Genomic DNA, 60,948 nt, shown 5'->3' on the forward strand with positions numbered 1-60,948 from the left:
AGAGCTCTCATTTGCACCTCTGTGGGAGCTTTTGCTGAATGGAGGTATCCTTATCTTCAAAGCCATTGTAGGAGCAGATTATTCTTGTGTTGTGAAAAGAGCAAAAATAGAGGAAGGAGCGACATTATTCAGTCCCACATGCAACCCCAGATAAGACAAACAACAGCATGTATAATGAAAGCAACTTGAAAAGCAGACTAGAAGCATCCAGAGAGAGAAGGATGCAGTGAATCAAGTCTGAAAACCTCAAATTAGGTCAGTAGAACTGTATTCTAACAGCGAAGCCTAGGTAGCTTTGTTTCCTACTGGCCATTTTCTATCAAGATGAGTGGAAGGCCTAGCAGCTCAGCAGCTTGCCTGGTCAGCCCACTTCTACCAGGCACCCTGCTTGGGAGTGAACATCCAGGAAGCATTGGTCACAGGTCACAGACCCATTTTCTTATTTCTTTGAGCAGCTCTAGAGACTCAGTTGCTTCTTGGTTGAATTGCTTCAGCCCAGAGCTCCTGCACTCAGCCTCTTTCGCTTTGCATGTTAGCCAGCTTCCTTTCAGCGCAGTATTTCTTGAGCACGTGATGCAGAATTAATGCATTTGCAGGGCAGTGAAGGGAACTGAAGTGTCCTTGTGAAACTGCAAGTGAGCAGCAGCAGTTCATTTGAGTTCAAAACAGTTATAGAGATCTTTATCAGCTGAGTGCCTTGTAAAACATCAAACACCCAGTGAACGTCGTATTACCTACCTCATCTCTGCAGTGAATTGTGTGATGAGAAGGAGAGAGAACAGCTGCGTGACATAAGTTTATTCACTTCCCACAAAACAAACCAGATCCAGCCTCTTCTGCCCTGACAATTTGCTGAAATAAGAACATTCCACCTGTGAAGTGTAAACCCAACCAACGAGCACCAAACATCCATTAGGCATGGGTCATTGACTAGTGTGTAGGTGGAAAAACCTTTCTTGTACTAAAATCACAAGCTATGTAGTGCAGGTGGGAGTCAGAACTAGCTACTAATTAATGATTTATGTATAAGAAAACCAGTTCAGCCCAAATTACCTTACATTAATGGTACTTATTAAGGAGACTAACTTATTCTGCAGAGCTAAGCCAAATTCTGCTCATAGGCTCATGCTCACTGCACAAATCCCTGTCTACACTGATCCAGGCTGATCCTGACAAGAACGCTTACAATGATGCTCTGTGATCTCTATTAAACCAAGAAATGATCAAAACAAACCATAATTCAATTATATTTTTGTTATCAATATATATTTTTATTTATTAAACAACAACAACAAAAAAGCTTTAAGATAGTCCTTGCTGGCATATTCAATATAAGTTGTTCACAAGTCATAAAACAAGAGTTGAAAACTCATTTTCTACTGCAAATAAAAAAATGGCTGGAGGTTAAAGTGGCAGGATGAGGGTCATAGAAACTGTTCATTTTAAATTACAATATTTCTCTTTTGAAAATAATTATGACTGCAAAATATAACATGCTTATTAATTTGGACAACCTGCAAGTAGGGATTAGGGAAATGAGTGTTAAAGCAGAAGCAGAAATTCTGTGGAGCATTTGTCAAGCTGAGCAGTGAATCTTTCTCTCTGCACATGTACTGTTTGCAGGAGAAACTGGTGGCATAAGGTGGTGCTGTATGTGCTATACCTTAAATTATACTTACAGGCTTGCAGCGCCCAGTGCATCTCACATGCACTGGGTGACAGGTTGGCCAGGCAGCATGGCTTTTTTGAAAACCGATGCTCCATTTAAACAAATGAAAGCTACCTTCCTTTTTTTTATTTAAAAAAAAAAAAAAAATAAATAATGACATGACTGTGAACAGTTTTCTGTCTTTCAAAGGTCTGAAAAAAGTTAAAATGCTTCAAATACAGCAGGAGAGAGAAGACTTGTCTCAGAAACCCTGCAAACTGAGACCATTCCTTAGTACTTCTACATGATCTTGCTTTATACTTTCCTTGTCTCTGATCATGCCTGCCTCTTCTGTAGTCCATATGTCAGCCAGCCATACGTTTGTACACTGGTAAGGCTTATCTTTGCTTAATCATGCTGGTAGGAGACAAGGATGCTGGATTTCTAGGAGTTAATTCTTCCTTTTCCAGACTTCATGTAGAATGTCTTAATTCCAGAGCTGTTTATAGGCTACTTGGATGCTTATCTATCTAAAGACATAATCTCCTTTTTGGTATTTTGGGTTTCTGATTCATTATTTTTGTCCACAGCAATGATATCATAACCAAAGCACTGAAGGTTAACTAAAGACAAAGGTTTTTCCTTTTTTTTTTTTTGGTTGACTTTCTGGTTCAGTTGCCATTTTATCCCTCACTAATTCTCGTTTTTTTAATCTATGGGAATGACTGCTGTCACTTACACTGTTGTAACTCACACTGAATGGCAGAGGGTTACGCTAGAGCTCGCTGCAGGGAGTATGCATGTGGTTGGCCACAGCTTGGGAATGTCACTTAAAATTTTCTGTATACATATAAACACAATGAGAATTTTTATACGCGTTATCAGGTAAATCTCCATTTGGCATCATTAAGAAGTGAATGAAGATATCTCTCCTCCAGCTAAGGACTGATCTCTACCAGTTTTTCGCCTTATTTACTGACGTGGGGTGCTGACTAGGGCTGGCAGCTCTTTCCGCTTGCTGTAGGAGTCCCAGGATCTCTGTAGAGCAGCTCCTTTAGGAAGCAGCTGGTTTTTCTGTCCCCCCTCCACTACCTGGATGACATCAGATGCCAAAGTCCAAAGGAATCTTTTAAAATGATTAACTAGATGCAGGTTTGGTGATACTGATTTGAATAACAAATCTGTGTAATCTTGGCATGACTTCTACCTCTTTGTTTGTATTTCAGATAATCTACAGAATGAGTTTATTGGGTGAAATTTCTTAAGAACAATGATTTATTATGCATACTAGAGAACTCTGCGGCTGGACTTTTGAATTGTGTTTGTATTACGCAGAGGCAGACAGGAAAAACTCCCACCACCATATGTTTTGAGGATTTTGTCAAAACTAACCTTTGTAGCTATGATTTCACTTGTTGAATACAGAACATTTGCAGCAAGTTGTGGATGAACAGTCTCCAGACTGAGGTTTCTGTCCTGAAAAACACATGTGCACGCACCATGAACAGAGACTTGAGGAAGTCAACGTAATCCCGTACAAACTACAGAGATAACTCAAGGAACAATTTCTATGAATGAGGTGTGAGTCATGACTCTGCAAAGACTTGCACATGGATTGATAGTTTAGAAATGTGTAGAGTCAAGGGTCTGGGTTGGCCTTTGAAGACTAGAGGTGAGGAATCATTCATGGAAACACATCAGTGTGGGGTCTGAAATACCAGAGAGAATCTTCAAGTGCCAAAGGTTGTCTCAGAAAATCTTGAAGTACCCAAAGATAGTTCCCACAGAGAAAGAGAGAGTGCAGTCATACTACTATTTATTTACTAGAAACAATCTTTCAACTCTACTGTCAAAGTAATACATATCTGTTTACATTTATACCACTGACACTGAGATTCAAGACTTAAAACTGGGCTAGATCCAGACCTGATGTGAGGTGCTTAGCAATCACTGACTTCAGCACAGTCGTGACCACATTGCGCTCTCTCTGGGCCAATTACTCCTTGGAAACAGGGAAAACCCCACCCGGAGTGTGAACATCCTAGGGATGTATTGCATAAATATGGCCTTATCAGGCTTCTTAGAGAGCTGTGTGACTGTCAAGACAGCATGATGCAGACCCAATTTCAGGAGAAAAGTGATTCATCAAGACCTAAGAGAGCAGCTGGTTCCTTCAGAGTGGGAGGGGTGCGCTGTTTATTTTTAAAACCTCTTTGTGAAACCAGGCTCTGGCAGCAGGCTGGGCAATCCTTTCAACCATCAGGCCAAGTGCTTTGCTGTAAGGGTGCCTGGTGGCACTGCAGAGAGAGGGGTACAGGAGTAGCAGGAGGGCCACCATAGTGCCTGCGTTTCCAGCAAAACACTTGAAGAACTTTTTGTGGGCGTGGAGGAACCTTGCAGTGAAATAAAGGGTTTGCCTTGGCTATGAGAAAAGCAAGAGAGGTCAGTCAGAGACTAAGAGAGACGAGGAACCTACAAATGGTCTCCAAGAAGCAAAGTGAAAAATGTTAGGTAGTGCTAGAGCAGAGGTGGGGTGCACTCAGCATGTGCTTGCAGTGCATGACCATAATGAGATCACTTGTCCAGGACAAACTCGAAAGGGAGAATGAGTAATACTGGGACCCTGTAGGGAGTTGAAGGAGATTGAATATTTGGGGAGTTTTTGGTTGCTGAAGTGTTTTCTAAAGATCCCTTTATTATCCAGCTACATTCCTCAGTTCTTACATCAAGGTTACTGCATCGTTACTCATTTAGCAGTGTAAAAGTGTGTCTGCCTGGTACCCAAACGCTCCCTCATGTGACTTCACCAATATTCCTTGAGTACACAGGGATCAGTTTGGCCAGTGGGAATCACTACAGGGATCTCAGAAGCTTGAACTAATAAAATCTGCAATAGGTGAGATGGCCACCCCCTACGTGCACAAACATCAGATGCACCCTGCACTGAAACAGGTGAGGAAAAAAACTGCAGGGTCAGAGACAGCCCCGCACAAGTACTTTGGATCATTACACTCCCTACTGTACTGCCTCTTCAGCACAGGTTGCCTTTCTGGGCAGGCTTTCTGCAGAAGGTCTAATGACAACCATCAGCTTCAATTTTCATGCATGGCACCTGCTTTTGGGTTGAACTAGTCATAATTGGTTCAAAGACCTAAAACAACAGAATGTGATCAGTTTAAATCACTTATAAATGCTCATGTCAGATGAAAACACAATTTTCTTGTGTCATGTCACCTTAAAACTCTTTAACTTCCAAACGCAGACCAAATTATCACTGGTTTTGGCTTACATCAATTCTTCGTGTATACAGAAACATCCACAGTGCTTTACACGCACACAGGGCAGAGCCTCAGTATGCTTTTTATCCTTCCATTGAAAAGCAGCAGTCATGCAAATTAACACCAGCTGAGGGTTTTTCCATCCAGATTTATTTCAACAATGGTACCTTTCAGGCTTAAATAACATTAGGGCATACTTTTATTTCTTTTTTTTATTTTCGAAACAACTTTGTACTATGGAATTTTCATGAGGTTGTAATACAGCTACATGCTACAGAAAAGATTCAGCAGCAAATTTTGTGAATAAGCCAGATTGGAAAACTCGAATGACCACAGACTGTATTGATCCTATTGCTCTGCCTGTTCTAGGTAGAGAGAAATGAATTAATAAGTTGTGCTGATGCAAATACCACATTTCTGAGCCAATGAAAGCTGACTCTTGTAAAGGTTGGGCCAACAGAAGGCAGGCTCCCCAGCTGAGAAAGAGAGAGCCCTACAGGAATGGCAACAAATGCTACCTCGGTGACAGTGGGTGACCAGGCACTCCAGGAAGCTTAGCTATTCATACCAAAATTATTGCTATCAGAGACGCACAAGTTGAAAAGTAATTCTGTGGGATCCAGCAAACTCTTAAAATAATAAACTCTGAAATAATATTCTGTTGTCTGTGTTAAAAAATAGCCAGTCCTCTAGAAATATTTCAAAGACAAATATGCTAGGTAGGACCCATCCAACTCTACAGCACCGGATCATTTGTCTCTTGCCATTCTTTTCCCCCTGGCACTTAGCCCAAATAGCATGAATCACTTGGCTCCTTTCTTGGAATATGTTCTCCCTCCCAGTCGCTGTGATCTGTATCAAGGATTTCTGTAATTTCTGCTCTTATTTACTTTTATTACAATTATTGCATTGGCAATAGGTGCTGTACAAACACGTACCGAGAGGCAATCCCTTTGCTGAGGGCCTGTGTTTACACAGATATGATGGCCAAGAGGCAGGCGAGGAAGAAAGCTGTCCCTCCCCAGCTCCGCCATGGCCTCATCACACTGCGCTGCACGTACCCATGCCCAGGTCAGTGCCCTTATCTGGTGTTGGCCAGAACATTGTCTGTGAACTGTATGGTAACAAGCCTCATGTTAGAAAATCCTGTAATGGGAACACCCAGATAAAATCCCAGACCTGAAGCTGGGATTCTATCTATTTGTAGGGTGGCCCAGCCTCCAAGGAGAACAAGTATGCATACAGCAGTTGCAAGCTTGCATTTTTAACTTTAATCCCATAAAAACCTTACATGTATATTCATTTCTTTCATTTTTTTTTCTTTTTATTATTTTTATTTTTTATTTTTATTTGGTGAGAATTGCTGTAATATATGAGCCTGTGATGGTCTATTGAAAACAGACCCTTGAATAGGAAATGGAGAGTTTAGATGTTATAAACTGCTAGTAATTTATTATTCTGAGATTGGCATATATTTTGGCGAAGTTAAAGTTGGCTGGAGTGATAGTGAGTGATGAAAGATGTTATGGCGGTTGAGAAGTGGCTGAATTCCTTTGTTTCCAGACTTTTCACTTTTCCTTTTAAAGCGCAGAATATTTATATAGAAAGTGTAATATTGTTTTATGAGTATTTGCTGGACCTTGCTAAAACCAGGCATTCATGCTTTACTCTTTTAACAAAGTGTTTTGTTATAGAATTCCTCTGTGTTGTTTTTTTAATGTTTCTAAATTAGGGTTAAACCAGGTTGGTATGTGGGGGCCATGGGAGAACAGCCCAGAAGTGAGGAACTGTCTGATATCTAAGGGAGTGCACTTCGTCTCCAGGAGGCAATGTGATGGCAGGAGAAAAGACTCCTCCACTGGGCACAAAGAAGTGATAACACAGGGACACAAATCAGGAGAAAAAAGGCTTTTAAGCACTGGTAAAACCCTCAGCACATTGAGAGTTTAATGCCCCTAGCTTAAGATCCTGCCTGCCCCACGGCTGCTTTCTGGGCCACCAGAGCCCGCTTGTTTCCCATGTCTCCATTCCTTCACATGGGACCCACACATGGCTTTAGCCCGTGGTTATAAAATAACATTCCTCCTTCTTGGGCATCTCTATTTTCCCCTCCAAGAGGGTGGCATACGATGAGCCTGGACGCACTCAAGAAGCACCTTCCTGTTTCTGATGTTCCTCTGCACGTTTCCTCTACATTTATTTCCTCCAGGTTGGCTTCTCACAAAACTCCTTGGCTTCCTGCTCCTTGCTTGGCCCACTGAAGTCAGTCTCAACCTATTCTGTTTTTATAATAAAGGACAGCCTGTGTACAGAGCTCTGAGCCACCGGACCCCAGGATGTTGCATCATCAAGGCGGAAACTTTATTAAGGAATGGAAGCTGCTAAAGCACACTCAATTTAGCATTTTGTTGCTGTGGGCCATTGCATCAGGCTTCTTTCGAGCTAAGTACTGGTAAAAAGAGCAGTCACTTCTACTGGAGTGGAAGTAGTGGAGAGGAAAAACAACCCTAGGCTAACTTTTAAGCTTATTGGGAACAAGAGAGTCATTTTTCTGATCGTGCCATGCAGCCTGTGTTGTGATAACTTTCTGACTGTGTAGACTCCCATTTAATACTCCCACTTTAATGAAGACCTCACATAATGCTTCTACTCTGCTCCAGCCTATTCTCATTATAATTTACATAACTCCCTTTCCCAAGTAGCATTAAGAACTTTCAGTCCTCAAAAAGGCCAAGCAAAGGTTATGTTTCTTGTCCTAGCAATGCTGGAGAGCAAATAAACCAGTAAGGAAGAAGTAGGGGAAAAAAGCAAAAGCAGTTGCTTCAGAGAAATTTAATAACAAAGTATAGGAACCCTTGTTCTTACAAAATAAAACACTGACCTGCCAATGGCTTCAACAAGGTGAGGATTATACTTCCAAACTATACAATTATTTTTAGTTTTATTTTCAAACTCCTAAATATATATATATATATAAAAATATATATATAAATATATATATATTTAGCTTAGCACTGTGAGGCCTCAGCTGGAATACTTTTCACAGTTTTGGGCACTGCGCTTTGAGAAAGATGTGAACCAACTGGAGAGAATCCAGATGAGAGCAACAAGAATGATCAAAGGTCCAGAAAATGTGATGTATGAGGAAAGACCAAAAGAATTGGGTTTGTTTAGACTAGAGAGGAACAGTCTGAGGGGAGACATGACAACAGTCTTCAGACATGTTAAAGACTGTTGCATGGGGAAGATAAACTGTTCTCTGTTTCTACTGGAAGTAGGCTGAAAAGAATAGATTTAAATTACGACAGGGGAGATTCAGATTAGACTTTAGGAAAAACTTTCTATTGGTTACAGCAATTATACCTGAGAAGACATTACCTATGGAAAACTGTGGGATCCCATCACTCGAGGCCTGGGTACTGGTATAGCTGGGTCTGCTTTGTGGCAGAGGCATGTATGATACAACCATTCCTAGTCTTTTCCAGCTTGTTTCCCCCAATGTTAGGAATGTAGGAGAAAGACTGTGAACAGAATGTTTTTTTTTTTCTCTGAAGGAATTTGGACGCATCTCAGCCACGGGGTCTTTGAACAGGAGGTCAGCTGCAGCCTTAACTACAAAGGTAGTACTGTTACCTTATAACCATCACAAACTGTTTGCAATTATTCCACTGAAAACCAGGTGAAAGTTCTAATTCTCATCTGCTCTGAAGCCCCTGGACACTATTCTGGCAGTGGAGGTCTGTGCCAAAGAATCTGGCTGTAACTAAGCATAACACCCTAAACATTGTAAAACATGCCATCCAGTGATAGATTTCTATGAACTCTGTTATATAGACAGATTTAATACAGAAAGGAACCCAAAGATGTGACACTTTGTTAGAAAGTAGAAGATTACATAGTACAACATGTATTTTGGATTGAATTTACAATGAATTTTAAGTATAAAATAGAATCAAAGAAAAACAGGTGAAAGTAAGACAAATGCAGGGTGAATTAAGACAAAGTGCCTGACGGATAATTTCAAAGATAACTGGAAATGTAAATTAGCACTTCTGAGATCCTTTGTTTCAACAGGTGACTTTTTGGGGGGTTGGGGAGAAGGTTCTACTTGTTCGTTTGCTTTCCATTTATAATGAAAAAAAAAAAAAGAAAAACAGGCGAGATTGCAAAAGCCAGCTTTTTCCTCAGTTTCTTTGGTGCTTTTTGCTAAGCTGCCTTGGAGCTACAAAGGTTCACAGTCTTTGAAACGTAGACTCATACCCTAGAAGTGATTACAATGGAAAAATGAGTCCTTAAAATACATGACCACATAGAGAATCGTATGGGATCTGCTGCCGATACACCTCCAGAGGACTGCATCCTGGTAGGGGCTGTGCATGAAGAGGCCTCTCTCCTCAGACAGGCATAGGTCACTGGGTCTGTGGAAATACTGACTTGGTTTTGAGCTGCTATACGTACTGGCTTCTGAGGAGAGAGTTCTGCAGAGGAGGAGCCGTGTCTTTTGTTTTAATGTTTACAGGGCACCAACTCAAGGGTTAGAATGAGTACTGTGATACGTATATCCTCAGCCGGATGACAGAGCTTCCCCTGAAGTTGATGACGGTGTTAACAGTGATCATTTCCAAGTCCAACTGAATAGTACGGGGCCCTTTCACGGGACGGGTCATCACCAGGGTAGCACTGATCGGTCCCGTTTGCTGTACACAAAACAAGAGGAAGCAGGTGAGATTTCCAGAAACGGTTCATGAAAGCTATCATGTCAGGTGAGACCACGTTATGTCCACAGTCCTCGAGCAGCCAAAATAACACTATTTTCTGTTGCATTGTTAGAAGCTACTGCAATTCACAGGAGAGAGAGCTTCAATTCAGTGTTTGGCTCCATCTCAGTGTTTTGTATGAACTATCACCTTCTACAGTTTTAAAAGCCTTTGGGAGCCCTGCACATAAAAGAAGCTATTGTGCATAGAAATTTGCTATTGTCTAAGTGGGAAAAGATGAAAACATGGATTTGGAGTATGTACAAATAATGTCAATTTTTTTTTGGTCAGTTATTATTTAATTTGATGCAAAAGCTATTATTACTTTGAAGCAGCAAACCCCAAGAAGGGGTTATGTTACCAGAGCTTTGAGAACAGATGTTTCGCTATGAGTGGAATCAGGGTTGGTTGTACAACTGCGTGTTAACGTTGCAAAACCTCACCCTCTGAAGAGAGCTTTAAATATGTGAAGGCACATCAGAAAATCTGTCTTTTAGTAAGTGGAAGCAGAGCTTTGAAATATCTGGCCAGAACAGTGGATTATGAAAATTTAAAAATTAGAGTTTTGGAGGTTAAAACCAAATGTAATTTGGTTTCCAACAGAAGCTTATGTACATAAAGTGGGACCTGTTTTACCATGAAAAGAAGCATTTATGTTGTATTTGATAATAGAAGCCCAAGAAAATGGTGAGGAGGAGCTGGCCGGGCTGTCCAGGGCCAGGCTGTGGCCCTGGTACTGCAGCCCACCCAGCAGCAGCCCGGGGGGCCCTGTGCTTCTCTGCCTGCTCCTGCTGTTCTCAAAACAAGGAATAAGCACCACCTGCTGGCTACAAACCTGACACATGAACGTGTTGCCAGTGAAGGAAAAGGACGGCTTGTGCAAGCAAAGTAGTCTAGGTGACAAATGAATGGGGATGTGATAAATAAATACAAGCAAAATAGCTGACTTGAGCGGTGAAGCTCATCAATGGAGCCTTAGCAAGTGCCAGGTCAGCCCTGAATAGGGGAAGTCAGTGGGATCAGTAATTACTTTGTAACAGGAAAGAACTTGTGAGATGTGCATGATCATTCCTAGACCACTTGTCATTTTGGGAATTTTGAAACCTTTTTTATTTCTTTTTAACATTGAGAATTTTACACTGAAGCTCGCATGAGGAACATGTTTTGAGATCTATTGAAATCTGTCATGCAACCATTTTCTGTCAATCATGGGAGCCATCAGTAGCCACCAAACATCACTTAAGGGGAATATCAAAGCCAGACCAGCACAATGACCTGCATGTCTGCATGTAAAAATGTCTCATATTGAAGGTTTGAATGGTATTTAGTAAAAGAAAGAAGAGTTCTGCTGTCAGAAAGAAATTCCGCTAACACGAAGATACTCCGGGTTTTCTCCCAGCCAGCGCCAGACTTACCCGCATGTAGAATTCCCTGCCCTCATTCCCTGATTTGATTTGGAAGATGTAGTAGGCTCCAGGGTAGCGAGTTGTTGCTTGCATCTGAAAGATGTCAGAAGGCACTGACCGCCCAGACACAATATCCATGACTCTGTACAAGATGGTGAATGGCTGATCTCGGCAGCCAGGATTTTCAGCTGGACACATACAGCGGCTAAAAGAGAGATAGGATTGTCATCAGTGGTTACAAATTCCTGTTTTACTTGATTTTTTACATGCTGATACAGCTGCAAAGAACAATCAATCAATCAATCAATAAATCAAGTTGCCAACCAGCTAAAAGAATCAATGAAAATGTAATGAATTTGCTTATTTTTATTTTTATTTTTCTCTGTGCTACTTCAGTCTGCTTATATCCCTGACTTCTTTTCTTGTCTTCCAGGCTTTGCCAAAATATCTTGGCATCCTATGTCTTCTTAGATACTTGAAAATCAGTGCTGTCTTTAAGGCAGCTCTGCAGGTGTAGAATACCCTATACATGTTTGTTCTGATAGTAATTTAAACTGAACTCCCCCCTTCCACCCACCCTGGGGTTCTTGAAGCTAAGATGTCTGCTGTATATTGTTAGCCTGCAATGCATTTCTTGTCCAGCTTTCCTTTGCACCCCCAGGAACATTTGGCATCCATGGAACTGTGTGGCTCCACGGCCTCTGGCAAGCAGTGCAGAAACATCTCTCTGCCTCTCCTTGCACAGCCTCTTGCTGACTTTGATGCCTGCAGCTCTTGGGAGCAGACCGTCAATCCCTGCTCATGCTCCATGTGCAACTCAGGCTTTTGTATTTGACCCTGTTCATGGCTGAAGTGTCCTAAACTTAGTTGCTTCTCACAAGGAATCTGTTCCATGCTTTTGACCGTCTTTGTGGCTCTTTATGAACCTTTGTCTGGTTACATTACATTGCTCTTGAAAGGAGGGGATGGAACTGTGCGATCCTGAAGATATGGGTACACAATGGCACGTGTTCTAAGGATATTCCATACCTCAATTTCAGATTGCTTTTTCTCTGGTGAGTCTGACAGATTATGCAACTACCTGTAACAGTCCTCAAACCTTGCTTTGGAGGGACTATAATCAGATAAGTGCTCTTTATTTACCTTGTGAAGTTGGCATTGTATTTTAACTTTACATTCATCTACACTGAATTTCATCTGCCATTTTTGTTGCAGTCATTGAGGCTTCTTCTGCAATTCTCTTCTTATCTTTCAACCTCTTATCCGTCTGTGCCAGGGGCTGCTCACTTACTTATGACTGCTCAATTTCCATAGAAGCCTAAAGTAGGGTTATTTTCAGAAGCCTTTGGAAACCCAAGCAGACTATCAGTCCATGCCCCTTAGCCATAAGCTGCTGAATTCTTCAGAGAACTCCAATAAAGTTCTGAGGCAGGATGTCCCTTTATAAAATCCATGTTGGGGAATTTACTGGATGGAAAATAGCTGCTTTTTTTTTTCCTCTATTTTTTTCTATAACCTCCACTACCAACACCAACTTCAGACAATTCCTCTGGCAAATCCTCCATACAAAAGTTCCTGGCATTACAAACACCCAATCCTTTCCACAGAGAACACAGATGCAAAGAATTTGCTTGTCTTTTATACTGACCACTTCTAGACATATGCCACAAATTAAATGCAGTCACATCTAGATATGTGCCAAAGCCACCAAATACAAAGCTCAGAGATCAAGAGTTTTGGTGAAAGCTGATTTGTAAGTACTCCGCAGTTGGGCTCTGAGGAATTTAGATACGTAGACTTTAAACATTTCAGCTTCTAATTTAAGATTCTGCCACCTCTGAAGATAGGTAGAGCCAGAATGGCAGAAAAGAACTTGTCCATTCCTCAGCTGTCCTAGTTCAGAAAGCAATGTAAAGGCATGAATGCATTGTCATGGGAAGCCGTGGATTCTTCACCTCTTGCTTATCTATAAAATACATTAGGCTACCAAGTAATCCCAAGTAATTGAGTTTAGTGCAAACACTATGGATGAAATTCTATGGCCTGCAATACTTAGAGATCTAGCTGGAGCTGAAACATTTTGAGGCCCAGGCAGGTACATACAAAAATGTGAAAGAATCAGGCAACTTTTAGAAATGTGCTGCCTCCCCCCGATTTGTTTGCCCAAATAGTTCCATATTTAAACAGGAACAGTGCTAATAGCCCCATTCAGATATACCCAATTTCCAGACAATACAAATCAGTTTGTGGACTTTTCAGCACATTTAGCCTTTAAGCAGCAGGAAACTACTTGGACCCTGCGATAACTAGCATCTAATGTTTTTAAAGTACTTCCTGAACATGAGCTAGTTAATATTTACAGGAAATACTCATATTAACAAATGGGCTGCTTTTGAGCATATATGAAGTCAATTAGTAATGTAAGTAAATGTCTCATTACGTTACAAACCTTGCTGTTTTTTTCTACTCACTGATAAGTGTTTTTCCAGTCTAACTTCCCACACATCTGAGTATCATATCATATCCCACCTGGTGACCTGGTAAGGAATTGCAATTTATTATTTGTATAAAGCTTACTAATGGTAAATGCAGCAACAGCAGGTATCTATAGCTCTTTAGGTACACTTAATGGTTGTGTTGCAAAAATATAGCTTATTTGGTTCACTAGATATGCTTCACACAGACAAAATTTGCTTCTATGGCTGTGGGTATGTTACTCACTTCTCGTTAATCTGGATATAAGGATCCTCGCATCTTACTGGGTCTAAACATTTATATTCTCCTGGGATATTGAAACACGTTTGCTGTGGAGTGCAGGTGAAGTTTCTAGTTTCACATTCATTGATATCTAAAACACAAAAAAAAAAACAAGAGAAAGACAAGCAGGGATGTATATGCAAGGCACAGCTCTTCTACCGCTATGTCCATCATAAGGAATTGCCCCAAAATTTGCAATGCTCTTGCACCATGAGAAGTGGCTTTTTGATAACCGGCCCCTCTTTTAAGACCAGTTTTTACTCCATTCATTTCTCGTTACTGGAGTGATTCCGTATGCTAAGTGCTGCAAAAATAAAAAAGAAATTGGCTGCTCAAGCTTTCTGACCTTACAGAATGTGAAAACCAAAGAGAGACGTGCAGCAGAGAGGAAGGCATCTGAGGGCTTTACTGTGTAGCTGTTTCTTAGGCAGTAAAGCCTTCCTTACACCAATTGACCTCAGTGGGACTGCTCGTGTGATGATGTTCTCACCAGAATCACATAATTGGCCCCTATGAGTATGTCACTTATGCAATGCCAAGACCAAGCATCTCAGTCCTTGAAAACCTCTTTCCAGACTCAGGACTTACTTGCTAGTCCCTCTGGGTGCTGGAATGTTCTTACCTTGGCAGCTTCTGCTATCATCAAGCAGGTTATAGCCCGAAGGACAGATACAGTAGTAAGAACCAGGCCCATTCACACATTCGTGCTGGCAGAGGAACTCTGAGAAGCTGCATTCGTCCATGTCTGCAACGGTAAAATACAGTTTAGAGTTTTTGGCTTCACAGTCAAAAGAGCAGTCCCACAAGCAGGGGCCATCCAGACTATGTGCCTATCACCCCAGCTGGAGTTTGGCACCTTCCAACTCCTCAGTGCTCTGAGGCAGCCTGGCAAAATACTGTTAAACAGGTTCTTGGCTAAACTTTTTTTTTTTTTTTTTCTTTCCCTAGGGAAACCAAGGCTGCTGCTCAACACAATGCATGGCTCTTATATATTTATTTTTCTTTTTGAATACCTGTCACCAGTTGGCTGTGTTTTCGGTTCTGTTTTACGTCAGAGATAGCGGTACTCCAATAACAAATCTGCAACTGTAATTTGTAAGTAGAGACTTGGTGGTGCTTTTCTTTACCTTTTTTTTTTTTTTTTTTTTCCTTTTTTTTTTCTTCTTCTTTTTCTGGAGAGCAAACTTCCCTTTCCCAGGGCCACATGGGTCCCAGCAGAAATCCTGCAGCCAGCCCTGGCTGTTTCATGCTTCTTAGCCTCTAGCCAGTTACTTGCAAGGCGTTCCAAGCAAGACTTCAGAGCTCATCCCTGCTTGAGTCAGACCGACTAGAAGGCCCAGAGTTCTCCCAGATACCCAGGAAGCTAAACAGGCTGTCCAACCTCTGATTAAAAGCAGAAAATGATCTCTTTTCCCCTTTTCTCATGAATTGATCAGTCATCATATTCTGCAGAACTGTGCTCAAGTAGAAAGATGAACTTCTGAGCTGCACATGGAGGCATGGCTGACCGAGGAGAAAACACATGCAAAGGCGCTAGACTGAGGGAGGCTGCTGTTAATCATTTCCTTATTTCTCTGTTCAGGGGAAGAAAGAAACAAAAGCCATAGTCCCAGCCAGGAACTCCCAAGTTCATATTCCCAGCTCTGACATGTTGACTCTCCCAGGCAAATCACTTTTACTCCTCAGACTGAATTTCCCTTTCTTTAAATTGGGCTTAGGCCATCTATACACTTCTGTTGTTTTGTACAGATGCACTTGAGAAAGTATTTGAAGTCCAAATGTGCTTAAGTGGCTTTATGTCTGCAACCACATAATCAAAAGAGAGATTAAGGGAACTTCACAGCTACACAGTCCTGTTAGTGTGTGGCTTGCTCCAGAGAGTTCACTGAGAAAAGCACTCCATAAGGGCACTGGGATATCGCCCACCCCCTCTAGGTCTTGCAGCCCAGCCCTCCAGCACCATCAGATTCATGTAACCTGTGAGCAGCTGCTGTCAAGTGCTGAAGGTACATAAAGCCCCAAGGGCCCCACATTGCTGCTGCTGAACCACATAGGGCAGACACAGCCAAACCTTTCTGCAGTGCTTCTGTCTACTGCATCTGCAGGGGCCATTCCCTTTGCAAGCCTCAGTCATGTCCAGTGATTGCTTGTGAAATGCAAGAATCTCATTCAGAGGAATTTCACCCACTTCCAACAAGTGTTTGCTTGTGCAGAAGGGTCAAGAGATGTTTTTCTGCCCTAAATCTGAGTGGTGGAAAATCCCTTTTGGAGGCTTAACTCTCAGCCACAAATGAGGTTTAAGCATAACCTCTCTTGGCACCTTTTTATACTGGCAATGTTTGTGTGGTATTGCACTCAACTTAGTTGATTCAGGCCCTCAGCTAGCTCAGGAGCATGTAAAAAGGCAGAGAAGTCTAATTTAGAAGCAGAAATTCTACTGGAAAGCAGAAATCTTAAGTTAGGTGTTGCAGCTCTATATGTTAAGACCCTTTAGAGATTTAGGTCTTTGTACTCTCCCTCATAATAAGGAGATTTGCATGAGAGAACAACTTCAGATACACTAATCTATATACAGACTGCATATCACATGTCTTCTCTTTCAGAAACAGCATGTTACATCTGTTTACTGTAAATTAAAAAACAAGTATTTTCCAGGGTGTTTTTCCTTCCAAGAAATATTGGCTAGATTCTCTAATTTTATCAGGCTGTGGGAACATTAAGCACAGAAATAAGTTTTGCCTTCAATTAAAATAAAGCAATAAAATAAAAACAAAAACAAGAGAGGGAGAAGTAGAGTGACATAAGCACAATTTCATCTGCTGTGAACTGAACATATCAGCTCTGCTAAGAAACCACATATTACTTCTGAAGTGCAGCCAGAACCATCTGAAGGAAAAGAGGGAATGTTTCAGGCAGAAGGGTGCAGTTGTAAGAGCAAGAGGAATACATGCCTTCTACTGGCAAACGGAAAAGTGCTTTTTGCATGACTATTTCTTTAATCACAGAAGAATGTTCTAGGACTGTCCCTAGTTTACTTGCTTTAATAAGGCTCCCATTTATCACTAGAAAGCATTTTGTATGTTTTGCTGTTATCTTAAAGCTTTTTAATATTTAGCTTTTTTCTTTAAAACTATTTGCAGCCATCCTCCATTGTGCTTTTCTGGGCATTTGCTGTGTAGTTTAACTGGAAGAATCAGATTAGCGGCTATCCTGCTGCTAACCATAGACCAAAGCAGAAGACTTGTAAAAAAGCATGTACAAAACAATACTTCAGGAAAGGAAAGCCAAATAGAATTAAAGAAACAAGACCCAACAAATAACTGAAGACAGTTACCGCTGCAGTTAACTCCATCAGCTTCCAGTTCATAGCCAGGTTCACAACGGCAGAGAAAAGAGCCATAGGTATTGACGCAGGACTGAGTGCAAGGGTTTTCGCCTGTGCATTCGTTCACATCTGTGGGAAACCAATGCTCATTGCGTCAGTGACTTCTCCCCAAACTCTATTTTCAATTCATTACTGTAAAGCATTTGAAAGAGATTATCTGTACAGTAAAAATGGTTTGTTCTGAAAAACATAACCAAGTCAGAAATGTTTTTTTGGATTCAAGATGATGTTTGGAAATAGCATGTTGGAAACACAACATGCATGGAAGTGAAGGTTTGGGGAATACCTTAATTCAAAAAAATAACGTGGAAGATGGGGTGAAAATTTGATTACAAAGACTTCTCTCTTTATCCTGTAATTTTAAAATTGTTGAACTGATTATACAGTTGAACTGATTATACAGATTATAACAGACCTGAGGAAAAATGCAGCAGGATACACCTGAGGAATTAAATACAATGAGGATTGGTCCTTATGGAAATCTAGGGCAATGACAAAGCCTTTTTTTTTTTTATTTTTTTTTTTATTTTTTTTTTTTTTTTTTTTTTCCTTTTAGGATATTAGCAGCTTCTGGAGAGTCCTCACATCATTAGCACAGACCATTTCCTGGAGAATGTGGGAAGATGCTCTGCATTGCTGCTTAGCTAAGGAGAGGCTTCATGGAGAGGTTGCACATCACAGCAAAAGGTGGTCAGGTGCTCAGGACCCTCATGTGGAGCTTGGGAGCCTCAGATCTAATTTTTTCATCTGACAGAGATTTCCTGTCTCAGGTGGGTCACACAGCCTCAGATTTTAAAAATACTTCAGTGCCTAAATCTCAGTAATTTCAGTGAGTGTCTTTAGCGGGGTATGGCCTTGTGCATATCTGTGGATACACTGCTCATGTCGCTACCTATATGTTACCTCAGCCCCTCCTAGGTACTGTGGTGACAAACATATGCTCACATGGGAGCTACAGAAATACCTCAAAAAGACAAAACTATCAACATTTCAAAAGCAATGTTGGGAAGCTCACTTTTATGCTAAAAAGTAAGCAAGTTTTAAGAGTGTTGCTGTGTTGGGACCAAAGATTTCAGTTATGGTACAGCATACACAGTACCTTGGCATGATCTTCCGTCATCATTGAGGGTAAAGCCTGGGTTGCACGTGCAGGAGTAGGAACCGGGCACATTGGCACAGAGCTGCTGGCAATAGCCATAGCGACATTCATCTATGTCTACAAATGAAAAAAATTAGAGTGATCTGCATTTTCACATGCAGACACAAAGCATCAAGTACACTGAATCAATAGCACCAGAAACAGAGAAGTGACCCAGCACAGTGGTTACAGACTAACAGCCAAACTTGTAGGTGTTCAGATCCAATTAGTCAATCATGTCTCCGCAGAAAAGGACCAGTAATGCATTTTTTCCACATCGACATCTGTCAGTCGGTCATATAAACTGATTATCATTGATTGATCTTTAGCTCGACGATACATGATCAGAAGGCCCAATCAGTCCCTGTAAACGTTACCTCAAGGCCTATCTGATAGCCAGCACAGCCAACCTCGTAGCAAAGTTTCATCAGAATCAAGAGGGAAATACCTTTTATCTCCACATATACCAAAGCTACTCACTAAAAAAGCATGAAGTATTTATTACCAAACACTGTTTGTTTGTTTGTTTGTTTGTTTTTCCCCAGACAGGGCGTTCTCTAAACACCCTTTGTCCAACAGTCACATTCACATTTTATACGAATCTTTACATGACATACTAAAATGTAAAAAATAAATTTGCTGCCAAAATGAAATAGCAGTTTGGGCTGAAATGCAGCATTAGAAATACATGCAGTTGACTGTTATAAGCACAATCAAATGCTGTAAGTTATGTCTGATGGAAGTGCTAAAAGAATTTTGTTCCTGGCCTAGGAATTGGAGAAGTTGTCTTGTCCAAGGCTTTACATTTCCTTTGGTATAAACTGGCTTTTGATTTATGGAGATTTTTTTTATGGCTACTCTGAAAACTTTGCAGCCTTCCAATAATGTTCTAAACATTGAGTTCCTGCTTAGGTTTTTCTTATGGGCAATTCAAATAAGATCACAGATCACGTCTTTCTCCTTATTCAATAACCATCCCTGCTGATCTCTAGAGTCATTGTAAGGACAGCAGATGACAAACCAGGTACTGGAAGACAGTTTTTATTTAAATGCTTTCTGTAAATATGGCCATGATGGGATGTTTTATTGAAGCAGTACATTATTTTTTTGCCAATTTGAAAACAGAACGGTATATGGAAAAACAATAATTATGTAAAAGTCTGGGGATGAGTTGGAAAAATAACAATCCTGTCTGCTGAAAGACTCATACAAGGGACAATTTTGAATGTCCATTCCTAAGACTCTCAGGAGGGTATGAAATAAGGGCATTCAATCAATGAAATGCTAAGCTAGGAAGATGACATCATTCAAATATGCAAGTCCTGCTTCAAGGGAAGGATGCCTGCACTTGTTTTCATTGATGCTGCAACTTCTGTTAAGTTAACTAGAAATTGCTTGCACTCCAGACTGAAAGCCAGCTCCTACAGCTTTGAGCAATTTCAGAAAGCTGTAATATCTGAATTAGATCTTCTGCAGTTTTCATGCTCCTTTCACCAGATCTGCTGAATCTAATTCTACTTTCCATTAAACCACTTTTGCATGAGTTTAGTTTGAAGCAGTTCTACAGGTGTGAAATAAAGTTTCTGCAGTAGGAAACCAAGTGTATAAATCTGCAGCCAGTTTGCTATTAAGGTTTTGTGATTAAAGCGTGAAGGCACAGCTTTTGGTGAAGTGACCCTTATGAGAGATTCCAATGCACAAGAAAATCAGAATGACAGTATTCTTCCTATGGTTCACAAGTACACATATATATCAGCATGAATTTCAGCAGTTCATTATTTTTTAGTTAACTGCTTCCTGTTTTGGTGTTAAATATTAAGAATGTTTTGGGAAAATGAATTCCTGAATGACTGGAACATTTACATGATGTGGTAATACCATAAAAACAACAATGTTGTGAATCTGTTTTATAAGTAGCTACATCCTGTAATTCAAGTTTATGTTGTTGGCCTTGATAGGTCAGTTTTGCCATAGCAAGTTTCACAAAGGCTTTCTGAAAACGTCAAAAGTTTTGGAAATACTCTCCATGTGTAAAATAACAAGAACAATGGCACCAGGTTTCACTGTTACTAGCTTTTACATCTCAGTTCACTCTTAATTGCAAGATAACCAAAAGCCAGGGTCAGCTGTGGTATGTACACCAGCACTGGGCTTGGTCCAAATCCTGCAAAAAGTGACAGTGGTTTTAAGTAAATTAATATCTCATTTTGCTGGTGTATTACTTTAAATACATGCTTTGGATTTTGCAGGACTGTTATCTCAAGAACACTACATTTTGAGAATAAGGACTTTTTCAAGGCTTCTTCTTGTGGGTGGTTCCTGTGGACACTGCTTCACTTGCTCCTGTGTAAGCATTACTGGGATAATTACATTAAAGTTTAGCTTTTTGTAACTATGGTATACTAAGAGTACAAACACACACACAGAGAAAATGGCTCTAAAAACTCAGTCCAGACCTCTGATTACATTAAATGGCCTTTTATTGCCTTATGCCAGCACAAATCCCTTCTCCAAGGCCAGTGGAAAGTATGGAAAACTGAGACTCTTTTGACACACTAAAATATAGAGATTTTAAATAAAATTTGTTTCTAGCTCTTTGCATTGCCTTGTAATAATCCACCCCGTGCTTACATAATGTGGACAACACTAGGGTGTTATTGCTTATTCTAAATGGCATAAGCAGATATTCAAATCAGTTCAGCAAAGCAGCCACTTCAGTTCTCTGGTATATCCATCAAGCAGCAAAGTGCTTTAGATCTGTGTCCAAGCCCTGAATGCTGCACACAGTCATTAAGTTTGGGCTGTAACTGGGAGAAGTAAATGGGTAACACAACAGTCAATGTAGAGCAGAATCCCCCCTCCCTCATCCTCTCCCTACCACATATGCCTGTGCAACCCCAGCCTGGGATTAGCTCAGTGCATCTGCATCCCTGAGCTGTTCTCCACCTCCAGTTCCTCTCTTCCATGTGATCACTAGGAGTTGTGAGGGAGTACAGAGGTTTCCAGGAGAAGAGGAATTACCAGATATTAAGGAGCTGGAGACTTCATATCCCAGGGGAACTACAAGATGATGACTCCCCAGAGCAGGTACAGCTACACAGACCCTCATTTGGACGTGGATCAGCTCTGTCCCCACCAGCTACCCCATGCCTACCAGGTGAGTTACACAGCAGCTGCTTGCAGTAGTTAGAAAAGCAGCCACAAGGCAGCCCTGCACTGGAATTGGTATTTGGGAGGACAAATTTGGAAAACAGCTGGAGAAGCTCCAGGGCTAAATGGGCAGGGAAACCCCATTCTCCTTCCAGCTGAGGTGTTGTGACAAGACAGTCCTGCTCCGCAGAGCTGGCAGGCAAACAGCCCATGCCTGGGGGGAAAAAAGAGCAAATATAAAAGGAGCTGTTGTGTCCTGTCTCACTCAGAGAGCTGTACCTAACATCAACATCCACTTCATAATCCCATGGGCACATCAAGTGAGGGGAATGGGCTGGGGGACAGAGGAACTGGAAGATTTTCCCATGCTGTTTGTTGAGGGATGTTTTTTTAGAGAGGATGAGCTAAAAGGATGAACGGGACATTGCTGAAAGGAAAATAAAAAGTCAAAATAAAACTGCTTGGAAGCTGCAGAAATAGCACCAATTTCAGTTATATTTTTTATTGCCTCAGGCAAAAGGGTTGGTTGAATCTAGGGATTTATGGGCCTGTTTCTTGGTATGAAATAGTTATCTCTGCTGGTCTGGACTATAACTGTGTGGAAAGGACATGTCTGTTTGGGAATAAATCTTTTTGTATGTGTCCTAACAATTGATCTTATATGAAAGGGAATCCTTCAGACTGGGAATATGAAAATCCCCTGTGTAACATGGATGCTGTCATATGGCATTCACATCTACATTTTTGTTCCATGAGGGAGTCTCTCTGCCAGTGTGCTGTTGGCACTTGTGAAGATGGAAGACATTAGTTTCCGCGTAGCCAAAGCTTTAACTCTGTAGTTGACAAAGATGCTCAGTGAAGTTATTTCAGCTATTCACAGGCACACAAACACAGATGCAGATATGCAAATCGTATATGGCATGAGGTTTTTACCTAAACACTGGCCTTCTAGCAGCCAGTAGCCTTCAGTGCAGGAACAAGTATATCCTCCTTCAGTGTTTATGCAGATCTGGGTGGGGTTACACTGGTGAGAATCTGAAGCACACTCATCAATATCTGCAACAGAGAAATAAAGCAATAACGTGTTAGAAATGAGAACAAGAAGCTGTTTGAACTGTAGAGGGACTCTTAGTGCAACGCGTACACAGGGTCTATGTGAGGAGCCAAAGTGTGGCAGAGCAGGGAGAATGACTACAACCTGAAGTAAAATTCATTAAAACAAATGTCTGAGGGCTGTGAGAACTCAGTGTGCTCATCAAATCTCTCCCTTCCGCAGATGACCCAGTGTGTCACAAAGCACCTCGGGAAAGGGATGCTTTTCATTACTTCCACATTTTCCTTGTCACTGACCTGGGATTTCCATGCTACAGGACAGTGTTCAGCCCTAGGGAATGGCTGCTGACAGGGCAATGCAATCCGGCTGCAGAGTAAGAGATGAGCAGAAGGCTCAAGAGATGCACAAATACTGTCATGAGATTCAGACATATACAAAATATTACTTCCTACCCCCACCAACACAGAATATTTCACTGCAATTTTTCTGACATAAGGTTAAGAAAATATCAACCTTCACCTGCCAAAAAAAAAAAGAAAAAAAAAAAGTATACTTAGTAGACTTCCCTGGAATCAATTTCCTGAAAATAAAACTCTTTTTATTTTTTTAACCGACCTTATTGTTTTTAATGTCTTTGTTTTTTCCTTATTACAACCCCTTAGGGTGCTTTTGTTGTGGGCTTTCCTTTTTTCTTTTCTTTTTTTTTTTTTTTTTTTTTTTTTTGCAAAGGAGGTGAATAACATTCCTACATTTATATAAGCCAGGACACTGGAACCTAACTGATTAAAAATGCCTTCCAGAGTCATAAGTTCAATTTGAATCCCTCCTTGCTCAGTCTCTTCCCTGATGTTTCTGGCATTGGGCTTGCCTCTAGATGTCAGAAATGGAAATATCAGAAGATAAATTGTGTCATTTTTTTCAGCCAACTCAGATTTCTATGTTTTATTTATTGATACCTAAACTATTTTTTATTCCAGCATACTGTACATTGGCCTTTGCTGAAGTACTATGTCATCTGAGCAATGCTACTCCCTTGATCCCTCCCTGACTCTTATTAACCCAGACTTTGTAGGGTCATGATTAAAAGTATCTCCCAAATGCACTGGGCTGGAGCAGGTGGCAGAGGGTAGGAATTATGTCTCAGTGAGCTGGAAAATGCTAGCAGTCATGAATTAACGGATCCAGTCTAGCACAGCAGCATATCTAACATGTTCTGATACATAAATAAATACATACATATTATAGATATGGGGAGAGTCTAGAGTTCTTATCTTGCCAACATCTGTATCAGTAATTTATGGCAAGTCAAACCTGGTAAGAAAACAAGAGTGGCACAATTACAGGTAATTAACTCTGTCGGAAATATGTTCCCACATATTCATTGGCTGGAGAAAAGGCTGGCAAAATGGTGGGGGAAGTAGGAAAGTGTAAGATAAGAAGTCTAGACTATAAAGACACATTTATACGTTGTTCAGGTCATCTATTGCTTCTGAGACTGGGCTAAAAATTCCAGCCCCCCCTCCCCCACCCTCCCCCCCCCCCCACTTCATACAGCATATCACACATAATTGGTACTATTTGAACACATATTATCTAACCATAAATTTCATAAGAATGACGTTAATGTTTTCTAAATGAAAAAAAATCCTATTTGTCATGTTTGCTTATTGTTTGAAGAGCAAAACCTTGGGATCTAGCCAACTCTTCTGTTTCTTGCTTACCCTGAACTTAAAAAATAAAAAGAAAGAGGTTTTCATTTTTCATGCCCACTGCTTCCTGTATTATTAATAGGTGAGGCCTAATGGAGACAAAAAGGCGGTGACGGTCTTACCACCAGGTATGGCAGCAATGCTGTTTGAACACCATAAATCCTCCACTTGGCTGTGGTGCAGAGAAAACAATGGGTGGCCCCTCTTTTCTTTATTATTTACCAAGCCAATTTCTCCCTTCATGGAAATACTCTAAAGCCATCTAGACGTGTTCCTGGGCAAATGGCTATAGGTGGCTATGCTTGAGTAAGGATGTCAGGCCAGGTGACCTCCTGAGGTCTCTTCCACCCTCAACCACCCCTTGACTCTGATTTGATTGCTTACTCCCAGTCTTCACCTTTCACAGTGGTAGTGGAGACTTTCATTTGAACACAACTGTTTACAATGAAGGCTACTCATGGATTTTCTGCTCCCCAAGAAAACCTAATCAGCCTGACGTCCTCTATGCAGAACACCTTGACTCCCCTCATTATACACTGAATAATACCTCACTGACTTCATTAATGAAGTTTTATGCAACAGGTATAAACAGCATTGCTGGTAGCATCAGATATGTTTTACCTGGGCCTGAGTGCATATGTCTAATTCTATATTACATGTCCATCTTTCTCTAAGATTGCTCTTTACCATGATGCACAATTAAATTCTAACAGGCTCAGCCAATACAATCAGGTCAATAATTTTTGGCAAGCAGCCCTCTCATTTCAAACACAGAGTATAATCCCAGCTTGTCTGCCAGGAGTTATTTACATTACATGGGCTCATTAAGTGAAAGCCAATGTCTGCACATGGAGAAAAATGTTGGTGCAACAATTTGCTGACCATTAGGTATCCTCTTGAAGAATATCAGAGCTGGGAGACAGAGGGTGCCCATTTACACAGTGTTAATAAAGCTGTGGTTAATAAAGTCAAAATTAGATATTTGATGGGAGAAAAAATAAATTGTATTGACTGGGTAGAAAACCAGCCACAAAACTTTGAGACACTGCCTACATTTGATTCACTAGACTTAAGTGCCAGCGTAGAAACTATATCAAAACATTCCCAGGGCATTTTTTGTAGAGTGGAAACTTGCAAATGGAAACAACCTGACAGCTAGTTAATAATGTACAAATCATTCCTTACTTTGATTGCACAGCTTATTATTTCTGTCCCATTCAAACACAGATCCTAGATGTGTTCATGCTCTGGAAATACCACTTCAAAGCCCGTTCTGACCATCTCTGCCCTCGTCATGGGTGATATACAACAGTAGAGTAAAACTGTGATTATAAATGCACATGACACTAAGTTGTCGGTAGGCTCAAAGCAGATTAGACAAATTCATAGAATAAAAAAATATAAGGACTATATAATACAGTTGGTTACTGTATTCAGTTGTATATGGGCACCTGGTGTTAAGAAGTCCCTGAGATACAGTTATTTGGAACCTGGAATAATGCCTCTCACCCAGCATAATTTGTGTTGCAGACTTCACCATTGACAGAAATCCCACAATGACTTATCTGAGTCCCAGAGTTAGGTATAACCCTCTGGAGAGAAGAAGAGTTACTAAAGTGAAGTAAGCACGCAAGAAACCCTAGAAACCTCACTGTCCCCCATTCAAGATGTTAAGAGATGGTGATATTTGATGATTTCAGCATCAGTACTGTGAAAGCATCAGATGGTGCCAGCCATCACAGATATAGAAGGATGGTTTTCATAATATTGAACCTACTTTTAGTGCCTTTCATCTCCAAGATCCTTAGAAAACATTACCTGCATCCTAAGAGACAGTTCATAGTTAGTCCATTTTTATTGGAAGCCTTCCAATCCTAGAACAAATTAAACTGTACTACAAAACCTTGCAATGTCCCACTTAATGATACTTATCAGTGCCCCTGGATTCTAACTGGGAAATTCAAGGCTAAGGAATTAAGGGCCTAGCCTGTGACCACTCAACAAGACAGAAACCAGAACAGGCCACTGTCGTGGTTCCGCTCGAGTGGGCAGCCGAGCTCCACCACAGCCGCTCTCTCACTCCCCCTCCTCAAAGAGGAATGGGGAGAAAATATGTGAAAAGGGGCTCAAGGGTTGAGATAAGGACGAGAAAATCACGCAATAATTATTGTAACGGGCAAAACAGACTCGGCATAAGGAGATAGTAAGATTTATTGCCTATTACTAACAAGCGAGAGAAGTGAGAAAACAAAGGAAAAAGCAAACCAAAAGCACCTTCCCCCCCATCCACCCTCTTCCACCTCCTCCCCCCGAGCGGCACAGGGGAACGGGGAAATGGGGGTTATGGTCAGTCTACAGCACTTCTTCTCTGCCGCTCCTTCTCGGTCACTCTCGTCCCCTGTGCTGTGGGGTCCCACCCACGGGATGCAGTCCTTGATGAACTGATCCAGTGTGGGCTTCCCACAGGCAGCAGCTCATCCAGAACTACTCCAGATATGGGTCTGTACCACGGGGTCCATCCCTCAGGAGAAAACTGCTCCAACCTGGCTCCCCTACGGGCAGCAGCTCCTGCCAGGTCACCTGCTCCTGCGTGGGCTCCTCTCCACGGGCTACAGGTCCGGCCCGGAATCTGCTCCGGCAGGGGTCTTCCACAGGCGGCAGCCTCCGTCGGTGCAGGACCACCTGCTCCACCGTGGTCTCCTCCACGGGCTGCAGCGTGGAACCCTGCTCCACCGTGGTACTCCATGGGCTGCAGGGGGACATCCTGCTTCACCATGGTCCTCACCACAGGCCGCAGGGGACTTCTGCTCCGGCGCCTGGAGCACCTCTCCCCCTCCCTCTACACTGACCTTGGCACCTGCAAGGCTGTTCTCTCACTCCCGGCTGCTGTCTGGCGCAGTGTTTTTTTTCCCTGTCTTAAATATGCTCTCACAGAGGTGCAAAACAACATCACTTATTGGCTCAGATCTGGAAAACAATGGGGCCCTTCCCAAACATGGGGCAGCTTCTAGATCTTTCTCACAGAAACCACCCCTATGGCTCCCTGCTACCAAAACCTTGCCACGTAAACCCACTACAGCCACAGGCGTTTCTGACTTCCAGTACTTTGCGTAGCCCAGCACCACCTGCCCCTATTGTAAGAATTTCTCAGAAATTTCATGCAGCCTCTACATTGGGTGGTGAGAGCCAAAGTAGATTAATTATCATTCTGAAAGCATTACATATATGTTCTACCAGGAGACTGCAGGGGCACTAAAGGCCCTTTCAGCTAAACTGCTTTCTCCCATGCTTCTCCCAGCCCTACTGCCCCACCCTAATGATGCGTTGGTTAAAAATTCAGTAGCTTCCAGTAGCTACTGAAACAGAGACAACTACTGCCACTGTCAGTGGCAAATTGAGCAAGTTATTTAGCTACTACACCTTTTCTTACCCTTACAGACAAGACTGAGACTGTTCCTAGAAGTTACTTACGAAAACAGGAGGATGCTAAAGATAGTCACAATACCTAATCAGTTTGAATAAATCCAAATTTGCCCAAGTGAATAGTGACCCTGGGTGTCTTAAAGGTTTCTGACTTTGAGAGAGCAGCTGTTCAGCACTTGAAACCACATTAGGGAACCAAGGCAGGGCAGGGTGGATCCCTGTGCAGAACGTCCCTTGCCTAGGAATGCTTGGCCAACTCTGGTTGATTATGCTGCGTGCTATCAAATTAGCAGTCATCTATAATCTCATATTCTCTCATATGACCTTCTAGTTGTTGTGTTGATATTACTGATCCCACAGCTAGTTACAAGGGCACAAGTCCAGACTGAAAATAAAATTTGACCTGAAGTGGGAACAATACACTTTGTTACCTCCCAATTGACTACTGAGAACAGACACAAAGTCCCTCCACACCACTGCTCTCTGCCCCTACAAGATACCACCTAGAATGAACACCAAGCACCATGGCTCAGAGCCACAAGATCTAAAGACCTTTGGTTTACTGACTGAATGGGAGAGCAAGTAGGAGGGATCTCCACATTCATTTGTCAGAAAGCCCTTGCCGCGAGATCCTGAGCCCAAACACTCCCTAATTAACCACATCCCTCTCCCTTAGCTCAGGGTGTCTGTCTGAACAATTTATGCCTGCGGTGGTTTGGTCTAGCAACCCTGGGGTGTGATGTTCTGTTTATTTGACATTTTGACAGAGGTGAGGTGGCTGGGGCATTGGGGTTTCCTTTGGGGATTAGAAGGGTGGAGAGAGTGGTTTCTTACATTTCTGGCTGACTGGCTGTCTTTTGTGGGATGTGATGTGCTGATGCTTTGTTTTTATTGGTACAGATTGTATTTTAAATGGATGGCAAGACGCCTAGTGACTGGATAGATATCATTTGCAATGTCAAAATAAATAAATGAACTAATTGTGTTTAGCATGCAAATTTCTAGCTTTGCAGTTCATCATCTGTAAAAGCTAGCAGTAATCTTCACAGATTCTTTAGAATTTAGTGGCGTCATAGAACAATGAATGACATATTTAAGTCACTGTCTGTAAATAAATAAACAATTTGAATACCATTCATACATAAAATCAAGGCATCACATAGAAAGAAAGCCTAGATATCAAACTGCAGGACACTACCACATCTCACCAGGGAGGCTAACATGCAGTGCTCTTTTATACCGCTCCATGGCCACAAACGATGCAGGACAGAGTCTACTCTCATTCATATCAATACTAATACAAGAAATCACAGTGTAAGAAATAAAACAAAACACTAACCCATTGAATTACTACCAGGCATATTCAATGCTGTTCATATGAAAGAGGCTAAAACCAGACCAGAAAATTCAAGAGAGAATCATATATGTGGAATCATAACGTGAGTGGCTACAAAATAACGAAGATCTGGTTTTGGTCCGCTGCTTTCCACATTTGGGATAAAATGCATAGGATTGTAAATTGGTGGAGTCAAGAACTAAAAAGGGAACAGAACTCATACAAAAGATGATTTGCTGGTATGTGTGTGCATTTGAAAGTTTATTTCAAGGCGGACAAATGCAAGGTCATATATCAACAGTAAAAATTGTTGGTCGTGAAATTAACCCCAGGGTCATGAATGATAATCATTTGAAAATGAACTTTTCCTGACACAGCATTGCTAAAAGGGCAAACATAAACATGAGAACACTGAGTAGACACAGGAAATTGTTCTTACCACTGTATATTGCATTATTAAAATAATTACAGAAATACATTTCTGGTGTCAGCACTTCAAATAGCAATATTGCAAAAAGATCAGGAAATCTCAGAAGAGTACTTCCAAGTCACGAAAGCTTGTCTCATAGCAAGATAGCGCTCCATTTATTAATCTATTTAAGAAAAGTTTCATGGTATTTTGACAGTGATCTCTAAACATCTGCATGGAAACAAAATTTGTAGCTCGAGACAATTGCTAAATCTAGCAAAAGACAATGTAGTGAAAAGTTTGGACGTTTAGTAGAAAATTTCAAAATAAAAAGAAGGCACAAACTTTAGCATTACTACTGATTTGGAAAACATAGCATAGCACATGGTAAATGTTCCATTACTGCAGGGCTTTATACCTGAATGACATTTCTTCTCCAAAATGTGCTGTAGCATGAGTCATGCACTTGAAACACCAATTGCTGGGGAAGGTTGCATGGCCACAATTACTCTAAATGACTATAGGAATTTGTGAAGTTCTTCCAAGTTTTTTCTCCTTTGCAGATTTAAAGTACCCATGTACAACTTTTCATTAAAAAAAAAAAATAATTTGATTAATACATTGAATTTTGCATGAGAGATATTATACATTTGATGTTTGTAGCAACTGCAGAAAAAAATATTGATATCATTCTTATGCTGGAAGTTGTCAGACCACAGATGTTGGGCATGTTGACCACCTTTCTTTCAGGACACACAGAATAATTATGTTGTCGTGAAGCATGAAACACAACAAAGAGAAAGAATGCAAGCTATTACCATGAGTAGCTGAATCAAAGAGGACTAAACTGCAGTTTTGAGGAACTGGACATGCAAGAACTAGGAGATTTTTTGGCAAGCTGAGTGGGTTCAAGAAGTGGAAAGACAGCAGGAAAGAGAAGGTTCTTAGGACATGCGGCTCTCTGGAAGATGAGGTTCAAAAACTGTAAGCAAAGGCACCATTTGCCTTTCTTGTACTCAGAAAAACAAGACTTTGTGCATAAAAAGGACTTTATGCATTATAAAGTACAGCAGAAAACAAAATCCTAATGATGTATTTCTAACTGAAAGAATGCCCTAAAAATTAGCTAGTCAGTTCAGTTGCAATATCAGAGTTCAGGAAAAGACTTTCTTGACAAAAAGCTACTTCTAGAAGAAAAAAAAAAAAAGTTAAATATGTTGATGAATTTCGTTTTGACCTTTGCATGTGTTTGCCTACTACCTGACAGAGAACATGTGGAAAGCTTGCAGTTTACTGCAGAAGCTCCATCCCAAGACACTTTGCACCTGCCACTACAGCGACAAGGGAGACCATTGCCTGTGTTGAAATTGGTGGTATTGGTGACTACACCTTACCTCTTCATGAGTGAGGTCCATGCTGAGGGTACTGAGACTGTTCCACTCCCTTAGTGACAGTTCCTTTCCCTGCTGCCTGGCAAGGTGCTAACGCCCCGAGCAGGGAGCCCTCAGAGGTGGACGTGGACTTCCCATCTCTGAGCTAGAACCACATTCTTGGAGACTTTGGTGATTAGAACAGAAACTTTGCTTGGACACTGTATTCAAGAGGCAAGCCAATGTGGACAGAAGATTTCCAAGACGATATGCTTTTGGCAATGTGCTCTGCTTCACAGATGGACTGTTACATTTTGTTCTATTTGGAACATATTAAGCATGCATGACTTCCTTTCTTAAGTAATGAATTCTGATAATCATGCCACGGATTTCTGTGGGTCACAGTAGTAGCTGTGGCTGTGTTTCATTCTTGTGACCAACCATTGACAAAAGCAGACATGTTTTTGCCATCGCTGTTATTTGAGAGCCACTAGCACCACAGGTTTCACTGCAGTAAGGCTGAAGATTAATCAAACAATTGTGAGAGCACTGGTCTTGCAGAGTAAAAGGAGTTTGTGATGGAGCTTTTCTTCCTCCTTCCAATAGGAAGGGCTGTTCTGGGGGCCATGCTTCTTTATTTTATTCAGTCTGTTTCACTCCTGCTGTTGTACCAGCACAACCCCAGAGCTCACACCACCCTAGAGATACACATTTCTTGCAGAGAGGCTCAAGGCCGTGAGCTCATTCCAGAATCTGTCTGCTCAAACACTGGAGCTTACTCAGTCATTTATAACCCTCAGGGCTCCATTTTAAAATAATACAAAGATTGGATGTCTATTTTTTGTAGGAATAATTACAGGCCGGGACTAAACATCTGAGCTCGGTAACATAGGTATCAGTTCCAAAAGTCCTTGGAACAGAGCACTTTCCCCAAACTTCTCCCCCACTCCTTATTTGGACACCAAGAAATAATTTCCTCAGTAGTAGATTTTTACTCTGTGAAATCACATGTTTTTTCAAGTTTCTTTTCTTCTTTTTTTTTTTTTTTTTTTTTCTTGAGATAATTATATTTGATAAGAAAAGGGGAGAAATAACAATGCCACATTCCTAAAGTGCATACTGAAGCCAAACTCTAACTGCTGCTGTGTGGGGTCAGTGTTTTTTTCCAAGGATGACTGACCCTATGGAGCTTGGACACGATCCCAAATCAACTCCCCAAACACCTGTTTAATTGCATAGTTCAGTGTCTGAGGACTGGCCATTGATGGCTGAACTAATTTCCTACGTGCATCCCACATGCATTATGTTATTGGTTGATCAGTAAACAAGGATTAAATTATTATTATTACTCTTTTCAAATAGATGGTCAGCCTGGAAGGGGATATTAATGTGAGCCATGAATCTGTACTGCTGCTCATTCTGCCTGGTCTGAAAATTGCTCAACATGTATCACAGGTTCTAGATCTCCTGCCAGCTATCGGAGTGTTTCCTTTGCTAACACACTTTCAGCATTACTCAAAGATGATAAACAGCAGCTTAACTGTGAAAGGACTTTGCTCTCTGAGCACAGTTCTAGTTCTGCTTTTGTGACTGAGATTTATGGGGCAGTGATGCATGTAAGTGTACAGCACGGGGACAGAAGGGTGGCAGCCTCTTCCTCTTGTTGTGCTCACAACAGCACTGTGCATGGTTCATCGGCTCAGCATCAGCTTGCATGATCACAGCTCCTCACCTCCAGCAATTCCCAGGGCTCCCTGTTGGTATAAGATCACGGCTGGTTGCATGGACTCTTCCCAGTATTCCCTGAGTGCCTCCACACAAATACACGGTCTACATGTTAATTTTGGCATCAGAAATGAGACAAACAAGTACTTGCAATTAAGAGCTTTGCTTAAACATGGGAAGGCCATGCATTTATTCTCTGTACTTATGATTTTTTTTGATTGAATCATAGAATCATTTAGGTTGGAAAAAACCTCTAAGATCACCAAGTCCAACCATATTGACCATTAGTTGCACAGAACATGTTACGTGGGAATCTCAGTTATTTCCCCTCTAGACTGAAGCTATTCCAAGTAGCTGTGGTGCAGCAGAACAAGAATGACCTGAGTATCCTGAGGAGCAGGGTAAAGAATTGCCAGCATTCCAACGCTTACACCAAAACTGCTGATTTAGGAGGTACCAAGCAGCTGCTGCTCACATCACTGGTTTCATCTTCATTGGGAGCAAATACTTTTTAGCTGAATAAATGGAACATTACTGGTGTATTAATCCATTCCTCAAAGCGACCTGTTTCATACGATCATATGCTACACTGAGATCTGCTGGTATCGTGGTAAGAGGAGCCAATGAGCACACACTGAGAACACTCCCAGCTGCTGGGAGGTTACGTAAGTGACACTTTCTATTGCAATGGAAAAGAAAAAGGTGTGCAGTCAGAGCCAGCGAATGCACAGGCAACTGAGACTTTAACACATACTTCTAGCAAAAAGTCCTTCTTGTGCTGCATTGCTTGAAATAGTCTCATACAAAAACCTCTAGAGAAGGCTAACAAAATTTCATAGCAGTCAAACCATTATCACTGAAAAGGGGAATTTTTCTATGGCTGAACTTTGTATTTTCTCTGCAGTTCCATGAGATAATTTTTAAGGATCCTGTAAGAAGGATTATACTAAAACTATAGGAGTTTCAAACAGTATTTCTAAAGCCTTTAAACATCTCTGTGAAATCCTATTGGCTTCTCCTCCAATGAATTATTTCAAAGACTTTTCTGTAAGGGAACAAAACATGAGAGAACTAGAGGAAGAGAACTGCTATTCCTGCTTTCGCTCCCCAGGGAGCTTTGAGAAATCACTAGCACAAACAGTCCAGCCAGCTGGTTTAGCCAATTGGTGGTCAGTTTACATTTCCTCTAATAAGTGAACTTCTTGACCGTACATTTTAACTGAGTCATTAAGAGCTCCTTTTCCAAGTGTTTTGGCAGACTGAATAGGTCTGAGACTGCGAGTAGACCACAATAACCAGTAAAGAGGAGAACAGCCTTATTTTTAATACAGCAGAAGAAATCAATCCAAATGGATTCAGAAATTAAAGCCACAATGAAAATAAAGGGATGCAAATATCCACCTGCAAGGTATAATGAAAACTTTTATTGGAAGAGTTGTTTCTTCCATTAAAATGCAGACTTTTCTGACATATCACATGTCAAAAGCTTTATCCACTGCTCAAACGTGGTGCAGACAGCCGTGGAAGTGAAGGATTGTAGACCTGAGAATGCAAGGGATCTCCTTTATGGGGAACAGGAATAGTGGTACGAGATTCATCACTAGCTGATCTGTCACAAAACTTCAGCAATCATCACCAGCATCTCCTCCAGGAATGGACTGGATTCAAAGCTCTTTGGCCCGGGGATACAAGGAGGCTCCTGCTGGAGGTGGCATGGTCTCATGCCACTTGAACTACGTTAGTCAAAAGCACACACGATGCAGACTGCAGTGTTTTGTCTTTCCCCAGGAATCAAAGACCTTGTCCCCTGTGCCCTGAACCTAGCTGATAAAACCAGGGGAAATAACCCAGCCACACACCTGGTGCTTGCAGCACATGCCTCCAGAGCAGTTTTGCCTTTGCTTTAGAGGCTATGTAGAGCTGCCCAGCTACACCTGCCTCAAATCACATCACTAGTCTGCCCAAACTCAGCCCTGAGTTCTGCAGGCAGGGTTAGAACCTGTGCACTCCATGGGAGGGAGAGCTTCCCATCCCAGCCCATAGCAGCGGCCCTTGCCAGCTGCTCTGAGAGCTGGGGCGATAGACTGCAAAGGGAGTGTTATGCTTGGCACTGAGGGAGCGGAGGAGCTTATCAGAGGAGAAGACTGTTTTTCACATTTCATCTGAGTCTCGAATCTGTCCATATGTCAGCACGCTTTATAACAATCTCAAAAGCACCGCAAAGCCAAGGTAATTCTTGTATAAATGTTAGGGTCTTTGGGGCTCTTTCATACACAAAGACTGGGTAGTGGACAAAAGCCAGCAGAGCAGAAAAATCCTTGAAAATTATCCTGTGCAAATACTGGCTTCCAGGCTCAGACAGCTGTGTCCTCATTACTGTTAATAGCAAAGAGATATGCATGTTGGGCAATATTCCCCTTTGAGTGTATACATAGCAAACCATCTATTTATTTATTTCTGCGGCAGTGATCATTGGAAAATGCCTATAATCCCTGCTCAAATAACTGGTTTTAACTCAGATTTGGCATCGACTGTTTTATAATGATTGAGCCACATTTGCTTGGAATTCTTCCTTGCAATGTTCCAAAAATTGCTGCAGGCCAACTGGGTTGCAAACCTTCCTGGATAAGGGAAAACTGTGTGGATAGGGGAGGTTTGGTTTGTTCGAATCAGTGTGTGATGTGGATGTCTACTGGCAAGTCTCCTGCTCTCTTTACACTCAGTTCGTGGCTCACTGGAAAAAGAGGTGTTTCATCTCAAAGGGCTTTTTCCCTTCCTCTTTCTCGCTCTGTTTTAAAACCTTTAAAGCCAGTTACCTTTAAAACATAAATAAACACAGAAGCTTTCAACATTTGTGAAATCCTGAGGTAAGAGCTCAAAGCAGATCTGCCCAGCTTTTAGAGGTAGAGAAAGTTGTGTTTTGTTTAATCCCAAAAACTTCAAGTTGTAAGCAGGAACACAACAAGTTCTGGGAGACTATGAAACTCCCAGGCAGGCCAAGATGTAGGGCTGAAACTGCAGCAAATGAAACATCTAGTAAAAATTACTTCACACTTGCATGAACCTTGTCCCTGACCTGGGAATCATTGAATAAATCAAGATAAGGGCAGATCTTGCCCAGAGAAGCTGTGAATGCCCTATCCCTGGAGGTGTTCAAGGCAAGGCTGGATGGAGTTTTGGGCAACCCGGTCTGGTGGGAGGTATCCCTGTCCATGGCAATGAGTGCATCATCTTTAAGGTCCCTTTTAACTCAAACCATTCTGTATGACTTTTCCTCTACTGATTCTGCCACAAACCAGTTGTGTTGATCTGGATGACGCTGACTCGATTTGCACTCAGTGAAACCAAGGATTCACTCCACTGAGAAGCTGATATTCCTTTCTGATCATTGTTTGTATTTCACTATGCCAGCTTCCACCCAAAGATCTCTCAGGACTTTAAAATCAATGCTAAAGCTCAAAGCCCGTGCTAAATTGATGTTACAACCCAAAGTCTATTGGAGTCTAAGGCAGAGATAAATTAAAGGCTAAATCCAATATCAGACACAGTGGCCTACACTTCAGGCACTTCATTCACACAGCCGTTGCACAAGGTATGGCAGGGGCAGCCTAAGGAAGTCATCTGGTCCCAGGCTCCTCTTAAAGCAGGAGCAACTCAGTCAGGTTGCTCGGGGCCTTCTCCTTCTGAGTTTTCAATTTCTTCAAGGGTACAACCTTTAGCCACAAGCTTTATGAGCCTCTGTTCTAGTGTTTGACCACGTTCACAGTGAAAATATTTCCCTTTATATCTAAAAAGGATTTCTTGTGTTGCAGCTTGTCCCCATTCCTGTCCACGTGCACCTCTGACATGGATCGGGCTTCATCTTCTCCCAGACTCACACAAGATGGCTGAAGGCAGCAAGCAGTAAGAGGCTCTTGCCAGCTAAGAGAAAACACTAAGCCTACAGACACAACTCCTTGGTACCCTGAGCTATCTCATGGCTTCAGACAAGCATCTTCATTTAATCGGGACAGCACTACATTCTTTTACCACAATAAAATCTTTATCTGTAAAAATCCAAATTCTACTGCAGACTGAGATCAAAGTTCATTTTCTGCAAGCCTTTGTTTCCAGTAAATTCAAGAGAACAACTTCTGATTTAATCTGTCCTAGCATAAACATATATCTTAATGTAAACATTAACTTTGATGTTAGAAAGCTTGTACACAGCTCAGTTGTAAACCTTGTTATCAGCATGCTTCACATTGGCAATATTTTGTGCATCTCTGTTTAAATTACCAGAAACTATTAAGGTGGAAGGATCATTTCATTGGGTGCCATACAGCTACAGCTCGAATAGGTACTGCCCTACTCACCCACACAGATCTGAATGATTTTTTCGCCCGAGAACCTCGAGGTATGTCTCTTTGCACCAGAATACAGAAATTTCCAGTGAGCGCTGAGGGCTGGCCATGTGGCTGGCCGTATTGCCAACGGCATGGGAAGTCCCCATAGCTCTCACAGGCCCTACAAAACTCAGAAAGATGTATGCTCATACTGAGCTTTCTCAAGCCAAAATGGTTCAATTCCAAGTGACCTGGCCTGAAAACAAAACATGTTCGGTTCATATATTTAAAAACAAACAAAAAAAAAAACAGAAAATAAACAAAAAAGGTGATGTTCCCAACCAGATGGAACATGTCTGTGGCTATTCCTGAAGCAAACTCCTCCTCCTACTCTTCAGAAGGCACATCCCAGTGAGTTTTCCATCATGAGGATCTGCTCTAGTGAAAAGCTAAATCCTATATATTTTTCCCTTATCATTACTTGCCGTTAGTAGCCCCTTACTAGCACAAGAACTCTGGTCATACTTAGTCATACAAGAGAGCAGACACGCTTTAAAAGGCACAATCTCCAGCCCAGACCACAGTTAGCAAATCCTCAGCATGACTTGAGTTTCTCCATTTGTGGTTTTCTTATCTCCAACTGAATACCGCAGACAAGGTTAATTCAGCATTCCAGGGTCCTCTCAGGCCAGAGGGAATGAACTACTGATGGATCGTGCATTTCTACAGTGGTTTAATGTCTCAAACTTCTAGCAGAGAGATTGAGACTTTAGCAGAGCAGTGTGTGGTGGTATTTTTTATCTTGTGATGACAATTCCCTCATCAGCTTCAGAATGCACGTGACCGGCTGGGGCATTGATGGATGCAAAGCACATTATCAGATGCTAACTACATTTACTGGTGGCATATGACACCTCAGTGCCACAGCTCTTTGGACTCAAATCTACATGCAGGTTTTGAAAACTGCCCAGGGAATATGTTGATAAAATTTTCACTTTTTCCAGTTAAAATTTCAGGTTGGCAGAAAAGGCCCTCAGGGTTCTGGCAGGCACCAGATCAAATGGGAGTCAAAGCGCCCTTGCTGCAAAGACTAACAGTACTCAGGGCTGCATCAGGCAAAGAACTGCCAGGGAGCTGAGGGAGGGGAGCCTTCCGCTCTGCTCAGCACTGGTGAGGCCACAGCTGGAGTACTGGGACCAGTTCTGGGCTCCCCAGAACCTGGACATACTGCAGAGAGTCCAGTGAAGGACCACAAAGGTGGTGAAGGTACTGGAGCATCTCTCCTATAAGGAAAGGCTGAGAAAGCTGAGACTGTCCAGCCTGGAGAAGGCTCTGGGGTGACCTCAGCAGTGCATACAAGCATGAAGTGTAACCCTGTACAAGCCTATTATTGTTCTCTTATGCAACTTTTCATCTACAACTAGTTAAGCCTCTTGAAAATGCTCAAGAGCCAAACTGTAACATTGCAAGCAAAACAAAATAAACAAGAAAAACAAACCCACACTTATTTCACTGAGAATTTTGCCCTAAAATGCTGCTTACTAGCTGAATAACGTAAAACAGATTTGCAAAACCACACCTTCAAACAGGACTGCTTTAACAGGGAAGAACACCTCCTTCCTAAAGCTGGCACACTGTTGTCTTTTGGGAAGGCTGCATGAAACCCACACCAAAAGCTGTCAATATGGGCTGCTCCATCTCAGAGTCAGCCCTGCTTTTGATTAAAATAATTCCAGTCTGCTTCTGGATTAAGGCTCAGATGCAATGCTTTGTGATTCGCTGGCAACCAGTGCCTTATATATTGCTGAATTCTGCCTCTGAAACGAATGAGAGATCCAAGGACTATGCCTGGTTTGGGATTCCCCAAAGGGGCTGCAATAGCAGGAAACCAGCAGTGCTTCACAGCCCTGGGACCACACCTCCCCTCCCTGGCCCCGTTCCTGCTCCAGGAGTAAGGAGTGGCAGTCTGGCAGTCCCACTTCACGCTGCTCCAAGATTCCTCCTCCTGAAAGGGGACCTCAGGCTACTCCTCTGAGCTATCTCAGCTTTGCATTCCTCCACCATGGTGACAGTAACTTATGTAATGGGTGGAGGCCCTTACCCATGCTAACAAACCTCACAGGGTTTGATAAAGCAGGCAACTTTCTTCTGTACCTCCATGCACACTGGAAGCTGGAAATGCATCAAAGGACTAAAAAAACACAGCAACTTAAAGATACCCGTTAACATGTGTCACACCCTGACGGGTGCAAGAGAGCGTTAACAATTTTTTTCAGGCAGTATTTAAACATTTCTGCTAATACATTTAGTACCATTCCACCCCTGTAGCACACCTAGTGTGTTCCTGTATAACCTGACCCATCTCTGTATCCGCAGGGATTTTACTATTCTCAATCTAAAACAATTTCCCCTCATTTCAGCAAATTATGCCATGTTCAAGAATAAGCATTCTTTTGTACTGCCCACAACAAAAAACTTTTGCTTCTGACACTTGCAGTTCCTACTGCTGCCATCCTACCCTCAGCTTTACAGCATACTTGACTGCTTTAAACAAAGTCAGCCTCAGTAATGCTCCCCAGCTTGCTGCTGCTCTGTACTGGTATTTCCATAAACTTATCTACATTTATCTGATAGTATTTATGCCTTATGTCAGTAGTTTGGATCCATTCTTAGAACCATATCAAAGGACTATTCCCTCAGCGTTTTGAGATGAGAAACCTTATAACACTGGGAAACTGCCCAGTGCTACGCTGCTCTCAATATTACTGCCTCCCACCAGACAGCCCAGCATCAGATTATTTCTTCACCTACTGCTGGGTTTCCAGTCCCTTAATTTCCTGACCACAACCGTAGCTTTTGTTGACTTGTGCGTATTACTGGGTGTTCAGTCTCCCCATTCTTTGTTACCTACAGGTGTGCTGGGGTTGTACCACAAAAACAGCCTTTGATACAACAAGCCATTTACTGGCTCACCAACTAATGATTCACTTGCTCAGGCTGGCTTGAAAACAAGAACTTCACAGAGCAAAACAAAACATTAGAAAAATGAAAGCTCAAAATATTAGGAAAAATTATTATTATGATTATTTTTTGAGGGGAAAAAAATAAAAGAGAACAAAAACCAGTGTCAGCTCAGACATCAGAGCATGGATTCACTTATATTCATTTGGACCTGACAACCTCCTCTCCCCCTCCTCCTAGGCTCTCTCTTCTTGCACTTTCAGTGTCTGAATGCTTCATGAACACGAGTGGATTTATTCTCACTGTAGTGGCATGCTATCGATATAGAGATGGGCAATAGCACAGATAAGGAAATTTTCCAGAAGGAATTGTGCTTTTGTATACATGCACCATCAGGTCCAAAATGAAGACCCCTTACACACCCTACGTTTCAGAAAGTGCTGAATGATCCTGCCTGAAAATCTAGACTCACCTCAGGTAAATGGTCAATGCTGAAAAAAATAGTGAGCAACAAGGTCAGAGGTTGTGCCAGCAGCCTGTGGCAAAAGACTGTAGGCTAGAATAAAGGGCATTTGCATGTCAAACTTCCATCAAGAGTGGAGGTCAGTGAGAGCAAGGGGCCTGCCCAAGCCTTGAGAGCCCAGCTCTTCATTTCAGCTGTCCTGTGACCTGTACCACCACCCATCAACCAGACCATCTTTCTCCTTACACTGCAGCACAGCCTTCTACCACAGGGCACCTGCAACCATAAATTATGGCTGAGATGAACTAAAAACAGAGGGGGGTTGCTGGTGTCAAAACTGAAGAGGAACTTGGCCCTTCTCATCGTCCCCATGGCCAGCGCACCTCAGGTGCGAGGCAGAACACCGAGACTGCTCCCCTGAGCCGGGCCGGCGAAGTGCAACTCCCATTCACCTCCCGGTAGCTTTTTCCTTTGAGAAATTCTGTCATGTCACTGAAGTACTAAAATGGGAAGCCAGTCAACTGGCAGATGGAGGGATCAGAACACGTTAAACTACACACAACATCAGGCAGCTCTCACATTTCTGTGTGGCAGCTCTGCCATGCATCCAGCGTCCTGGGGACAAGACAAAAGAGCAATGCCAGTACATTACCTCCATCTATAGAGTCTGGCAAAGCATACCACCCATCTGGCTGATTTCTACAGGTAAAGGAGCCAATACATATTTGCTATATATTTTGGCTTTACGTCTTGATTGTGATATAAAACCACAGCCAATTTCAGGCTGGAACCAAGAGAAAAGAAACAAAGCTGACCCAAGAAATATAAGGGAGAGGCCAAGAAAAATGGTGATTTGTAAGCCATTGAGAATGCTGCCATCTCTAGGCACTGCGGGTGCTGTTAATGCGTGCGACGATTAACGTGTGCCTGAGCAGAGTGCTGGTGCCATTAACAGGACCAAAAATAAATAAGCCTTACAGTTAAAGAAAGACACTCTGTTGTGGAAGGACACAGTGAGCTCTGCACGCCATGCCAAAGGGAGGGAGAGAAGGAGGCATTCCCAGAAGCAGCGTCCCCGAGGCTCCCAGCAGACCGCTAGGCATGGACTGTCGCCCACAGCCAAAACAGACTCTACAGGAAAACAAGAGGGGAGCAAGCCACAAGGCCAGCGGCTTGAGGAAGGGTACTTGTGAAGTCTGTCAGTCTTCCAGCACCATCAAGTGACTTGATTTTCCTTAAGCCCCTTAACCGCCTGGTTGGCAGGTCTGCCTCGCGTGACAGCTATCCACAAAGGAAAGCTCTCACTCAGTCTGCTCCAGAGCAGACAGAGCTGATCGGTACATGGTGGCTTTAACTGATCTGGCACTGCTGAAATCCCTAGAAGTAAGACATAATAAAGGCAAAGCAGCCACAAAGCCCCACGTATCAAACCGCTTTTAGCAGTTAGTCTAAGGAATCATTCAGAGATTAACAGCAGGGGTTAGAGCCCTGCCCTGGCCAGCACATGCCTGGGGATATGGCAGGCTGGGCACGAGCAGTGCTCCTCTTAACTGAGTCACATAGAGCCTCCTGCCAACTGGCTCTTGCTGACAGCTGAAGGCTCTGTATTGTCTGGCTCATAGCCCAATGACCAATAACCCCCAGTTCAGAGACACCAAGCTTTACTGAGGCCATCAAACCAACCACAATGCAGTGAATAGGCTAAACCTCTTTCTCTTGGATGCTCTTTTCCCCTGCAGCCTTCAAAACTAAGGAGATGGGATTCCTGGGTTCTTGCCACTTTGGATACCAAAGATATCACCCAACCCCAAGGCAAAGAGAAAGCTGAAGCACATCATGACAGAGAGAGGACAGTCTACAGGAACGTCAACCTTCCTGAACCTGGACATGCAACACGCCATGAATGCTGTCCATTCTGTGCCCATGTCCCCTCTCTGCATATGACCCAGGTACATTTTGCAGTGTGACCCATTCTGCTGTCCCCCTCCATATACCACCATGCTTCCCTCCCAGCCTCACTACAGAAAAACCAGTAAGCTTTCAATCACCCCCTAATAATAAGCAGGTAAAGACACATCCACAGACAGAAACAGCTGAGTTCAAGCTGAAGTTGGAAGCAAATTCAAACACTCCCCTGGCTGCCACAGTTTTTAAGGTGACCAGCTCTCTGCTCTTCTCCCACAGCATCTAAGAAACCTTCATCATGGTATCAGGAATCTGGCAGGAGGAAAACATGGCAGCAGACTCCCTGTCCATAAGCCGATTCAGCTTGTTCTGAGGGGGGTCAGTACCTTAGGCTCAGACAGATTAAACTAAACCTAATGAACTCTTCTAATTCTTCTAACTTCTGCTCCAAGATCCTAAGATCTTCAAAATCAATGGGGGCCTTTACCACAGGGCTGAGAGGAGCTTTGGCCTCCAGTTGACTTTGCAGCTATTTAACCAGTCTGACTGCAGTTCAGTTGGGACTATACCATAGCCACGCTTATTTTTATTTTCCCTTCTCACATCATTGCACACTAATATGGCCAGCTAGTGATGCCTGAAAGGCACTGACATGCAGATCAATAAGACTTGCGTTTACTGTTACATTCTGCCATACCCAGGAGCCTGCTTTTTTCACTCCACGTAGAGATGCCAGTTTTCTTAATAATATGCCAGCTTTCTTGGCTTGCATGTTATATTTCTTGGTTCAAGCTTTATCCATTTCTGTGTGAGTAGTAGAAGCTTCACAAATAAATGAAGCACTCCTGTGCTTTAACCACTAGACCGTGCTCCTCCTACAGTGCATTTAGCAAGGAATGACAGAAGGAATAATCCAAGCCACAGAAGGCTCAGTTTACCTGGCTACAGACACGTACAGCAGCCTCCTCTATCAAGTCAATCCCTCCACCACAAACACATTTCCTTCAGTGAAAAGCAGTGTTTGCACCCTCATTTTCCTTTGTCAATTCTGCTGGGGTAGGATACGCTTGGTGGTGAGGTGAAGGAATGCAGGAATGACCCTGCTGATGGACACTGCTGTAGGGACAGGCTGAGCCTTACCTTTCCTCAGCCCCAGCCCCTCCTCTGTGCTGGTGCAATGGTTTCCTGAGGGAGGAAGGAGCTCTGAGTGGTTTCAGATGTACCTTTTCATCCATGAATATTTTATGGTCAGCTCACAATTACCTTTCGGCAGACTGGTGGGCTTGTGAATAGATCAAACCATCAGATCGTAAGCACCGAGTCTCTGGACCCAAAATAATTATAACTGTGCTTGTCTGGAACCGAATGATGTGGGTTTATCCAGTGGGACAGGGCTATGTTAAGTACATCTATGCTCTACAACGTTAATATCAGATGTTCATACAGAGCACATATCATAACCGTCAGTCCCTGGCATATGATCCTGTCTTAGAGCACACAGTTTGTATTCTCCACATCTTTATTTTACCTGGCTTGTCTTTTCTTGTCGTTACCTGAGATAATCAAAGGACGATCATCAAGAATTTTGCTAGAACTTGAAACAGAATCACAGAATTGAAGGGGTTGGAAGGGACCTCAAAAGATCATTGGGTCCAAGCCCCCCTGCCAAAGCAGGTTCCTCAGAGCAGGCTGCCCGGGTAGGCATCCAGACGGGCCTTAAATATCTCCAGAGAAGGAGACGGAGAGAAGGAGAAAAAAAGAAACAATCACAGAATAAGTAGATGGTGACTGAAAAGCAACAGGATCAAATAACCACTGAAAGCTTTTGTAGCACAGGTATTTTTGAAGTAAAGGGGAAATACTAATGAAGTTCTGGCACTTCTCCTCTCATCTGGTCAGAAACATAGACAAAACTGCCCTGTGATATTGAACCAGTTTAATGCACTAGCGAAGTAAGTTCCCCACTCCTTATTTCAAGCTTCACTGTTGCCAGATTATTAAGCTGGGTCTTTTTTTCCTCTTGATTACTATTTTTTAAATGATAGCAGTCAGGAATCTGCCTCAGAAGTTATCATCCGTTCCTGAAATGATTCTTGTACAACCCCAGAAAAGATTTTTTTCAGTTTAAACATCATGAGCTAGAGTCCCAAAATACACAGCCTGTTTGTCTATGGCAGAGTCAGGAACCAAGTCCAAAATCCTCCAGCCCAAGCCCTAGCTACCAACTACAACTCTTTCTTGAGAGGCAACTCTCCTGTTACAATGGCAGCACAAAGTCCAAATTTATATTTCCCTGTACAAAAGCTGTCAAGAAAACCATCTTAGGAGTAAAGGAAACATATCATGACCCTTAATTTAATCAGGAGATGTTGTCTCCTGGGACACAGAGCTGAGCCAACTGGGGTTAAAAAAGATAATGGCAGGAGCAGATTCCATTTATCTTCGCCTTTATACTGCCCCTCCCAGGGCACAGTCTCTCCTGTATTTCACTCCTTTTCTTCCTCCTGTTTCTAATAGGACAGAGCTCACTGCAGAAGGGTTGCTATTATAAGACATTCTGGCTCAGTGGCTAAGGCACAGCTCAGGGCTCTATCCCTGGCACAACCACAGTTCTGCCACAAGATCTGGGCACCTCATTTCACTTTCTTGTGTCTTCATTTCCCTCTCCTCTCCCCAGATGTACACATCTGGTTCCTTTTGCTTGAAAACTCATCTAGGCTATTCTTCGTGAGGTTGAGTGGAGGTCAGGTCAGTACGACTGCAGGCTTGGATGTGGGTTTTAGGTATGCTAGCAATATAAATGATAATGATCTAAAACCCATCTGTGCAAAGGTAATGCTTTGAAGGACGGAGTTTCACTCCATGGTCAACAGGCTGGGGATCTGTAGGTGTGGAATGTCGGGAGTCCTGGCCATTGCTGGGAAGTGAGGAAAGGTAAAGCAACGACTGCTGCACAGAGGATGCCTTGAAGAACAATTCTGACTTCACTAGGAAAGGGTATCTTTCCATTTCCCCCTGTTTTTATGCTTCTTCTTTTTAGCCTTTGTTTCAAAAATAAAGGTTTGTAAAAAAAAAAAAAAAAAAAAATTATCTCCTCCACTGGACTCTTCCCTTCTTTCCATCTCTAGGTCATACTCATCTTGCTTGATACTTACACCCTTCCTAACATGTACTTCTCCATCTTTGCAGTCTGATTGCTTGCTCAAAATCCTCCATTCAGCCCTCTTAAGACGCCTCCCCACCCGCATCATCTCCTCACATTGTGCATCTACATTAACAGGATAAAAAGCAAAAATAAGAGTCCACCCATTACAGTTTTCTCCACAACGCCCAGAAGGATCTGTGCTCGAGGCATGTTTTAAAAATCATTGTAAATCAGGAAACAGCAAGGTGGAGCGAAGGGAAATTGGAAAGAACTCTCAGCTTACAAATGTATAATGCAAGACCAGGGGCCCTTGCTCCACTTTAATCTTGCCAACGGTTACGAGAGCAAGTGCCACAAACAAAAAGTCATTATTATGACTAAACATTCAGTATTTATAGAGAAGTAGCATTAGAAGACAAACAGTTTGAGCAGTGCTCTTAGGCTAGTTGTTCATTGCTTTTTCCTGAATGTGGTCTTTTATTCCAGCATTAATTGTGGCTGTAAATCATTCCCAACCTGCTTTGGAATGAATTTACACATGCAATTGAAAGCACAGCACATTTATACATACAAGCCATAAGGCATTCAGCAACTCCAGCAGTAAAAATACCCATCCATCCATCAGGAATCAGGCCCACAGAAGATTTAAAAACAAAATTATCGTTGAAGTATTTCTCTGCCTGCTGCCAGAAGTGGCTACAGCTGCTTCTGCATCATCTGGAGGACACTGGAGTGGGCGAAGTGGTCACTAACAGGTGTCATTGGGACACCTCATTGCATCAGGTACTTGTGCCAGGAAAGGTTTTGTCTCACAAGGGACAAGACCTGGAGATCTTGAAAAGATGTCCAGAAAAGATCCTTGGTAAGGCTGAGCAGTGAACATGATGGGGAAGGAACGTGGACACCTAACCCTTGTCTGTGACCATCCAGGTCAAAAAGGTAGAAGCCAAAAAAGATGGAAAGGAAAAAAAAAAAAAAGCTTGGATTTCTTTTTTGCTATGTTGCAATATATCAGCCCCCAAGAGGAGAATGTTATTTGTAACACCTGGGGTGCACATTCTTCTGAGAGCCTGGGACGTGAAGGCTTGGCAGATGGGTAGAGTGACCCTCTCATAGCCTTCCCCTTTTCTGTCAGCTCTAGCAATGAGGAGGTTAAAAAAAAAAAAAAAAAAAGAAAAAAGAAAAGAAAAAAGAAAAAAAAAAGAGCTTGTTAAGTCTTACACTGCTTCCAGATCAAATTTTTATCCTATTTCACTTTGGAAGTCTCTTGAACAAGCTCAGTGTTTCAAAGCTGAGGCTGCAAATCTCCCAGGGCAGGTTCCTGTGTTTAATAAACTGTTTTGACTGGAATTCAAAGAGAAAGTAAAGATTTCTGTTGGCCTAGCCATAGAAAATGTGGCCCAGATCTGTAACCCCATATCTGACCAGACAAAAAAAGAAAAAAAAAGAAAAAAAAAAAAAAAAGGATATTTCTCAGAAACATTGGCATGAGACTAGCTCTGCTTCCCCTGAAGTCTCATCATCCTTAATGGAAATACCTGTGACTAATTTTTTATTTTGAAAGAAGGTGCTGGAAGGAGATGCCAGAACCCCAGCATAACAAACCTGTAAGTTATATAGAGGTTCAGCTACTGGGCAGAAGAACTTCCAGTTTACTCTTTTCAACCATTCCACCACGAAATTAACCCTTTAAGTGCTTCATAGCCTAAGAGCATGCTGAATGCTGACAAGCAGGGAAGCATACAGGGACCAAAATACCACTAACGTGAGCAATGCTTATAATTTGCTTAGCGTAAGATGGAGCTGTGACTCGTGTGATTCAGCCTTTCTTGAATGACCTGGGTGAAATTTCGGTGCTGCCTGGGGACCCTCTCAAGTTCCCCTGGTGCCTCACATCCACAACCTTCGTGCACGAGGCTGAACATCAGCCCCGTTAACTGCACCAGAAGTCCTGGAAACGGGACAAGACCTTTCTCCTGCCACTGCAGTGAGACATGCAGTGCTTCACACCATTCTCTTGGTGCCTACACTTTCCATCCTACAGCACAGAGACACAAAAATAAATAGTGCATCAAGACAGTGAACGTCTCCCGGGATTTCACTAAATCAAAAATGAAACCTAAGCTCAGCAGAGACCCTTTCAATCTGACAGGTCTTGTTTTCTTTAAGTTTCATTTTTCTTCCTCTAACACAAACATGACCTACCATTCGCCCAAATTCAAACCTGATGTAGACTTTCAAAAACTGTTTCCAGCTAACTGTGATACTCAAATAGCAGTCTGTCTTTTCCCATCTATTCTTGTTAATGTCTCTATTCACCAAACTTTCCCTCACAATTAAATTCCCATGTCTGAAAGTTAAAGTGACAGAAGCGAACAGCCCTGATTTAAGAATTAGTCCTCACATTTCTGCCAGCATGGATGGAAACAGACACAGCCTTTACAGGCTGGAAGTTCCACTGTCAAAGTTTCCAAAATCCACCTGTTTTGATTTGTATGGTTTGTGTGCAGCAGGCCAGACAGTAAATATAGGGATTTCATTTCCCCTTTGATTTCAGCACTTCTTTTCTATTAACTGTCCCATTTCCTGATTCACCTACATCAAAGTTAGCAAAATAAAAACACTCCTGAAAGCCTACAAATCAATACTTAACTTAAGATGATCTGTTCACTAACACCAGAAGGACTGGCTGAAATTTTTAAAGGATTGAATGGCATACATGGTTATTTTTACAGCAAACACAACAGTTATCCCAGGATTTCAAAACTCTTTGTAAAAATAAAAAATAAAATTAAAAAGGTGTTTATTTATTTCATTTTACAGTATATATTACTACTAGTGCTAGTTAGAAAATGTATTTCTGCTACCTTGGATAATAGTGAGATCAATAATTCAACTATAGAAAAATGTGCCCCAAATAATTTGAATTTAAATTTGTACTTCCACGTCTCCTGAGACACATCATGATCTCCTCACATAGGGAAGCAAATGAAGTACATCATTAGAAACCAAGTCTTGCCAGAAATTCCAGACAAGAAGGCAAAATCTTCTCAGAAGACAAGTCAGTTTCCGCTCGTGTTGTTCTGCAGCAGCATTCAAATAGAAACGTTCTGCATTAAATGCAATTCCTTAGTTTTCAGACAGACAAAATTCTCTACTGAAAGCACACATCTCCATTGATTTGGGCTTTTATACTTGTCAGAGACCAATTCTATTTAAAACAACAACAAAAAAATCACCAAAACTTTTATACGAGTTAGCTACACACAATAACAAATAGAAAACTGAGACCCAGAAGCAGTGGTTAGAGACCAACTTTGCGGTAGACCTGTGAGCTACATCTGCAGCATTTACTCTGACAGTCACCAGTGATTGGCTTGATTCTGATCTCTTGTAGCCAAGTCTAGCATCAAAATGAATATCCTGGCCAGTGGAATTTCCTTTGGATTAGTTCAGAAATTTTCTCTCCATTCCTTTGTAACATGACATCATCAACAGCAAGCAAACCAAAAGGGATTTATTCCAAATCTCCCATAAATTTGCATAACACAGAACCAGATTAGATGTATGGTAAACCTGGTATAAAATGGAGTAAGTGAAATCAAAGTCTAGCCAGAAGTTGCAATAGAAGAACCACCAACACAAGAACACAGAGTTACTTATTTTATTATTATTATTATTGGAGACTGGGGAACACCAAGGTCCTAAGAAAATGTCAAAGGTCTGCTGGGGCAGCAATTCTTTCTCTGTGTGTTTGTGCAGTACCTAGAACAAGAGATTTCCAGTCTCAGCTGGAGAAGTATATAGTCATTAAGGCACCGGTAGTAGTACCAAGAGTTGTGTAATACCCTCTAGATAAGATGTACTCCAAAGGCATCATAGTCTAAGTGAAGAACACAAAGCATTGGAAGAAACAACTCTTATTTATACCATCTACAGCTGAAAGACCTACATCCAGAAATCTGGACAGGGTCACATACAACCAAGAACCAAATCAGTATTTCCTCAGTCCCAGCCTAATACTTCAAATGCAGGCCATGCCATCTCTCAAGGACAAAATCATAAGCATGAAAGGCATCCTTTTGATTAATTAACAAATCACCTACCATCAGATGTTTTTTTATGTCATAAAAAGATTACTTCTCTCATAGAAGCAGATTTCCTCATTAAATAATCAGACTAGAACATGTCTTAGCTTGCACTGAGTTATGACTATACGGAATGTACAGCTCACACCCTTTAAAATAAGTTTCAGCATCTTGGGCTTCAGTGACACAAGAATAACCAAAGGACAATTGTAGGACAATTGTTTCTTTAATGTCAGACAAGCTTTAATGTAAATAAAAATACAAAATAAAGATTTCTACTACTTACCAGCACACTGGTTGTTTTCATCCAACTGGTACCCAAATCGACATATCAGAGGTCTTGTAACAGTAGGGTAGTTAGGAACTGGGCCTGGTGCTGGGGGCGGTGGATAAATATTTGAGTAAGGATTCAGATATGGTGATCGATACACTGGGTTTGTTCGGGGTACACATAAATAGCCACCATTCTGGTTGACACACACCATATCTCCTCTACAGGCCTCAGGAATAGTCCGACATTCATCAATATCTGGAAGGAAATTGCAGAAGTTAAGTGAGTGATTGCTTCTTAGCGTGAGCTATCTGAAAAACAGTTAATTTTTTTTTTAATCAAGACTTTGCTAAAAATTTGATACTCTCTTTGAACAGAAGGGCTAATCTTTCTTTGCAGATCCTTGCTTTAAAGTTAGATTGCACTAGATCAGGAAACTTCCCATATATTCCATAAATCCTGTGTTCTACTTGTTTTAATTCAGCATTAAAGGGAGAGGGGAAAGCCTGCTTTGTTATTCTATAAATGTTCGGTTTAAACACTGATTTACACATGGCTACAGCATGCTACTGCCTATTCCTGCTAGTGGGTCTGTCCAAACCACAACATGCAGATCAGGATTTCAAACACTGGTGGCTTGGTTTGCCCAGCTGTGAAACTTGGATTCTGATTTGGAACTCCCAAGCTCCCTCCCACAGAAAAAGTTAGGGATGTTCAGATCTGGGGACGTGGTTCAGGCCTCTTTCTTGTTCCAATTGAGATTGTTGTTGAATCAAATTTAGAAAGATACGAGTGGTTTACCCAAACCGAATGTTTGTTTGGTTCTCAGAGCACAGAAGCATTTGACTGCCATGACAGAGCAAGCAGCCTGCTGCTCATTTTCCCCCTCATTGTTTGAGGGACTTTAATTCACACAGAAGATGCTGCCCTGGAGACTGAGAGCCTCCCTTCGCATTCATTTATGAAAAGGTGCTATAGGGTAAAGTGAATGTTTCCCTACACCTGCTTCACTGATTGTCCTAGAGTTTCAACACAGAGCAGTAATAAACTTTATCTGGGGCCTGCAGGTACAGAACACTGAGTTTGGAGGAGACAGAGAAGGAGGATGAACAACCCTTGTTATTTAGCAATGCGACTGAGCTCCCAAACTCATTTCACTGCATTACAAGTATTTGGGAAGCACTGACAGCCAGTTAGTATCCCCATGTCACCGATCGATATATCCTTGGGCTATGTAAATGCACACACACATTTATATATATACACACATGTATTTATTCACACACACATTTATCACACAGCAAGGACTTTTCACCTAAAACATACCAAGAGCAGCACAAAGTTAACAAAGGCAGTGTTTCTGAACCCCGAATTAAGTTCATTGATGTAATTAAAATCCTACCTAAGCATTGCCCAGAGGCACGGTCCAGGTCAAACCCATTAGTGCATTGTTGCTAAAAGGAGAAAACAAAGGACACTCAGTAACTGTGAAATCAGACAGCTGCAGAGTCAGATGCTCACCTGGGTTATCACGCTTAGTAGAACTGTTCAGCACTACACCAGAATGTTCAGGACACCAAAATAAAGTCCCTTCCCTAAAGGACAGGCAACGAGGAATGAACCAGAGACCTCCAGCGCCTGACAGCCCCTTAACCCAGAAGGCCATTTCCACAGGTGGTGATAGTTTCAGGCTGTTACTCTCTGCTGGGATATGCTGGGATAGCCAACACCTGATGTGCCACACACTCCCTACCAGGAGTTAACACAGAAGCTGTGTTCTTCTATTTTGGGATCTTGTTTTTGCCAGAACAAGGGGGCATCAGTTCAGAGGTACTAGCTGACTTCTCTAACATGCTTTGAAACTCCGCATGTAGATGGTTCAGTACATAACTCTCGAGAAGCTAGCCAGCTGACCTGAAGCCAGAGTTAAAACACAAACTTAAAAAAGTAAGGCTTTTAGTTCACACAAAACATTTAGATTTTTAGGGGATAAATCTGTACACAACACGTGTTCTACGCATACAAAGTCACTGGAAACCTCGTTCCTTCCTATCCTACACTGCTGGTCAGGGCTGGAACCTGGAGTCTTCAACACCTAATCCATGTTCCTCAGCATTTCTAACTAGTGACTTTTGTCAAAACCCATTAAAATGATTCCCTGTTCTCCCTAGTTTTTGACAGAGCCTTTGGGCATGTGGCAGTGGGCCACGCAGTCGACACAAGTTGATCCTTCCAGTAAGTGGGTAATGGGAAGGCAGGTGGGCAAGAGACATCAAGAAAACAAAAACCACTGAAGGAACCAGAGGGTACATGGTGGGAGTGTATTCAGGATTCCTCCTTTTTTGTTGTTGTTGTTAAATGCTAAAGACACTCATTTTGGACTCTGTGGAAAAAAACAACGGAAAACCTTAAAGTACTTTGCATATGTTTGGAGAAGTAGCGAATTGTAGGTTGAAGACAAGGTGTGAGATAGATTAGTCAATGGAAGTGGGCCACTGCAAAAGCTGGGAGGGGACATGACACGAAATACATGGCACTATTGGAACTGCACCTGCCATTTGCATGCCCAAATACACAGAACCACTAGTAATAGTGTCAAACATGTGGGAAGGAATTCTGCCTTCGTTTATTTTGGCATTACAAGATACTTTGGTATCACAGTGGGGAAGGTATTCTGATGAGTGAATGTATAATCAGCCTCACGTTTTAGAGAACTTACATACTCAACCTTTTCTTATTTTCTCCTGTGCTGTAGTTCACACACTACAACTAGGTTAGATGGAAAAGTTGGGTTAGTTTTTAACAAAATTATTTTTTTCCACAGTAAACCATGATTCAGAAACACTGAGACTATTGTAGAAGTGATTTCAACAGTTTTCTTAAGCTTTATTCTAGAAAAGTTTCCAATATTGAAATGACCTGTTTCAATATCTTCAGAAAGAATTTGTTGCTATCATTTTGGTTTCAAGTTGTTTTTTTGCTTGGACTTCAAAATTAATTTATGGTACAAGATGTTTCTATTAAAAAAACATTGGAAATAATATTTTTTAAATTATAAAAACAAACCCTTAAAGACATCTCAAAAATTCTCGAGGGGCATGAAAAGCATTTCCCATACAGATCCAATTTTCACAAAAATATCAGTAAGCACGCCACATGCAGGAAATTTTCAACCTAACAGAAGAAAAACACAACTACTTTTCAAAGTCTTTTGGCAAAGGTATTTAGAAACACAGCTCTGGACATTGAGCATATCTGGATTATCAACTAGGAATCCAAGCTTAACATGCCTTTGGGAACTGTTTTTCCTAATTTAAAGTCCACTTGGAGCCCAAGAACACAAAGAACTAATGCTTCTGCTATTTCAAGAACTGGACTGCTCTACTTCCATCCACCCTCAAAAGCCCTGCATCTTGAACAAAAATGGCTTTGGGCACAAATTAAAGTGAAGCCCTAGCTAGGATGCAGTCATTCAGGCTTGCAGTCCAAAAACAAAGTCTTAAGATTCTGCCAGACTGCTATGCACAGAACATGCCTGTTTACGTGACTGAGTTTTCCAAACACTGGTGTTCCCCATCACAGAACTGAACTGTCCCTGCTCTTGTGGGATGACTTTTCTTATTTCCTTTTTCAGACATGTTCAGTTCAGAAGCAGAATCAGGTTTTTAGTGAAGTCCAGGTTTCTGCAGGGATATTTTGCTGAGCTGGCAAGGATGAGTCAAAAAGCTAAGTCCTTGTTCAACTCCAGAATCCTGCTGGCTCCAAGTCCTCCCCTCTAAACCCTTAGACCACACAGCTTCCTTTTCATGTAAACCCCAGACCACAGAGCTTCCTATTCACCTGTTAGCCAGTTAAGTCTCATGCCATATAGTGCTTCAGTATAAAACAGTACAGAGATCTCTCTGTGCACCTCTCACCTGTGCTTTTCCAGGGTTCGAAAGGCAGACGGCCAGTGTGAAAGCAGTCAGTATCCTGTAATGTGCATAGAAAATAGGCTGAAAACCTTCTGATATCCAGGCTCGTTGTACAGAATTAAATACACACGGACAAGTTAATCTGTAGTGACACTTCAGTGCATTCCAGAGTTTTGTCAACATGAATTTGGCCTCTGGAGAGAGAGCAATATGATTGTGGGCCAGATTCAGATCTCAGAGTCATTAATTTTGCTATGGTTTTATGAAATTGGGATCAGAATTGATTTGTACATAAGTATTCACTAATATTTTCTTTTAATACCACCCCACGCAGTAGCTGCTTAATGAACAAACACATAATATTCAGTAAAGCATTTTTGCCTCTCTCTGACACCTTTCTTTTGACAATATCCAAGTTCTTCATGCACACTGTGCACATTTTACAGATGGGTAAACCAGCACATGGGCCCTGCCTAAGCTCACAGAGCAACTCATTGGCAGGACTGCAGGCTTGTCATGCAGGAGGTCCTGAATCCACGCCAGTTGCGCTAGCTGCTAAACCGCACTTCATCCCCAGGAGACTATATCTGAGATTAATCCATTTTCTTGGGGCCAGATTCTGTCCCTTTCCTCAGTCTTCAGTACTACATTGCTCTGCAAGTAGACACACTGTGCCAGGTCATCAGCTACTAGAAGCTGCTATCTTCAGTGGAGACTTCCCCAGTCATCTTAGCATCTAGCGGGACTTGCTGGGTCTCTTCACTGCAGCTGAGAGAAGAGGGTCCCTCGCTAACAGAGCTCTGTGGCTATATAGTGGACTCTTTACCTGGAGCATGAAAGCTCTCCGGTCAACCAACCCCCCACCTCCAAGTAGGAAAGCAGGAAAGGACAGCAAGAAATACCTTTTTTTTCTCTGTACTACAGATTTCAGTGTTTTGCCTCTGCCTTATAGAAAATTTCTTCTCAATACTATTAAACCCCCACCTTGCTTAGCTTGGATTCTAGTTCTGAACGGCAATTGTATATATTTCCCACAAAACCAGCACAGGAAGCACAGGATATTTTAGGTAGTCTCAGTTCTGCTACTCCACTAAGCTGCCAACTTTCTCTCTTAGAGCTGTCTCCGATTTCCAGTGCAAACTGAGCCACTGAACAAGACCTACAAATGCATCAGACAAAACCATGCACCAGCAGAGACCGACACATTTGGACACATTTGCTTGAAATGTGGAAACAGGCACAAGCTCTGAAAAGTAAACACAAACCCTAAAATGGTTGTTCGTAGTGCTGCGGAGGCAGATCGTGCTTGTTGGCAGCCTCTAAGTGACAAGGAAAAGCAAATTCTACACAGACTTTTCTGTAAGAGTCGGATGCAAAGCATTCAAAGTACAGAGTTATCTATTTAGGCTTGCACTTCATCTATTAATCCTTTAAATTTTTTTGAAGATGTTTTAAATCTGGCACTGGGTATAAATTCTGCACACTCACTCTGTGCATAGCAAGGGCAGCACTAGAAGGAAATACAACAGGTTATAGCTGTGTGTTAACATACATAGCGACACGGGTGCACTTCACGGTGTTGCAGAGCAGTACACACTAGCAAAATCTGCCATAAAATCAGTCAGACAGAACTCGTACTTTTCTAGGCGGTCTTTAGTTTCCGCTGTTACAAGATGATATATTCTTCCCTCCTGGGGTGGGGGTGACCTTATTGCCTCATACGTGTTCTGTCTGCAGCCACCATCGCAGTTTGCCCATTATTTGAGATCTCAAATCTGCTCAAGAATTATCAGCAGACATACAGCACAGCCTATCAATGCTTTATTCAGCTGGTCACAGTAGCTCGTCCAGCAGGCAGAGTATTTTAAACTAGTAATTAACTTCTGCAATAGTAACTAATTAGCTTCAAATGAATCACTGCAGCCAGGGGGCTTGTTTGCAGTTGCAATTCAGCACTCCCACTGATATTGGGGTTCTTAAAGTGGAGGATATAAGCACAGATTAAGAAGAAAATCTTCAGAGATAGCACAGTTTTAATAACAGATTGTCTTTCCCCACCTCTAACCATTGAGATCCCGTCTCTTTGCAAATGGATTTAGCAAGTGGATTGGCATACTGAATCCTTGCCACAGATATTTTCCACAAGTAGGTTTCCCTTCAGTAAGTAAAGAAGTTTCATGCATAGCACTTACCTTTTTAATCCTTGCATGTCCAAAACTGTTGGGGAAAGGTGGAAAAAAAACAGAGCCTGTGCTGATGAATAACTAGAAAGTGTTTCCAAACATTACCCTCTGCTAGCACTTCAGTTTCTCAGTCATTTATAGTCCAAAGAATGAAATAGCAAGTAATGGAGAAGATCGGGAGCAGTCTGTACCTCCTCAGACACTGGAGAGAATACAGAGAAAGCACCTGGTTTTGCTTAGTTCTCTTCTGTAATTCAGCATTAAACCAATTGGAGGAGGAATGTTAAAAATGAACACTTCATTTTCTAAGTATGTTAAACAATGCAAATGGGGGCCTCAGCCTGGGACAGCTGGTTTAGATTACAAAGCTCACCAACTGGCTAGACTCCTCACAACAATCTCGAGGAGCCTGCCAGGATAAAACACTAACAGCTTGAAGGAAAGCCTCTCCCGCTGCAAACTTCACAGTTAAATGTGCCTCAGAGCAGAGAGCACCGTTATTGGACAGAAACTCTTATCAAGGGACCGGAGAAGGGAAGGGATTGTTTTCCTTGTTCTGAGAACAAAAAAGTCAGGCTTTTTTGAGGCCCTCTAACCGGTGTCTCGGACGATGAATATGCAACACTCACTGCTTCATGCCAATGGCATAGCGATGAAAGTTCTGACCCTCTGGGAGGTGAATAACTTGAATTCATAACCATCACAGCTACAGGAACTATATTGCTTAGGGATTACTTGAAAACAGGAATAAACAAATTAAACATTCAAACAAAAGCAAATGGTCTGTCTACAAACACTGGCCCTTTTCAAGTTGACTCCGTGCTTAAGGGAGCTTGTGAAATGCAATTTCTCAGGAAAGATGATTCCTGCAGATCTCCAGTTATGACTGAAGAGGAAGGAAATAAAGTACTTTTTCAGGTGTTTTGCAACTTTGTCACAGGCAGATCTTTAGCAGGTCAAGCAGTACACTTATGAGATGTGAGCAATCAGATGCTGCAAAGATTGTGCTAGATCCACAGATGAACACTAAAATTAAATGCACACATAGACATGAAATGAATACTTACAGTTTTTGTAGACGCTTCCATCTTAGGAAATCCTTTATTCTCAAGAAACATGAAAGGTCCGACATGATAAAATCTATCACACGTCTCTCCATTATGGACTGAGAAACCAAGAAACAGAGTTGTTAGAACAGATATTCATAAAAATGGCTTCTAAGTGTGGATAAACAGCTTTACATACAAAAATATAGCTTCTTCAAGGCTGTTGAGCACCCACAAGTCATATTTATGTCAATGGAAAGCACAATAGCTCTGTATGCAACTAGTTGCAATTGTCCAAATGATTTTTCAAAAATTACAGTGCCAGAAGCTCAGTGCCACTTTTGACAGCTTGTCTCTCAGTGACTTCCTTACATCACTTGTGTTGTGTGGAAAGTTAAACATTTTCCTAGTGTCAATATATTTGCAGATAAACAAGAACCAATTAATTTATTTTGAATAGACTTCCCAAAACTTACCAAAAACCCACAGAAGATACTTGTGAACAATCCAACCGAGCACATTGAGAGTAAAGTTTTGTCGTGGATCAGAAAACCAACAGAAGTTGGAAAGCAAGGACTGGGCAAGTTTTCCTTGTGGTAAAGGTTAACTGTTAGTTATACCATTGTTCCATCTTAGATCTAGTGTTGCTCAACACACTCGGTGATCTGGAGAGCTAGCAAGCCTAAAAGTAGCATCACTTTCTCTATTTTAGGTGTATGAAGATCTACTGAAACTGTTAGAACCAGCTCTGCAGCAAAGTAGATGTTCTGAGGATCCATATTTCTGGATGAAGGACTTGTTTCTTACATTTATTGATGCTTCACTTCCTGATTCGCTGATTTTTTCTCACCTTACATGGCAAAATCATAGTATGCATGCCAGAATCCCTGTATGGGTTCAGCACAAATCTGCTCACAAAGAAGTGCCCCAGATGAAAGATTCCTGATTCATCAGCCAACGGGAAGAGGTGCTCCAGCGCTGGAGAGAGGAGGTGAATCCAGATTTGATCACCTAAGCGGCTCCCTTAAGAATGTTTTGCTTTTTCCTGACTCCATCAGATAGATTGAGTGGATAAAATTGAGAATATAAAAAGCATATGAAACCACAACTTTGGCTAGTTCAGAGTGTGGTGGGTTTTATTTTTATATTTTTTCCTAAATAAAAGGATTTAATGTTATGGCTAAGTGAAATTTTTGCAGTACCTTTCAGTAACTACAATCAGCCACAAAATAATGAGGTGTAGCCACACCCTTCTCACATCTTCCTTTCATATGAAAAGTTGCAGAAAGGGAGATATTTGCGGTACACAACCTCTTTTGTTCACCCCATAAATGGACAGATTATTCAATGTGTCTTTCAACACTATCTACTGATGTCTTCACCATTTATGCTTAGGTTGGTGGCTTGACTTAGGTGGAGCAGCACTCTCACTTCAATGGTCAACTGTTTCCCCCTGTTCCAAAATCCACTAATTTATTTAGACTACCTTGACTTTGTCTTCATGAGCAGGTGTTCACAGTACAAAATGGGGTTCTGGTAAGTAACTGAATATGGTCTTGAAAGCTTTCTTTGTGCGTAGCTAAGGTTGAAACTATAGCTCCAATTATGTTTAAGACTTGGATTTTGAAAATTGTAATATATAAACATAAAGGACACACAAGCTGTGTAGCATAACCTTAACTCTACCCTCCACAAAATGTATGAATTGCACCATGCTCCTGTAGATAATGCAGACCACTTGTTAAACAGTGACCCTCAGCACCAGAAAATGTAATGTAACAGCTTCTGAATGCAAGGACAAAAGCTGTATTTAGGCCAGGGAACTCAGGGAGAATTAATTACACTCAGCATTCCTGATCAAAATGTCTGCTTCACAAATGTAAGTTGTCATCTACTAACTTTTACAACACTTCATCTTCTTTTTAAGTTCTGGTATTATATTTACCAAACACCCTTCTTAGATCTTATAATTTTTTCAAGTTTTCTCTCTGAACATTCCCAAGGACACTGTCAAACTGTGAGAGCAGAGTCAAATTACACAGATGTGTATGGTGATAAATGTGCAAGCCCAAAGCCATTGAAAGTGACAAGTCATAGACATCTTTTACACAGTCATGCAGACCTGAATTCAGTAAATTAAAAAAAAAAAAAAAGAAAAAGAAAAAGAAAAAGTCTATAACTGACACTTTAAAGGCCTATGTCCAAACTCTAGATACTTAAAACATCCATTTTGCTCTACCAAAACTCACGGGACCAAATTTTCTATCACAAAAACTGGTAAAACACTTAAAGCACAACTGCTGGGCATTTGCAGAATCGATTGCATTTTGACTGCACCCAAGCACCAATGAGATTCACAGGCTGGACCCTGGAGATTGATCAAAATGTTCCTGAGACCGCCAAATAAGCAAGCTTTTGATATTGTCATGTGTCAATATAATACACAACAGGCAACAATTATCACCCTGCTGCCATCTGAACCGCACTAAGCACACGTGAAACTTGGTCTCAAACCTTAATTCTGCCTGGAGGGATTTGGGCATATTTCTTTCACCTCCTAGCACAGAATGCCAACTGCAAACTCTTGGTATCTGGGGAGGGTTCCCTCTCCTTTGCCACAGACAGACTAACCTTATGCTGTCAGCTGAGGTCAGCTTCACTCAGTGGCTGACTTCTAAATGCTATCTCATAACACGAGCAGCGCAATAACCTGTTCCAGATGGCTCCGGCCTGAAGCTCAAAAGCACATTTCCCAACATATTTTCGTTTCCTAGCCAAACATAACACAATAATAATTAACAGTGAAAATTAACAGAATGCATAACTTTGAAAACATCACTCGTGCTAACTAAAACCTACTGGCAATTCAGTCTTTAAGATGTCTTGTCATGTAGTGCTGATCTGCTGGTTACGCTACTGTCTTTAGGAAGGAGAAAACATAAAAGCTGCTGTTGTGCTGCTATCTGTTTGGGTTCAGTTGTCTCAGTATGGTAAAGCTACCACCTGTGTGAGTTATCCACAGAACAATGAGCCAATACTGTATCTCTTCCTTCCCTTCTGCATGGGGATGTCATCTGTCTGTCTGAAGCATGCATTCTTTGGGGTTGACAACAGTGTATGATGCAGTAATGCTGCTGCTGATGGCACTGCTCCCCAGGGAAAAAAAAAGGAAAGTGCTATTTTAATGTTTGCAGCAAATGTTCTCTGAGCACCATGTCATGGTTTTTGTTTTTCTCTATATAACTATAGGTCTGTGGTCACTCCAATACTGGTTGCTAATAATGCATTTACTTTAAGATAAAAAGTAGTCAATGGAAAACCCAGGCATTTCTGGCTCCATTCTGAAATGCAGCAACGCTAAACATGGACTGGTACCCAACTGAACTTTATTACTTTAAGAACATTCTAATCATCCCATGAAATAAGGAATACTAGGGTCTAGCAGGTACTTGCCAAAACCCAAATGCCTTAAACCAATGTCCAATGAACTGCATCATCTACAAAACTATTTCAGGTGTATTACCTTTAGCGAGTTCAAGTTTGATGTTCATGATCACCTGTTTAGCTGTGTTTTTTTTCTAGGCAGGCCTCTTTCTCTTGGCAAGAAAAAAAAAAAAAAAAAAAAAAAAAAGCAATCGAAACTTTTGATAGCTGTCCCAGGAAAAATACAGGGTTTTCACAGCAATTTTAATGCATGTGACAACCCTCTGCATGTCCCTCAATATTATTATTTGCAACAGCATACAACATTCATTCATTTCCTTGCTGATTTTTTTTTTTTTTAATATATCCTTGACTGACCTTCATTTATGCTTTCAAAACTGTATTTCTGTTAAAAGCATATAGAAAATCATCTTGTACCTAAGGACAAAATATCTCCTTGAGAATTGACAGCTTTCCCTTGAGCTGTTGGTATCTGAGAGTACAATGCTCAGGCCAATGCCCCAGGCATCAGGACATGGCTACCTCTTCACTTTTAAATCTCATGCTCTGGGAACTGCAGTTCACATTATACCTGAAACTAGACAGACATTTCAGTTTATTATTTATTTTGTAAGATTGGCATGTACATGATCTAGGTTGTAATCTTTTCTCCTCTGCA

General features: G+C 41.7%; 1 protein-coding gene across 1 annotated transcript; it reads right to left on the reverse strand.

Annotated features, from left to right (window-relative positions):
* Positions 1-9,399: 9,399 nt before the first annotated feature.
* Positions 9,400-55,986, reverse strand: FBLN5 (fibulin 5). The gene is made up of 11 exons (XM_084286947.1): positions 55,810-55,986; positions 53,621-53,675; positions 51,106-51,157; positions 49,719-49,961; positions 22,453-22,575; positions 18,331-18,447; positions 17,181-17,300; positions 14,469-14,591; positions 13,811-13,937; positions 11,099-11,294; positions 9,400-9,623 (listed from the first exon to the last, which is right to left on the reverse strand). The coding sequence occupies exons 1-11, from the start codon at positions 55,824-55,826 to the stop codon at positions 9,462-9,464; spliced, it is 1,335 nt and encodes a 444-aa protein (XP_084143073.1). The 5' UTR covers positions 55,827-55,986; the 3' UTR covers positions 9,400-9,461.
* Positions 55,987-60,948: the final 4,962 nt, after the last annotated feature.

This window comes from Netta rufina (assembly GCF_964035555.1).
Source record: "Netta rufina genome assembly, chromosome: 5".
In the NCBI taxonomy this organism is placed as follows: Eukaryota; Metazoa; Chordata; class Aves; order Anseriformes; family Anatidae; genus Netta; species Netta rufina.

Coding starts and splice junctions, on each gene's coding strand:
- FBLN5 (XM_084286947.1), bottom strand. Junction 51,158..53,620: donor CGAACCCTGGAAAAGCACAG/GTGAGAGGTGCA, acceptor TTCTCCTTTTAG/CAACAATGCACTAATGGGTT. Junction 9,624..11,098: donor GCAGGGAATTCTACATGCGG/GTAAGTCTGGCG, acceptor TTTTGTGTACAG/CAAACGGGACCGATCAGTGC.